Raw genomic sequence first — 72,089 nt, 5'->3', positions numbered from 1 at the left:
ATTTGGGGAGCTTTAGAATCTTTTTCACCACTCCCCCGCCCATCCTACACACATACAAGTTATATACTATAATATACTGGTATACCTACTGCTATATAGCTATAGCACGTGTTTCGTGTATAGTAAGTTGATTCGGAGGTTGAGATTCTACCGATGGCTTTTAAGAAGTCGAATATCGAATTCGATATAGGAAATTTTCTTTAATTTGTGTACCGTGTAAGTATGTGCATAATGCAGTAATAAGTAATCACTTACTATACCTAGTGTGTCTGTAAGTGCAATAATGTAAGATAAATATCGGAATGCCCCACGTGTAAATTTCACGCTTTACAAAGGATTAATTATTTTGTTTTGTTTTTGAAAACATATATTTTGATAATAATTTTTCATAAGTACTAGAGTAAAAGCATTTTACCCAAGTCTACGATACCACCATATTATATTATACAATCTTTTTAGACAATGCAGCCCCGCGATCGTCGCCGTTTATAGATTTTTCGTTTTCGCGCTATAATTTCATATCATAACTCCGGTGCATCGTTAACGATATCCAATCGTAATTTATGTATAACTCATTATTACAGTGTTATTAATTATTATACTACAATATTTTTCTTATTGCATACAGTATATATAGGACGAAACGAGGATGTGATATAGTAAAATATGCAATGCGACGATCGAAAATCGACGACGTCAGGATTATTGCATTGATGTGACTGGCCCAGTAAATAATTTGGTCTTCAGTATTATACTTTATTATATTCCGATAATATCCGGAAACGACGCAGCAGGCCTAAATAATATTATATATTATTGATGACGGCATACCGATATTATTACATAAAAGTAGTCGTGACGAGGGCAGTGTATGCCTCTATTATCGAAATGCGTGCGTGTATATACCGAATAACACGTTCTGGTTTTTTCTTTGCGTCTCGTAAACGCGTTCATTGCGTATATAGTATACCATTACCAAAAAAAAAATAATAATAATAAAATAGCTATATTATGACATATTTTATGGACTGACGCATTTGTTTTGCTACACGACGTCACATCGAACATGACCGATCATTTTATTACTTAAAGGCCATTTTATTAGACCTATTATGAAATGTGTAGAACGCTCTAACACGTCGGAAATACTGCAGAACACTTATCCTGCTGGAGTTCGGCTTGCGAATGACTTGCAAGTGCTTACAGAAAGTTGGGTTTATTATTGGTATAATTATTATAACGTCCCCTCTTCGTCCGTCGCTACCGTTCGGCGTGTTCCCTCTGACAAATTTATGTTAAGTCATATTAAGTTATTAACGAGATCTCGAGAATTCGATTTCGGTATTGACGGTAGGTATATTTAATATTAACGCTATAGATATCATATATAGTTTCGTGATGATGGTTCCGAGTGCAGGTTACCACTTATTTAAAAGTAGGTATATATAGTATATTTTTATTTTGATAGATATAATATCACGCGTGTATTGATAAGCCATTTACAAAGACAGATAGATAATGTATAATAATAATATACGAATAATTATGTATGAGAATTATTGATCTGGGTATACGGCGAGTGTGAGTGTTTCCGCGATGGCCGTTATCGTCGTGCGGATTCTTCTCCGCTGTCGTATTTCCGTCCGTGTCGCCAAGCACGAAATCGCTCATTACCCCTTGTTGTATGCCACGACGTGTGCTGGAAAACCTTAAGTCTGCAGCAGTCGGCCCCGCTAGGCATCATTGCATCGAACTCGGCATTTATAGCCGTATCCTACCTAAGCATGATGGGAAATGCACGACATCGATATAGACGACAATCGTAACGGGTACGACGAGATTTCCATAAAAACTTATAGGTATTTCGGGAACGATCGTATTTTTTATTCGTGACAGAATAAGTCGTCGTAATAATATTATTATATTTTATTATCGTTATATGTGTGGGCTAATTATTATGATACTCTCGTCCGAAAGACAAATAAAAAATAAAAAAAAATGGTGATCGCGCCGCGGCGAATGGAGAAAAATATAAATGCATATCCGTCATCCGTATATATCATTATTATGTTAATATAATCGTGTTATCGTCCAGCACGCCTTCCGTTGAACCCAAAACGGAATTCGGGAGGGAAAAAAAGCGATTATTTTTAAACCGAGAGATTTACCAGTCGCCAGCCGCAGTCATTTTTCTAGTATTTCCGACCGACATATATTACATTATATAATCTATTATTATTATGTAGGTACACATTTTTTTTTTTTACAAGATATAATATATTATTATAAAAATAGCCGAACGTGTGTCGCTTTTTTTTCATGTTATTTTTTTTCCAGATAATACGCCGACGCCGTTTGTCTCGGATATTTTTCCGGGAATAACAGCAGCCAAAAAAAAAAAAAAGAACGAACCGACTTGACGATAATAATAATATATTATAAAATACGGCGTCGAAAATAGGCCGATGCCCGCGATTGTGTTGTTAATTCCACGCGCCGCATCGACTACGTGTGGTAACTTTTCGGGTTTCAAAACTATAATATAATATGGTCGTAACGATGCGAGATTTATTTTAAAAAAAGACAAATTTATTCATCGGTTCACGTGTATCACAAATGTATAATTATTATAGGATAAAATAGTAACAAAAATATAATATTTTTAACCGAAATAAGCGTTTAACTACCCACGACATTAAAGTGTCAAAGAAAAATATTTTATCGATATAATAATGAATTGAAACAGAACGTTCGATTATAATAACATTTCATTTAAACAGTTAAGTTGATTCTTCGATAGTAAAAAAAAATGTATTTAATTGTATCCATTAATACCTACACATGAACAGTATATAAACGGTCCATTTATGATTGCGCATTTTTCACATTCTTTGCTTATAATTAAGCCGACACACGAATGTGCTCCATAGTAGGTGTTAAAAATTATTTAATTGGACGAAAAATAAATTTCTCGTTGTACCTATGTAACTATTATTTGTTTTAAGGCCATTTGGATTATAGGTAGCCAGTGGGTAATGGCGATTAGACACGAGTGAAATTATTTTTAAAAGTATTTACAATAAAAACTTGAATAATTTAAAAAAAAAAAAATCAAAAATGATTGTTTGAATAATTTTTAGAAACAATATGTTCGGAAATATTTCAAAATCTATCATGGTATTTCGAATATTTTTAGAAAGATTTAAACACTTACGATATTTTTTTGTTTTTATATATTTTCGTACAAAATAAAATTATTTTAATGTTTATTTTACAATTATTGTGATTATAATAGGTATATAGTATTTTCAGTGGCGTATTTAAGGTTTTTCCGCCTATAGGCACTTTCCAATTTGCCGCCTCCCCCCTCCATCATTCCTAAAATTATTTATAAAACATATTTAAATATACAATTTATTATATTAAAAAATATACATTATTAATGAACATTTTAAATTACAAATATTAAAACTTTAAATTTTTTCTTCTACTTTTTTCCTCGGCAAATTTGTATAAATATAGTAGGTACACATGTACATAGATAGATGTTTAATTTTGTGCGAACAAAAAATTAGTTATAAGTTTGATTTCATCAAATGAAAAATACTTATTGTAATTTTGTAAAAAAATATCGTTAAAATTTGCCGCCCTCCAAATGTTGCCGCTCTAGGCCCGGGCCTATAGGGCCTGTGCCTAAATACGCCCCTGGATATTTTAAGATATTTTCACGTATAAGTAAGAAATTAGAATACTTAATTTTAATGTAATATAAAGAAAAAAAATATAACAAACATATCTAATATTAATTTGATGATTTAAAATGTATATAATATTATAACAGCTATGAGGAAAACATCAGGGGAAAATGTATTATAATATAATAAAGACATATATTTTCGTATTATGAAAACGTTTTTAATGACGATAACATTATGATAAACTTGTATAATACATAAATAATAATAGTCAATATAATCAATATAAATACGAACAAATGCGATCTGTGTTTTTGTTGCTAATAATAAGATCGCATTAAATGTTAAACCTATTTTTTCTTGTTTTTTTTTTTTTGTCACGACTCGCGACTATCGACCACTATTTTTAAAGTGTGGAAAGTGAACATAATATACGCATACACATCGCTTTTCATTAAATATTTCTTTTAGTGGATGTCACTGTGTTTTTGGTGGTATTAACACGTTAACAACCGCAATCAAATCGACATCATAAATTCCTTATTATGTTTGAATGTTCGACCATAATAATATAGTATTATTATACTAAATAGTAAATATTAACATCGCGTACAATATCTCACATAACCAAAATCCGAATACATATCATGGTGATTAGTGACGTTTTAATGGTATTAAATGTTTTAATAATATTATCTTGTATGGAACCTATATACGTATATTATAATATATTATATCTATTTACTTAAATAGACTAGCTAATATTTATTTTTAACGTTTTCATCATCCTGTTTATATAGTGATACGTGTACGTCTTGCAGTAATATAGTTTTAAATGGTATGTTATATTTCCTAGTATTTCATATTTTCATATAAATTATATTTTTCAAAAACATAAAAAGCCCATTACTGCAGTTCTTTAAGATGACACCATACGTCCACACCCGAATGTGAGTTATCTTCGTCTTACAAATAAGTATATAATAATTTGATGTCAGCAATATTATTCCAAGTCTGTATTGTTTGTTTTAATATTTTAGTGTATTCGCCTACTGTAAAATTTAAAAGTTTGAGAACATTATATATATTATATATCTGTTATTCATGATAGTTGCTTTTCGATATTTTAATGTTAAACCTATGGAAATGTTTAAGTTTTCATGTTTCACGTATATGTTTCTCGCTAAAAACTTTCGTAAAAAAACAGATACTATTCCTAACCTTAAGTCTTATATTTTTTCAATTCACTCTGTAATGTTGAAGCTAATAGCACAACATAAAAACTTCTTTTAACATCTCTAAATAAAATAATAATGTAGTCTGGACGCATTCAATATTGTAATATATATATATCATTATTGGTAAATGAAAAAATATTCAAACTTTAAATTAAACTTACTAATACAATGTATAGGTACAACTATTATTATAAATTATTAATTGGATTTTACAATTAATTGTGAATATAACAATGAACAATACATACATTCAATTTATAATAATTATTGTAAGTATATAAATAACCTATAGATATTTTGGTGTTATTAATTATTATTACCTGTATTTGAAATAAATTAAAAAATTAAACTACAAATATTATAGAACGTATAAACCATAGTACACTGTCGCACTGATAATACGTATATTAATTATAAATAAAAAATATTAATTACAATTAAACATTGTTCCTTAAACAAAACAATCAAGACTATCAAAATATATACAATTATTTTCTATTTTACCTTGTTAGGTATATTTAATAAATTAATAAAATAGTAGCTTGTGAATTTCTTTTCGTATTGATGTAAAAATTAATCATTATTTATATTGTTTTTATCTGGTACCTATTTATAGATTTGCTTTAAAATAAATATAGCTTTATTTGCACTGTTAGCTATTTTTTTGTTGATTGGCCTTAAATTAAATTGTATATTTTCATAGTATAGTAGTATAATATTGTATATTTGTGTCTCGACTAATGGACTTTCGAGTGTTGCTACAGCAGTATGGGTAAACATGAAAAACTGTCAGGATGCGATTTTTTTTAAGAATTTAATTATTATATTATTTTACTCGGAACGAAAATATTTACGGCTGTTCTGAAATAATATTTAATAATACTATAATATAACTAACTGTGCATTAAATAAAATATCCCGAATCTATTGTTTTTCATTAAAATAATGTTGTACGGAATGTTCTTGCCGTGCTTATACATAACGATAAGCCATGTTCAAGTTACTTGGTTACTCGATTAGTTTACGTATAATATAACTGAAGGCTTTAATAGTTAGAATAAAGTTATGTATCTACAGTTATAAGATATGCAAAATACTTTGTATATTTTTAATTGCTTACAATAATTTCATATATGAACTACTTAATAATAATTATTGATGTTTATTTTTTTTTTAAATATTCATTAATACCGTTTATGAGAAAAAATGTATTATATATACTTATAAGAAAATATATATTATAAATTATAATTAACATTTTAAAGTAATAATATTGAAAATTATTAAAACATATTTATTAAGTTATAACCAAAATTGAATATCCAATATATACGGTTAGATCATATTAAATAAATAAAATACATAAACATCAAATAGCGAACGTATTCAAACACATAAATAAAAAATGTAAGCAAATGTTAGGACACTCATAAGTCATAACCGTTGTTATTATTTGGGTGTTTATGTTTTTCAGAAAAAAAAACTGTGTAGGTTATTTAGTATTTAAGACTAACATCAATATAACTGGTATAAAATTATTATTTCTTGATTTCATATAATATTACTATATATTTCATTTTCAACAAAACTACATTAATTATATTATAATATCGTCAGTCATAAGTCATAACTCATAAGTTTGAAAAAATATTAAGTATAGTAAATATTAATTTTTATATTCTTAGACGTATTTTATTAACACATGGATAAAAAATGTTTAAGTCTCAAATTATTTAAAAAAAAAAATTAAAAATGTTTCACAGTGACCCAGGTTCATGTACGTACCAGTAATTATAGTAGGTAAATATTATATTTTCTACAATTAAAACGCAATAGTTATTATTAAGGCTCGGGACTTATAGTACTTAAAATCATTAAAAAAACGCTTATAAACATCATTATAAGCACTCAAATAAACATTTAAAAACCTTAAATTTGAGCAAAAATGTTTAATCAAAAAAAAAAAAAACTTTCTTTTTACATGATCAATCAGGTACTAAATTTAATTTGTAACTGTGCTAAAAATAATATAATTAAAGATTACAAAAAACCTTGAAACAAGATGAATAGGAAAAGTTTTTAACTAAAAAATCAAAAAAAAAATAAATTAATCTTTATATTATAAAAAAATCAAACTTAACTTCCGAAGCATTTTGCCTTATTGTTTATAGATTTTCCGAGGGATTTTCTGAAAAAACCATAAAAAGTAGAAAAACTATTCGAAAAAGCAAATATATTCAGAAAAACTGGAAATAAGTATCTTTTTATAAAATCGTTGAAAAAATCAAAAAAAAGCACTTCAATTTCATAATTGAATGTTACATAACATACACTTCCATATAGTACTCTGCTACATTTTAAGTCAATCATCCATAAAAATAAGCAAATTATTTAAGTCTCGAGCCCTGGTTATTATAGTCTCAAATAGAATGCCGCCTCGAGAAAGGAAATCACTAGTCGCACCTATGGTTTTTTTTCCAAGACGAATTTTGGTACATTTCATTTATTTTTTCATCGGAATGTGTTGTCGTAACGACAGGATATACGGGTGTCTAATTAGCTCGCGGCCGTCTCGTAGCGCAACCATTGTAATGACATTCAAAAAAAATCAATAGGTAAATAAATCGTTCGTGCATTGTACTTACCTGACTGCCTATGTAAATTGTAATATCTTATGTATAGATCTTTCGAGAAAATTACAGAAAAACAAAGTTGATTACGCATTAGGCTTGACGAAAACGTGAGAAGGATTTCACAAAAAATAATAATAAATATAAAATTCAGATGCGTATATGGTGTACAAATGACTAACCCTTAATGCGTTTATTATTTCAAAAAATCCTTGTATGAATGGTTTTGATAATATTTCCTTTTATGTAATTTGTTTGAAATCATTATAAAACAAAATTTTGAAGAAAAATACATCGTTATGCTATAGTTACGATTGTCATAGGTATCGTGTTCTAAGTTTTATACGTTTTCGAAAGACGTCATAAATGATGTCATCATTGATAATAACATATTCCTAAGCAGAATATTATTATTGTTCTGCGAATTTCAATATAATATCTAAATCAAACTTTGAATCGCCATAGTTGATAATTAGCCGTAAGCATTTAGTTTAGGTGATATTATTGGAATATATATATATATATATTATGCATCTAAGATATACCCAATGTTGGTCCAGTAATACAAGTATAGCTACATATATAATTTTTTAAACACATTTTTTCGATTTTTCGATGCAACTGTCATGAGATTTCAATTATGTTTTCGCGACTGTTATACTATATTATAATACTTAATGACCGTGTGAACAAATGAGTTACAACAATATGATGTTTAGTTATTCTATATGTTTATATCAATCATTTTCAAAACTGTAAATAAAGTAATAATATTTATGTTCGGTCAGTCGTTTTTAAATAATAATAATTAAAAATGTGATAGATTTGTTTTAACACAGCCGTATCTAATACTAAATAGGATAAAAAAAAATTCAATATTTATATATTACATCGACAGACGACAATGCATATTACATAATAATATTATTATCGCTTGATTTAAAAATATATATATCGTCAACGAATTAATTTCCCCGGACTAATTTTGAAATTATTCATAAAATAATAAGTTGCTGTTGATATTTTCGAGATTATTTAATTAATATAATATGATTAAACAATTTTTAATTACAATTTAAAATCATTGTGTACAAATGCCTGTCGTCGTCCAATCCCCAGTCTTTGTACAACTTATCTAACTATATAGTTAATATATTATATATAATATACATAGAGTTCTACATAAATCGGTTATCTCAAGGTTTTACGAGAACAGAAGTTTTAATTGTATTTTCTCTATTTAAAAAAAAAAAAAATCAACACATTATTCGATATTCGATTGTTTGAATTATTGTAACAACTGTGTTCAACTTGATATATATATATTCTTCATTCATAACTATCGCATTTATATTAAACATAACTGATTTCATTATATTTTTGTACATACACACTATACACATATTATAATATTATTATGTTCATGAATTCTCATAGTATTTTATGTCCATATACGTATTCATATGAGTATTATAATAATAACCAATGTTGTTAAGAATTATTTTTATCAAATGCATTCACATTTTCACAATATACGTATTTAAATACTTAAACTTATTTAAAAATATTTAAATTAAATAGTAAATATAAACATGCGTAGGTATGTATACAGTAGATTCTCGTTATGTCAAATCTCAAGAGGAAAAGGTTTTTTTTTAAGTCTGTCATTAAAGTTTATTTAATATTACTTTTGTTTTTGTATAAGAACATAAAAATTAATTGTGAGGACATTTAATTTACGTTTATTTTCTATTTCACTGTATTTGTATACGAATTACTACAAACGTGTGAAATTACAATCACTGTACTAAATAATGTAGGTACTGCTTAATTGTCTAATCTTACCGTAATAAAAATATTATTTCGAATTATAGAGAACAAGCCGCTATTAAATAATGTAATGGTAGGTTTCAGGGAGATTTCAGTGTAGTTCGAGATAACAAAAAAATTGAGATATTAGCGACGTTCGACGTAATAAGAAACAAGAATCTACTGTACTTTCTATAATGGGTTTAAGAATTTGGCGACGACCCGATTAGCTTTTCTGTTGTCACTTATTATTGTATAGAAATTGTATAATAAACTCTTATTAAAATTAATTGTTAAGTATTTAAAAAAAATAGAATAAAGGTTATATTCCCGACATATTAATAACATTTGACTTGAATAATAAAATATTATGTTTACGGATATCTAGGCCATTGGTAATTCAAAACGTGGTATTTCCTGTTTTAACCCTCGACACATATATACAACTCCCTATTGGGTCCATTGTTTCGTATATAAGTGTCCAATTATAATATATATTATTCTCATACATTATATATTAATATAATATTATCTCTGAAAAATATTCGTTATATTATTTCCTATTGTTTTTAAGGACGTATATTACCTATAGAGTTTAGTGTTGATTGAAAAACTACGTTTCCGGCGTTGCGTACATAATATTATAATTATATGTTAATAATACCTTTAGGGGCCTATACGTTTAATATACTGCGCGTACACATACATATTCCCACAACATATTCAGTCGACAGCTACTCATCGTATATTATGTTTTATTGTTATATTTCAGACGAAAGAGATAAAATGAATTTATTCGGACGGAAAATTTTTTATTTTTCAAAATTTCCGCGTAAAACAAACATTAATCTGCAGCTATAGTTCTTAAGTTTTTAGAGGTAGTAATACGTTGTTCAATCTGCTATATCGGCGAGTGAATAGTTACTATAGTTTATAGTTGTAAAACTTTACTTTACTATTTGGCTTCACTTTAACCGTCTGACATCTGTACAATATCATTGCATTGAAACGAATACGTTTGTCCAAAATTAATTTTTACGATAGGTAGGTATAGTAAATTTTCTAATTCATGCTTCTTTTATAATATATAATTATATTATATACCTACAGATTATAGAATCTAGTTTTAAAAACTTAACTTCTCTGTTTGAAAAATAATGCATTAAGTAAAAACCATCATGTCGATATATTATATTTTTATAAGCACCGATGTTAATACTATACAGTTAATTAGTTATTGTTTTATTTAAACATGCTGTATAAAATTAATAAATATACAAATAAACAAATAATAAATATTTATTAATTTAATAATATATAGTTTGATAAAGACGTGTAGACATGCCAGAATACACAAAATACAATAGATAGCGTTTCAATGCATTTTATAAATTAAAATAGTATAATAATATCTATAAAATATAGCAACTGTATTATATTATGTTCTATGTTAAAATGACACGAATAAAAATAAATTATGCTGAAATATTTTAAATCTATACCCATTACCCACTGACATAGGTAACAATAAATTTATTTTTAGAGATTAAAAAAATCTTTTGCTTCACTCTGAAAATTGTACTATTAAATGACAATAAATATGCAAGTTTACCAAATTTTTAATTATATAAAAATCTTATTTGTTGAACAATACACAACCCATATAATTATATTTACAAAGAATTATATATATCAAATATTCTGCAGTTGATACGCTTACATAATGTTTTAAATAATTATTGTCTCACCATTTTACCAGTTTATTGTATATACCTATACTGTTATGGTATACTGGACCCGTTTTACCTTTTTTATTCATAAAAAAATACCAAATGGATAATTAATAAAGTATGATAATATCCCACATCAATAAAAACTTCAAATTAAAGCAATCATAAACGTAATGCTATTTTATTTCTCTGCAAACTACGTTAATATACTATATCTATCTCTCTCTGCAGGTAAGTGCAGCAGATACACGTTACATTAAATGTTAATCCGTCAATGTGTATATTATGTATATATAATATTTAACGATAAATAAATATTATATTCGATTTGCAAACTATCTTAACCTGCTACAGGTACCAGTAAATATATTATGAAATGTAAGAAGAAAATCATAAGGAAGTTTCTTGGTTGTATCCGGCGACGATCGATATGTATATAATATAATTTTTTAATTGTTTATTCATTGTTTAGGCCTATTAGATAAGTCCCGTTTTGTTGCCCGCATCATTATAGAAGAATCTTCACCATCGCCGTGAATCACGTTCAACAGAAAAGTTATTATAACAGTATAACTAGGTACTCTGATTAAATCACAAACACGCAACATTTTAAACAGAAAAGATTGATTTATAATAATCTATATAGTTGTATAGATTGATACTTACAACGAGATGCCGAGATTAATTTTTAAAACGTACCTATGCAAATATTTTTTTTAATGAAACAAATAAGATAAACCGTTAGTACATCATATAAGTACAATGTCACAATGTATAAATTGCTTACTAAATTTATATAAAGCAATTTAAACATATCTTAATAAATAACACATAAAGACATAACTCACAAATCAAAAGCTCGTAATCATATTATCTCATAACAAATTTAAAATCTAAAATAAAAACTTTGATGTTTTATACATATTATTATTTAAGACTTAGTATTTTTTGATAATTATTTAAAATTATAACAAAATAGATTATATTCATTTATTACTATTATAGTGGTTGTATTACTATAATTTGGATGGATATACTTATATGTAGTATAGCTCCGTTATTAACAAAGAGAAACATTCAAATAATCAATACTGCAATACATCTATACAAAAATTACAAACATTGACACCATATTATATTTAGTTCCACTAAACATAACGAATAATATATAAAAATCCAAATGATAATCGTATATTATATAATTTAGCTGTAGCTGATAAAGTATCATAAGTTTATAATCATTAACAAGGTAATTCTTAAACTGCAACTATAGCTAATTGTATAAAACCGTTCATTATTATTTATGTTGTCTGTGTATAATCATTATTCAATATACTAAACACCTGTATCAGGATATGCGTAAAAAATAATTTATTTTTAATTTCATTATTTTGTTGACATTTTTTATGAAGACTGAAATTTTCAACTTTGAAATATCTCAAATTCAGAATAATTACACTAACCATATTCGTTGAAACCATGGTACGTAGTTTCGTACTCTATGCAATATTTTTATTGCGAAAAAAAAAATTAAATAACGAATTGTATTATCTGTTCTATCACAAAAGTATAGATATATATTGGATTTTAAATAAATATAAGTTTAAACACCTTGTATTTCTATTGTGTCCATCCATCAATTAATAAATTATCTGCAATACATATAGTGACGGTTGTTGATCTTAAGATATTTATTACTTTATTAGATACCAAATTCTTTTTAAATTGCAGTAAATGAAATTATATCCTATTGTGATGTTGTAGTAAGATTATGCGTTTAGAAATCGGAAAATTACAATGCTTTCGGAGTAAGCTTTTCTAACTTATTATACTTAGATTACTTATAACATATACGCTATAGATAATAATAATAATAATATATAATATGTGAATGCTAAAAAAAAATGTTGTTCATCATTATTAATAAAATCTATTTGTCTTAATATATCTATATTGACTATATTATGTAACGCACTGTTACGTCCAGTGGCCACAGCAGCTAACATGATTGTAGTTTCACACGTTTGTGAACGACTATTATTCTACAAAATAGTGTAAAACAAAGTCTCAAAAATCATTATATATATATATATATATATAAGATTTGATCGTCAGAGTAAATAAAAACTATAATTGGTATCTAAAACATATAAAATGTGTAAACAATGACGGTATTCTAGGCAAGTATAGGTACTGACAATAGGCATTATACACGAATCGAAATTATTATGGAAACAGTATAATAATAATAATAATAAAGTATACGGGACATATTGCAGTAGGTATACATAAACGGCGGAAATTCTTTTCTTTTTTCAAAATATGTAATATTATCGATACATAATAAATTGTTTGGTCTTCACGGTGGATATTTATTATCTATAATATATGTAGGTACACACAGTAATACTGATGAAATGATATGAAAATGACACGTTTTAACGATTAGCTTTTGGTTGTACATGTTTCATTTGACTCGTTCAATTATTGTAATATTTTTCGAGTCGCGTTCTAAACTCACCATCGCGATGGTCGCTATATATGTATTACGCGGCTTAACGAACACATCGAACTCGCTCATCGGCGTGCCCACTTAATGGAACGAACATTTAAACAGAAAAAAAAACATGGGCATTTTTTATACTAGTAAAGTAAATACTAATGTTGTATGTAGTACCTATATTTCGTTTTTTTTATTTTAAATTTATTCATCCGATAAACATATCAAACTGCGCCTGGTTAACGATATACGCGATGTACATTTTTTGAAAATAAACTTTCCATAGTATACATAATATTGTTGTATTATACACATATATAGGTATAGATGCTATATTACAAGGCTTTGTATAATTTATTCTATTAAAACACAATTTTTGTTTTTCACGTTTTCGATACTTGTAGGCTTGTTAGTTCTCTACACATATATATCTCGTTGCACACCGCGGGATGATCACAATAATAATAATAATAATTTATTAAAATACCCGAAAACTAGCCAACGCGCGTCTGTCTGAATGCATTGTATAATATACTTAGTTCGTTAGTAAATAAAAAAAACCCATTTACACAACACAATATTAACATAATACTTACATATATATGCCTATACAATATTTCTACATGCCTATATATTTTAATATAACTTGTTATACCGCTTCGTATGTGTGTCTCGTGGTGAAAGTATTTTTTGTATTTTATTTTTTTCAAATAAATCCAAAACATCGATCAGATATACGAATATATAATATTACAACTGGTACGACAAGTACAAGTCATTCGGTAGGCAGACGCCCGATGCGCGGGCACGGCGACATTATTATAACGACACCACCATTCGTAAATTATCCATAAAAATGATTTTGCGCGCGCAGCAAACAATTTTACGAAGACAAATTCACAGTAGTCTCTTACCAAATGTGTATATAAATATATGAAAAATGTATGTTCATCCTTACGTATTTATCTTTTTATAATTATTTTTATTTTATTTTAGTTTGTAGTGTGAAAATTTGGTAAATCTACTTTTTAACTTTATTCTGCGCAAACCCGTTTTTCTAAATAATTTCATTATTATACAACGAGACCGCTTTAAAAATATTTTGAATTAGTATTCAAATATAATATTATATCAATACATTATTATATCAAACATTCTTCTGAAATGTCATTAAAATTGCCTACACTAAACTCCTTAAACAGTATAGTTGTGTGGCGTCCTTTTGGGGACGCGTCGACCGTTCGTGAGTAGTTCAATATTGGCAATTTTCAAAGTGCTTGGTTACGTTTCGATTTCGCAATACATGAATATAGTTGATTACATACAATAATAAATCAACGACGCTTTAAGTACTGGTATTGCACATGCCTAATTTCTGCATATAAATTAGCTACTTTCTTAATAACAACGTGAACGATTCAAATTAAATATTAAACAAAATTATTAACGTATACAATGTATTTATAATATATTGTTAATAAAGCTAACATTCAAATTTGATAGTACTTACAGTAAAACGCACATCATTTATATATATATATATATTAATATTATGTTATTTAATATTTCGAATTGAACGGTTTGAAGCCTTGAACATTTCTTTGACGCCGGGAAAATATATTTTCGTTACGTCTTTCTCCGAGGTAGATTGCACGAACACTCCTTCCGGGAATATCGAGCACCGGCCCACCGGCGACAATATTTTTCCAGCGCTTTTTTCTCTCAAGTCCGACACCGACTGCGCGGACTTGATCCACCAATACACGGGCTGTATGGGAAACGCCCTGGGAAACAAATAGTTCATACAAATTTGGAATAGACTGACGTAGTCGTACGCCTCGTTGTCATCGTCGTCGTTTTCGGAGTTGTCTTCGGAGTCACTGCTACTTGGGCCGCTGTTATAGTAGTTGAAATAGTTTTACTAATGTATATGCGGTGTACATATTGTTCAATTTGATTTTTAATAGACTTCACTTTGGCACTTTCAAAATTTAAACTTTTGATAAAGCCGAGTGTTTATACAGAAATACGAACCAAGTCCCATTGTTTTTGCACAAATACTTGTTAATTTAAAAAAAAATTTCATTTTTAACAACCCTAAATCTTCTAATTGGAAAACCATATTTTTTTCATGAATACTAAACTTTTGAGTAATAAAACTTGGAAAACATAACAATGTTTAGATAGTATATAAATTATAAATATTTACAAAAATATTTATCAACTTGTTAAACTCCTCGTAGAACGTGGAATTCTACTTTAACATGACAATAATAAAATCAAAAATACTGAAAATACATTAGTGTGAAATTATGGGTCTCCCTCCTCTTACTTTAATATATGTAAAATTAAAAATTTCAAATGAGTTTTTTTTCAATAGCTCTTGCTTTGTTTTAGTCAAAACTCAATCAATTTGTATACACTAACTATGAGACTTGATGAATATTTTTGCACAAACTATGCAAATAAGATTTTGGTTTTATCGAAAGTTATGTATTTTGAAAGTGTGATAAGGGGAGCATTGAAGTGGACGTGTTTTGTCACATATAGGACGCGAAATTTCACTGGAAATATTACTGTACCTACATATTCATTTGATTCGGATAATAAATGGTCTGAAGTAGAACCGCGGATAAAGGGATATGTGTGTATTGGACTACAAGCGAAAATGGAGTACACTTACTTTTTTGAAGACTTATTACACATCATTGCTCCAACGACTTTCTTCTTGTGACGTCTATGCTGAACTTTTTTCGGACAGTGTAGGGGAAATCCATTTATTACGGTGCTTTTATGAAGTGCGCTATCACTGAATCCTGACCGCAGTAACGGTTTTAATTCCTTACGATTTACCTTAAAACCAGGATAAGAATTCATTTTGCAATGCTTTAATGCCTCAATAATATATAAATATAGGATATATCATTATAATTGACAAAAACAATAACAAACCAATCAGATGTTTTCGAAACGCTTAAATATTATTTATTATTTTAACCAGAAAATATAAACAAATAATATAGATTCATATAGGTATATTATGTATTTATATATAATTATGTGTATAATAAATATATAGTGCATGTGTTCTCTTATATTAGCTATGCACTAGTATATTTATGATAATAAACGTAAAAAATAAATCGGAGTTTGAATAAGATGTATGCAAATATCATATTGATTTAAGTATTAATAATGTTTATGGTGAACACGACCAATTTATATAAAATAATATTGTTTATTAACTTTTCTTTTAGTATAATTTAGGTACGTTAGATTAAATTCAATTTCAGCATAAACCACGCATACCTATAATATAATAATAAAATATAATTATATATATGACTAATTATAATTAAATAATTATACTAGTATATTATTATATATCATACATTTTTCACATTTTTGTAACTATCTTTTTAGCTAATGTCAACATAAATGGTTTATAATGGTCTAAATATTTTTTAAATTGAATTACCTATGCATAAAACATTATAATATACATTTAATAATGGCGAAATATTTCAAGCCTCTACGATTAATATATTTTTAATTAGAATATAGAAACGGCAACCTATACCTACTGTAAATTGGTAATAAAATATATCGGTTGAATATTTTGAAATATAATTATTTTATTATTATTGGTTATTAACGAAATCTAATGTTTTCATAAGCGATATTTTGTCGTCAGATTTTGTACGCTGTAGGTACATAAAAAAAAAACATTAAAATCGTATTTAGATTGACATCAATTAATTTACGATTAAAATTCTCTGGGAAATAATATTACTAAGAATACTTAAAATAAAGAGCAGACAGTTTCCAAGGTAATATCGTCAGCTCATGATATTTATAAAAAATATTAACTAACTTACTAAAAGTTCATAACGTTTTAAGTTATGTTATATTATGTATATATATAATATACCTACATGTATATTGCAGTATTTTTTGTCTTATTGTGTTACTTATTATTTTAACCTCTACGTTTCACAGTGTTTTACAAAAATAATAACAATTTAACAATTCTTTCATATAATAATTATAATAAAAATTACCAAAAAAGATTTCATAACCACTTTTAATGGTAATTTGTATTTGGTATACAGAGTACAGACATACCTATAATTTATTAATTTATGATTAATTTACTAAAGAATACAGTTTAAAATAAAAATTAATACATTATATACGTATTGTTCTATAAAGATTAAGCTTAAAAGGATTATTTAAGATTAAAAATAAAATCAAACATTGAAATATATTTCTAAATTAAATTTAAAAAATATTTCAAACTTCTATGACATCAATGAACGATGTATAATAAAGTTGTATTTAAAATAAAAATTTAAATTACGTAAGTTTCAACTATTTCGTCTTAGAAATTTTTCGGAAATTAAATTCCCAACATCAAACGTATCTATACTCAATAATGATATAAAAATTAATACACGAGTATTATTCTATTAGTTCCACTATTTACGGGCATAGACAAAGATCACAGAATACAAATTTTGGAACTGTGATCGCTATCTAGCGCACGAAAATGTTGCGTCCTTAATGACACTGACAAAGTCACGGCGCAGAGTAGGTGACTAACGAGGCCGGCCCGTACGTTTGTTTTCGACTCGTCGTTGTCCGTGGCGTGAAATTGCGATCATTAGACAGGTGGTAAGAAATACACTGTAGGCATTCGAATCCCATCGATTTTCTAAACGAATAATTATTATTAGTCAATAAATATATTAGAAATGATTTTGATATATATTTCAATAATTAATGAATACACAACATTCAATATCGCCAAATAACACGCTCAATAATATATTATTATAAATTGATTATACAACAATATTGACCATATATTGGATTGTTTATAGCCATCATATTATCGTAAAAATGTAATATTATTAAATATTTAAACCACGGTACTGGTTAGTGGCCTAATTATTATCAGTGAAGATCTCCCCTCATCCAAAAACATATTTGATAAATTACGATTTCAAAATATGAAACTATAAGAATGTAAATTAAAATAATGTGATCGGGTTTAGTTCTACGAGCACTAATAACGTGTGCGATTATAGCATAGGTCACATGATATCTAAACATAATTTTGCATTAATAAATGTATTGTGTCTGTCATCATGTTTTGGAGTAGTAATAATGCATTAATGCTTTGATTTTTTTACTTCAGCCCATCTTTGAAAAGAAAAATGAATCTAGTTGATACTTTGGGGTGACTTAGTTATATATTTATAGACAATTGAAATTTTCGATTTTTATATACATTTTTTCATCAGAAATGCCGATAAAAAAAATTTGGCAATCCAGAAATTTTTTTTAATTTAATACAAGGTTTATTATAAGTTGTACTTATCATAATAAGAAAAATCCAAAATCGTTAGTCACAATTTTTGTTTATAAGCATTTAAAGTTCAAATGTTTACGTATTATTTCAACATCGCGAAAATTTGCAAGGAATTTTGAAGTTGAAAATTCATAACATTTTTGTGATTTATAATATTTATATACCTAAGGTTAAAAACCCAACACAAGGTTCTCCAAAACTTTTTCTTCAAATAACTGTAAAAATATTCTAGCGTCAATAAAAAAAAATTTTATGAGCGTATGAAATTTAATTTTTTACTAAATCGCGTAAAATAACGATTATTACAATTTAAATATAGGTAATAATATAATATATCTTACTAATTATCCTAGACTGACAAATCATCTCCGTTCAGAATTGTTTTTCGTATACAATGATACCAGTCATTGCATTCAAATTTAACACACCCGTTATAGTGACCTATACTCTCCATATCTATACTATACAGCAGAGCGATACCCTTTTTTAAGTTGAAAAGAGTAAATACTTGTCGTAGAAATACCACAATACGGAGTAAGCAAAGAAATCATAGCTATAATAATTTATTGCCAATATTATATAATTTATTAATATTTTTTTAATTTTTAGATAAAGCATTATGATATGTATATTGACTTAATAGCAACGATTGAATATGATAGCAAAAATGCGATATGACGTTAATTCTAAAAGGTAGGTATTATAGACATCTTGTTAAAAGATCAAGTAATTTGGACAACGTATTATATTATTATGATTTTTTTAGGTATTATAAATATAAAAAGTAGGAAAATCGGTAATCACTCTGCTATAGTGCTATGCAATAGGTATCGAGTGTGGCCTACAGGCAAAATAATCAGGTGATTGGAACAGTAAATTTGCTGCACTTGAAAAATAAAATGTATTTATAATATTATTATATTATATAATTTGAGACAGCGGCAATGTCCTGCTTGTAGGCAGCAAATTGCTTAATCCGCCACTGGTCTGTAAGCTTACGAGTATATTACTAAATATATTTCACGATAAATATATGTAAATTGATTACAAAAAAATTTATTTCACTATTACTAATACACTACTGTAGCAGGTTAAATTAATTTTTGCCGAACGCATTATATTTTAAATTGTCTTTGTGTCCCCACAAATAATATTTTTTAAATTATTATCACAATATGATATAAGTCGTTATTCTTTATATATATATATAACAATTTCATACAATAATGAACTATAAAATGTCTAAAAATATATCTTCAATATATTCAAATAGAAATAATAAAACTTATGAAAAACCTTGTATTAAATATTCAAGGTTTTGATTGAGTGAAAAACTTTTATTGAAATGTACAGAAAAGAAATGAAATAATTCCAAATGTTAATTAGTATAGCTCATTTGGTGAAAATTTAAAGTATCTACAATAATTCATACTTAAATTACTACATAATACAATAAAAGAATATATTGTTTATTATGAAATCGGTTTACGCTTGAATATCCAATTGTGTCAACATTTTAACTTCAATAATAATAAAATAATAATACACTGTGAAGTATAGGACGTAGGTATAACATATATACATAATATTAATTGAATTATGCTGAATATTTTTTATTCATTTCAACAAAAAAAACTGTTTATAAGGAATCTTATTTACACAAAATAACTAAATTTGTTATTCTTCATTTAAGTACCTAATTTCGTTAAAATTAAAATTAAAATAACTAAAAAAACAGTATTTATATATTTTAAACAAAAAATTGGTTGTAATATAGACCAAGAAATGACTAGGAAAAAAGAAATCTTATTGTTTAAAATTTACAATTCTTGTCTATAAAAATTGAATTTTGATACATTTTTAACTATAATACAATTTGTATATTTTCCTGATTTCAACAAAAATATTGTTACAAATTGAATTTCAATTATTATTATAAAAAAAATTGCTATGTTATGCCTATAACGCCTACATATTATTATGTACCTACTACCTACCTATATATCTTTAATATTTTCAATATATTAAAACTTATACGGAACCTTGTATTATACAATTTTTAAACTTAATTAATCATATTATACATAATATATTTTATAATAATTGTTTAAATTTCTACCTTCGCCACAAGCTCGGCTTAAAAAAGGTGCCTAACGATTATTATTAATTATCATACACAAATTCATCTGAAAAACGTGTTTTTTCTGTTTTAATATTATTACAAGCTAATATTAACATTTCAATATTGATACAATATTTAAATTAATAACAATTTGTCTGGGTAAAAACATCCCACTAGGATGAACACTAAACTATTATAAGGAATTAAGAGCTTTAACATTCAAACTAATTTTAAAAAAAAATGCTATCTATATTATGGGCTGTCAGAAGTATAAACATTTGGGATCTATACTTCTATAGTACTATGTATACTATCTAGTATCTAATATAATAATTGACGAACTATGTATATTTGCTATTTCATTTATTTACCCAATAATAAATAATAATAAATGTCGCATCCGGTAATTCCGCATCGTTTGGTCAAACACGGCTGTTGCGGAATTTTCGCATCATATATTTTCCGGGCGGAAAAAATGCATCGTGCGGCCCGAGCCTAATAATATATAATACACGGCATGTCGGCATAATTGAACATAATAATAATAATAATTAACCATTGTGACAATGCGCAGTGGGCCTGCAGTGGTAGTCATGTGGGCGGGTGGAGACACACTAATAATCGCAAATACATGCCATGCACGCGCGCACTATGGAAATTGCCTTCAAATAATTGTCTATACTCAACTCCTTAAAAACGATCGGTATCGAATATTATAATATTAATAGTATATTAAATATTATTAATACTTTAAAATGACGTGATAGAACCGACAAGGCGCATATAACGCGCCTGAAATAGATATTTATTAATACTACTTTTAGTCAAAGATTCCTGCGGACTGTCTAGGTTCGGTTCTATTTGCTATAACTTCACGAATAGTGAATCAAAAAAATGTATATGTAGGTATAACACTAAAGTATGTGCATACAGTTTTTAAAAGTTTATTGTTTATACTTTATAGATATGGATTTATTGTGATATAATTATTTAAGTATTTACTATTACAATTTACAACGGCCACAATAATACTATACTATACTATAATATAAGCAGTTTCTGTTATTCTATTTGTCTATTTTTATTCTATAATATATTATCTTTATTTTTTTTAATAACTTTCTTCCACGCTGTATTTTGTTTTACTCTCCATATCTATCACAAGCAACGCTTACAGGAGATAGATAATAAATCATTAATAATTTTTCATGAATATTATTTTATCCAAATTTTATGATTTTAGTAATAATAATATAATAAAATTATGTTAATTTAAATTAATAAAAATTACATATACGTATAAAACGATATAATTTCCTGGATTTGGTGATTTAAATAAATAATGATTTGTGAAAACGCATGTTAAAAAAATACTGTAACTGTAAGCGATTTTAATATTGTTTTATGGGTATACCTATTAATAACTTATAGGAAATTTTATAGTACGTTTTCTAATTTTTGAACAAAAAAAACCGTATCATATTATATGAATAAACATGCGATGTATTGATTTAAGAAAATTTCGAAAATTTATAATACCGAAATATCGGACCAAAGAAACATTGATATTATTAAATATTAATTACAAATTAAATATGAAAAATTATTTTTATACTCAATAACGAAATTAGTCAGTACTAATAACTTCATTAATAAATTAATATTATGTGACCCACACATAATAAGCGTTTGCACTTTACACTGCTATATAAATTTATACGTATATGTATACGTGTTTATGCTACGTCATTTTTATTATTATTATTATTATTATTATTATGTATAATTAATAGAGTTAAAAATCGATAGTTATAAAATTTATAACCCAGTTCTATACAATCTTACATAATATTGGTTTACTTTTTGTTTTGTTTGAATTATGTAATTTATATTAAAACAATATTGAATACTGAAAGAATAAAAAATAAAAAATAAAATGATGTATATCGTTATTATTATGTATTTTTTATGATTTAAGTCTATAGTTGGTCCTCAGTGAGTGCTTCTGCTATTATCATATTATTAAACTAACTATACGTATATGTTATCCATGTAATATGTGGTTCCAGTATTTTCCATACCTATAAATCATACCAATTACAATAGGCTGTCGTCGTGAGTTTGATATATATTAGGTATAGGTAAGGTATATAAATTTAAATACATTACAGCCTAATAATATGAGGTACCTATATACACATAGACGATAAAATTGCGTAATTCTCTATAACTCAAGCATTAATTTAAAATTTAAAATTTAAATACTAATCTGTAATCGTCCGTATACATAATATAACATATTTTATACTTAAATATATCACGATTCGCGAGTTGAAGTTTTACTCTTACCTATATATATTACACACTTTGAAAATAAATATAGCAAATACCTTTATTATCATAAATTATCATAATAAATATAAATTATAATTGATCTGACAACAAAGTACTTACACTATAAATGTCATTTAGTTTGTCTATCGTAATTGGATTTAAAGGTAATAATATTATCTAGGAATTCTACGGCCTATGTGACAGAGTTTTGGCAAAATATTATTTAGAATCTAAATAATTATTCGGATAAAAATGTATTTGAATAATTTTCAAATATAATGCTTATATAAATTACAAATATATTATAGAATGATTAAAAAAACCATATCTAATTTTAATTCTTTACTTTCTAGTTTCTTCATTAGATAATTCTATATTTGTTTCATTTATAATATTTTTATATTTATTCCTAATAAAATAATATTTACAATCTTGAATTTAAAATACAATGACAAACTATTGTTTTTTAATACGTAGGTAAATGTTTTAAAATTTTAATTACCATAAAATACCAATCATGTGTTAACTATATAAGATAAAATTACTGAAAATTATTTAAATAGCTACCTACCTATGTTTTTGAATTATTCGAATAATTGTTAAATAATCATTTGAATAATTTTTTATTCGAATGACATCCTATGGTTCTTGACATGGTTCTTGGGACCCCTTGATAATATAATATATTCATATATTTAAATTTGGTAGTAGTTAAATATTCCACAAATGAAAAGCCAATAAAAGGTAATACGCGATATTAATATTGTATAATTATATAGTTTTTCATGTAAATAAAATATATTCTATGAAAGGTGGGTTAAATTGCCTTTATTTTATTAGATATAGTTAAAAAAAAATACAATTACAAAAATTATTGTACGTCTCAGTTAGTTATTTTTATATTTTGTAAGTATTTATTTATACTTTTTTGGTTCATAAGTAATTTTTGAATTTACCAAGTCCTAAAAATGGATTTGCATGAAATTATGCAAACTCGCCATAGTTGAAAAAAGATCGATAAGTTAATTGTCTTGGACACCAGGACACAAAATATATATATATATATATAAAAAAAATTTACTACTATTTTTAAATGCATATAGTAAATTTTTATGTTTTCACTGCATATAATATACGTCTTGTACTAATAATTTATACCTAGGCCTAAACCAATTAGGAAATAGGAATCATCAGTCATCAATGATAAAACATGTCCTATTTTCAATAAAAAAAAACGTGAATGAATTTATCAATTGCACAATTAATTTTGATGTTATTTGATAAATTAACTATGGGCAAAATGATAAATTCGTTAGATAACATTGAATTAAGTCCTGTTAAGTCCAATTAATGGTCCTACTTTTATGTGTTTGAACCGATCCAATTTATTATCTTAATATGTCTTTGAATTGAGTTCGAGTATGGCCCGATTATTGCGCCTAAAACCAAAGTTTTTGTTTATCGTCACTCGTCAGTGTGCCAATTGCGCTCGATCCTTATATTTTAGAGTCAGTATACCTGCAATTGCGTTTGTATTCAAATTTACCTACTATCAGATATGGAAATATTGTTGTTCGATCTAATTCCAATCAACATAAACATAAACAATCTACACACTTATTAAAAATGTATATTATACAAAAAAAAAATAGTTGTAAGCGCAATTAGTAAATTTCATAGAGTACGTGTAAATATTTTAACTATTTATATAGCCGGCGACAAAAATAGGTTAGGCAGAATTTAATGTATTTTTTCATTCAGGATATCTCAAATATTTTTATTTTTTGTCGACACTTTTCTGATAATACAGTTAGATACCTACATATATTATATAAAAACTACGGAACAAAGCAACAAAACCATGTAAAAAAAATTTTAGAAAATGAATAATTTTTTACGAGAGCAGATAAATAAATAGTATAAATAAAACAAAATTAGCAGATTTGGCTTTTTGAAAACAGTATCATTCAGATTTTTACCATCAAACACCAATTATTTAAATTTCTATATTATTATATTACTGTACCTAATAATTATTTTTAATAAACTTTTTTTTTATACTTATTATTATTACTAATTACTATCTAAAATAAAAAAAAAAAACTGTGTAATTATGTGCACACATTTTTTGAAAAACTATACTCCACAGTCAACTTCCAAACGTTGTCTCCTGGATAACGTTTATAGGTTGAACTGGTTGAAGGGACTTAACTTGAAGAACCTAACAAATATTGGTAATAAATCCGGTAACTCAAAAGTATTTATGGGACTAAATTCAATATCACTGAATTCATCATATTTTAGTAAAAATATGTATTTCTATATAAACCACAACCCTATATAATTATCATTAATTATATTTTTATAGTCATGTGAAGTTATCGTTTATTTAATTTAAATTATTGTTGATAAAAAAATTTTCTAAGGTCTCTCATACGTTTTTATTAATAGAATAAAACAAAATTAAGTCTAAATGTCAAAAATATTTTTTATGAGAATCTAAAGTATAAATGTTGACAAATGTTATCAAATTTATGAACATTTTTAAAATTATTTTGTAATTAAAATTCCAAAAGTTTTTGAATATTTGTAGTAAAGATTTTGACAATTTAATGCAGGGTCTCTACAAATTTCACTTACAAAAATTTAAAAAACAATTTCCCTTAAAAAAAGTTTGATAAGCGTCTGAAATTTAAATTTTGACAACAATGGATATTTATGCTTAAAATAACAGTTTGATTTTTTTGTTTTAATTCAAAAACGAATAACCATAGATTGCTAGTACTTGCATAAATATTTCCTATTCGTGTTATTATTTTAAAAGTTTATTTTACTGACTCTTTTTAAAATATTTAAGACATTTTTTTTAAATTTGTTTTCTCAAACATTTCATTTGAAATCATACAAAATTACAAACTATTTTTTTAATTAACAATTTGTTAAATGTTCAATTTTTATAGAATAGACTTGAATATTTAAGACAAAGTTCGTCAGGAATAAAAAAAAAATATATATATAAGCACCATTTTTTTATAGACGTTATTAAGTGAAAATTTTGGCGAAATCACTTAAAAATGTTAACAAATTGTAACGATTTTAGTTATTTTGGTGTTCTACGAAAATATGTATTCGTGGTATACTTGAAACTTTTCGTTACCTAGTGTATTTGTTATTCCTTACTACACTTTTAATGGCATTTTCTATAATATTTAATTACGTGCCTATTATAGTAATATACCTATATGACCTATCATAGCCTATAGGTAACCAATTACATCATCTTATAAATTATAATTGACAATAGTTAACAATTGCAATTTTTTTTTGTTTTATGAAACAACATTTTTAACAAAACATATTTTTCATCGATATTAGATATAGGTACAATGTAAAAATATATAATATAAAATAGCCTGAGCTGGAAACCGTCTCCGCTGAGAATCATTTTGTGTATACCTATACAATGATATTATTCAATTCAATTTTAAAATTATTACAGTGACCCTTTAGAGTTTAGCAAAACGATACCTACTTACTTATTTTTGATACATTAGAACCATAGTACTATTTCCAATTTTTTTCCATTTCATCAATGATTTATATATATATATATATATATTTATATATATACCCACGCATTTTAAAACGATGTGAAAAGGTCGAATCATGTGAGCTTTGGCTTAAATATATTCACACGGGGTACTATAATATTATGTTTATGGGTTAAAAATTAAAAGTAATAATAATAATATGGTAATATTTCGTAGCAAAAATACTCTGAAATGTTGCATTAAAACCGTTGAACCTTAGACGCAACAATAAAACTACAATAATTTGATTTTATATAATTATATTCATTATAGATAAATTAATAGAAATATTTTTAATCCAATATAATTTGTATAAATAGAAAAAGCACTTGACCGGCTAAAATATGTTATAATATTACCGTTCATTGTATATATTCTGATCAAGGTGGATATCCACTTTGATTCTGATATATTTCTTATATTACCTCGCAATGCATAGACAGTAAACACAGATAATATAATTTACACATAGACAATAATATATATTATGAGTTTATGACTGTAATATTATTAACAATAAATAATAAATAATAAATAATAAATTGTATTCGTTGTACAATATTTTGCACATCAGGGACTCAGAAGGAGCCATAGCTCTTATATACTCGTCTTTTAATATTATAATATGATATACTGTAGAAGTGTACACTTCCATTGCAATATATATATATACCGCATAAGATTACACGTCATATAATATTTTATTATTATTATTATTATTATTATGATTATTGTTGTTATTGCGGCAGAAACGAGTGGCTTAACAATTCACTTCACTGCTTTCCTCCTGAGTTCCTAGTACCAAATATTACCGTTTTGACGAACAGTTTTGCGTGGGCGATCGATCGACACTTTTTACTTTTTTATTCGAGTGCATTGGCTGTCTGTTATTCTTCTATATGAAATCGCAAACGTCAGTTTTACAGCTCATCGACTTAATATTACAAACTATAACACATACACATTACACAATAACCCTAATATTATATAATATCCTGAATTGAGCTTAGATAATATTACGATGAGTATTGTACTTACACACTATTATTTTATATTCTTTATGAACACATTATCACGTCCAAAAGTCGAATATGTACATAATATTATTATTATTATTATTATTATTATATAATATATTATATCGATTCATAGGTATAGCACAAGCTATCCTTTTTGTATAGACATCATGATAATCTCTAAGACCCGGATGTTTACGTTCTAAAAAGAACACGGGGAAATGCATTATAATGATTGTTGGAAAACACGAAAGAAATGTTTTTAAAATGTAACAAGAATATAAAAAAAGTGGCTTTCGCTGTAATTACTGCGCACTGCTGTACATTAGGTGTTGAGTTGGTCACTATTATTAGGTGCGTTAAATTACTTAAATTTGAATTCAATTCAATGATATAATATCATTATATACAAAAAACAAGCCTTTATCACTAAGTATATTTCAACTCAACAAAGTTGATTTTATCGTAAATAGAAAATTATTATATAAATATTTTGTAAAAGTGTAATGTATCTATAGAGTTATTCGTTTTCGAGTTACACTAAAGAAAAAACAAAATCTAAATTTTCCTTATTTTTTTTTTTTTTTGGTTTTCCTGATCTTCGATTTTTTCTTTTGATATCCCAAAGTACCAACTAGATAAAATTGTCCACCATAAACCACCTTTAATTTTGAAAATCAAAGAATTTCATTGAATACTTATATCGTGTTTACATTGTTTACAGACACATAAAAAAAAATCGTTTTAAAATCAAAGCATTCATCGCTCATTTAATAATCTAAAAGGTGAAAAAATGACTACCACTCTGCTTTATACAATGTATAGGTGGATCACTAGCTGTAATAGATGTATTAAATTTGAATTCAATAATATATCATTGTATACTAAAAAAATTTTCTGAGCAGAGTCGATCTGTCAGCCTATATCACTAAAACCATTTTATGAAATTTTTTTTTTAATTGCTATTAAAGTAATTTGTTTTACCGAGTATATTAGTATTACTGAAGGTTGATTTAATTTTTTCTGAAAACATAGCATTTAGTATAATATATTATGTTTATTATAATATACTATATTGTTTATAATATTATAACTTATAGTACTCAATTATTTACTTAATACTTATAACTCGACGTTCATAACTTAAGTAACTCAAGTTAATTTGTTTTAAAATAATTAGTCCAATTATGCTAATACGTTCATGTAAAACGTTTATTAATCATGTGAAATCTGACAAAATCACTTATATACTGTGTTTAATTAATTGGGTCACGATAATGGTGTTAACCGCTGTTGTAAACTTGAAACAGTTTTGCCGACGTATCAGCTGACATTTTTAAATAAAATATACACTAAAAGACACATAATATCGAATGTTCTTAATATGACATATACCTGCCTAATACTACTATTGTACTTTCAACAAACACCGTATATTACACGTGGCCTATAATACTAGTATAAGTACCGTTTTCGATTTTGTTACGTAATCTCGGAATTGTTGATTTATAAATTATAATATACCTCTATAATGTTATATGTTTAAAAACATGTTTTCGTATTTTGTATATATAGGTCGCGACGTATATTGTGGGGTCGTAGATCAATTCAGTTAAAATATTAAACGTTAGAGTTAGAATGAACTTTATCTCTGTTATGACGGAGGTTTTTTTTTTCAGATGCGTTTCAAACATCCCGTTTAACTTTTGTCTGTGTATAAAAAATTATCACATTTCCAATAACGTATAGTAAATGACGAAACGTACACGTAAAAAAATATTATATATATATATATATATATATATGAACACACACACAATGATAAGATAAAACGTAATCATATGAGCTCTGACAACGCTGCATCATGCTTTAGATATAATAATAATATAATAATGTATATATAATGTACCTATATTATAATATGTATAATATTATAGTGTGTTGTGAATTTATTGTGATTATATATGTGGTTTGCTTTTATATGATTAGGACGATATAATAGCGATCGAAAAAAAGCAACCAAAAACATTATTCTTCTGATGTAAGATATTACGATTTTTAATAAAAGTTTGACGTGTTGAATAAACTAAAATAATAAAACAGCGCTTGACTGTAAGTATGTATTATATTGGTTGCAAGATTTTCGACGGTATTTTGACAAATATTTAACAATAATAGGTACACAGTTCTTGCATATTGCAGGCTTTCGCTAGACGAGCACAATAGTCGAGCGCAGAACCGTTTGTAAAGCTGATATATTTTAATATTAAGTAGTTATTTCAGTTACACTGTTATTTGCTTTGATGATTTATGAATGTTTATATTATTCTGAAAAATCATTTTGAAACATAACAGTAATATGAAATAAAAAAGTTTAGGTAAATATATACTCTGTTGTAAAGTCGTAGACTCGAAGGTGTTGACTGTTGACCTCGTCATTGACTAAATGTCTAAGTCTCGTAATATCTATAATAAATGTGTCGAATTTATATTTATACATCAAAGCTTAAACCAATTAAAAAAATTTTACCAACGTTTAAAGAGAAAAAAAAAAATTTTAAAGATGAATATTTTTCATGTCTGAAAATACCTTAAAATTAGTTAACAAATTTAAAAAAAATAATTTTGTATCGAAAATGATAATCTATGTTATAGTAAACGTTTATTAATATGTTATATAAACAATAACATAATAACAATAAAGTATGATGATAATAAATCCGAAATCGTTATTTCACGAATAATGAATAATATATAAAATGTTGTATTAAAAATGTTCATAAAAAAAAATATGGCATTATTTCAGATTTTTTTTAAATTTTTGTTAAAATAATTTTTAATGAAAAAATGGTTTTAAATTTTATTTTTTTAAATAAGACTTAAACTTTAAGTAATACAATTACATTAATTACAAATGTAATGAAAATGTTCACATTATATCAGGAACAAAATAATCTACAAATTCTATAGAACCGATGATTGAATGAAAATAATAACATATAAAAACAATAGGAACCTACCTATTATGGGTAATAATTTTCATATATTATACTGATACACTCACGACACACAATGCGCGACGCACGAATACGAATGTTAGGACAAAGGATACGCGCGATATTTTAGTTTTTCTTATGCATTTAACCACAATAATATTAACAACAATAACAACTTTATTTTATAATTATTCCAACTGATTAATATAGTGATAATTCAGACACCAGTTTTAATTACTTCAGTCTTCAACTATAGTATTATTAGTAAATATTACTAAATAATATCAATTATCAACTATATAGTCTATATAAGCAGTCTTAGCTTGTTTAACCATTTAATTTTGTTGTACCTTGTACCTATATACATATATAATTTTATTATGCCGACTATATTAAGATATTTACAACTACTAAATTTTTAACCATAACTTCATAGTAAACTTCAGTATATAGTTGTATCAAACCTCATTAAAATATAATTATACCAACTACATTTTCGTCACACAAATTTGTTTGGTAAATATTTTTTTCCTTAATAGGTTTTTACGAATTTTTCAGAAATTGCACTTCAAAAGCATGTGTGTATTGTTAAAATATTATAGTAAGAATAAATTAGGTACCCGCCGTTTTTCCCGAATGAATTTTTTCCCGAATAGTACCTATTTTGCCCGAAAGTCCGAAAACCCGAACACTTTTTCCCGGCGGTTATTGTTCCCGAAATAAAAAATTTAAAAATGTTTTTATTTACTGGCGTATTTTCTATGTATTATATTTTATACTTATATAAAATAATAAGGTATAGTGTTTACGAAAAAGTATGGGTATTTTGCCTTTATCGCAATTTACCGTCGTTACAACGACATATGTATAATATATAATATATACTATTTCTATCTTTGCCACACGAACATTTAATTGATTTGTATTTTACACCTATATCATCACGCGCTATAGTGATACTATTATTATGATTATTATCGCTTGTACATAGGCGTGCGCAGACTTAAATTTCCGGTCGAGCCTGGAAGAATTAGTGCCCCAATACTTACTAACCTAACCTAATTTTTTTTTAACACATTATCATACTATAGGTACATACATTCTAATTGTAATAATTGTAAATTTAAAACTGTATAATATGTATAATGTATATACCTATACAAATATAGAATCAAGTTTTATGTGCGATATGCATACGACATTAATGTGCTATAGGCGTATGTACTTGTATATTTTTTAAGTTGAAAATAAAATTACATATTATATTAATACATACCTAATGCATATTTTTATATCTATCTATACATATTATATAAACTTAGTAGGTAATATATAAATGTGTAATTACTATAATTATGTAATAATTGATAAATGAGTTTTCTTATTTTCCATAGGCGATAGACCATTGTCTATACTATAGAGTGTACTACAGGTACATATTTTGACATGTTTTATAGTCAGATAAATATAAATCAATAAAAACTATGTAGTTACTGCAGTGGTACACAAATATTTTTATTTTATTTCACTAGATATTACGACAAAAATAATTTTCATGATCTCCACGAATATAATAATGATAGTTAAATATAATATACACAAATTTGAAATTTTACTATGCCCCTAAAAAGATTCCGGTCGAGCCGGGGCTCGTCCGGCTCGTCCCATGCGCACGCCTATATACGCTTGTATACACGTAAATCGTTGTAATTGTTGTAATAAATTATGAGGCACATTGTACTTACAAACAAACAGAAAATAGTAAGTATAACCACTGGGTTGTACCACGAGAGGCTTTTAACTTTTAAGGGGGGCATTGGGGCCATGGCCCCCCCATACATCTTACTCTTTATTTTGTCAAATATTTGCATTGATTTAATTATGTATAATTTGTATAATATTAATGTAAAAAATTATTCCTCCCCCCCCAGTCAAAGAATTAAAGCCACCCCTGGGCTGTACATTTAGTTTCGGTTTATTGTAATTATATAAGGAGTGCGTCACCATAATAGTTTAATGTGCGTATAATATTAAATTTGAATTCAATAATCAATGATGATTAAAAGATGGAAAATTTATGTAAAAAAAATATCGGTAAATTTACCAATAAAGTGATAAAAATAGTAAAATTGCTAAATCTTAGAGCCAGCGTTATTTCTATTATTAATAAACACGATTTTTATTTTTATTTTTGTTTACTTGTCAAATTTAGTTCTTTATTATAATAACTATAAAGAACTAAAAATTAGTCTTTATTTATTCATTTTTTTTTTTTTTTTTTGTTAAAATAACAAATAACAATAAAAAAATATATGAATCATAGTAAGTATATCAAATGATATTATCACAGCACTAAAGCAGTAAATTCTTTTTGCAGCTTATACCTACAAGACTACAATTATAATATAAAATATGATTAGTGAATAATTGTATTATTATCAGTTGATAGAAAGACGGAATATATCTATTTACAAATCTGGAAAAGCGTTTTTTATTGCGTTTGACTAGAGGGGTCACATAATATTGAATATTATTTATTATTGCATACGAAAAACGATTTTGAACAAAGACGGTATGTCGGTATGACAGCCCATATTATTATTAAATAATAAGCATATTAGATATTAGTAATAAAGTAGGTTGAATTAATCTTTTCCGAAAACATATTGCAATGTCATTTAGTATATGAAATAATATACCTATAGTCTACGTTAAAAGTATCAAGTATACCCACGAATAATATTTTTGGGCGTCGTTCATAACCGCACACTTGGGATATCTTATAATCCCGCATATTTTCCCCAAATCAAACACCACAATAGTTGGTTCAATACACCACACAGGTTGAATATTGAAATACATCAATAACGTATAAAATAACATTAGTTGTATCGTTTAGTATCGCACACCAGTTAATCATAAATAAGCAAGATCACGAAATCATAAAAATTAAACTTTCGAGATTATACAGAAAAATCAGTTCTATTCCAATATAAAAAAAAATACAATAATAAAAATTCACAATCTGGATTATGGTTAAAACTTTTTTTTGGTTTGCCACATTTGATTCTTAAAGTATGATTATGGGCTATGGCTACTTGTTCAGATGAAAAACAATTATATGATTTTGCTGTTTAATTTTTAACGGTGAATCAAATGTGTGCGGTATTAAACGGTGTAAAATGTGCGGTTATGACGACTGACCGGCGATATTTTTTTAAATTTCAATAAAATAATTAAAACCACTGTTCTTTATTTAAGTATCTAATTTCGTCCACATTTTAACATCTACAAAAAAATTGTGTTTATATATTTTTTGATTTTTTGATTAAAATATGAACTTAAGAGAAACTGTGTTTTAAATTATCAATTCTTAAATATAAAAATTAAACATTTTGACTACAAATTTATTTGAAAATGTTGATAATTTTAGTGCAATTTTTACAAATTATATCAAAACATGAATATCAAATTTACTCGTAAAAAAAAATAATGCATAGGTATAGTATCATTAATTTTTTTTAATAGCTATATAATAACAAATTATAAGAGACTTTGTATTAAATTGCTAAGCTGTTTTACTCGGCAAAAATCTTGTACGCAATTATTGAAAAACCAACTATAACAAAATTGAAAGTTAAACATTTTTAAATGTCTAAATAGCACAAAAAAATTCAAGATATTTATAAAACGATATCATGTTTAGGAAAAAATAATATAGACATTTGGTGAATATTTAAAATACCTATACCGGCTATACCTACGATTATCTAGCTGTTTTGAGTTTTTTTCATATTTAATTTGTTAACCATCCCTATGGTTTGGGGACAAACCATAGCGTTAATAAATCATGTTTGTAATTTTTGTCGATGCAATGTAATTTTGAGTATATATCCACAGTTTTGTACGTATAATTTCTCTGTTATTATATAGAGTGTATGTTACTATATGTTAGTGTTCCGACGTTGTCACGTTGTTTAATTTTTTAACAGCTCTAATTTCGTTCTATATGTTTAATACTTTAATACCTATTTGTTAAGTTAATAATTTTAGAGATATTGTAAAAAAAACTGTAAAAAAGTGAAAATGTTTACCTAAAATCCAATATGGCGGACGCTTGCGGACCTCGGAGGGATGGCGCATTTTTTTTGGTCAATCAGGGCCCCAAGACGTAACTTTTTACCAAGTTTCAAAACTTTAGTATTTTTTGTAAGGCAACGCCTTTTTTGGAGCCCTATTGACTGGACTAATTAGTAACGCCACCTATAGTGCACGAAAACTACATAATATAGTCCAACGTAATGACAATGACCAAATTTACGACGCTGAGTAAGTGATCGTCGCGATCGAGTCATGCGTTTGTTCCATAGAGTAATTATAATTACTGTTGTGGTTTGTTGAGTTTGTTCCCATCGGCCATTTGCAGGTTATCGTAGACGAGACGAGACGGACGAGACGGTGCAATATTATACGAATTATTAACACAGAATAATTATTCTGTGGTGTTATTAACGAACGGTAGATAAGGCGCATTGATTATACGTATAGTAAAATAGTACCATATTACCATAAGTCAATGGCTGCAGGAGGTCCACTTGCAAGGTCAAGGGCACATCCAAGGGAGTGGCTAACGGGCTTTAGCCCCAAACATTTTGATAATTTTATTAGGTATATTGACTTTAAATTATTATATAAAAAAATTATCATCTAACGAAATTGAAACATTATTAGGTATAACATAATATTATATATTTATACCTGTCATTCCGGGCCCCGGGAGAGACCTCTCTTTATATTATTATAAATATTATTAATATTTAAAAATGATTTGAATTTAGCCCCCCCCCCCCAAAAAAAAAAAAATATCCTGACCGCACCCCTGTACCAGATTTTCGAGTTTCATAAATTACAATACAATTTACAAGAAAATTCTTAAAAAAAATTGCAATCAACATGCCAGTTGCTTGTGACATTAAACCAATTACAATCGATATTAAAAAAAAACCTTTAAAAATCTAAATAATTCAAATGGTTACTGTATTATTGTTTAAAAAATGATAATAACTGTGTCTATAACTAACATAAAGACATCGTTTTATACTTTTATTTTTATGTAGCTCTTTTAATATGAACTGTTAATTATTTATTGTTTTGTGTTAAAATTATAATTTTTTTTTAATTTTAAAAATAATAATATATAAGTAGGGTAAGTTAAAGCTGTCTGATCTTAATTTAGAAAAAATATTTAAATTCAGCAGAAAATGTCTCTAGATCGTACGAAACTTTCCGGTTTTAATTTTAATTTAATATTATGATTTAAAAAAATTTATATTTTCAAGTTTTTATTACCACTCCATTAGAATATAAGATTTAATTTTTACCAAGTATTCCGTACGATTTATAGACATTTTCTGTCGAGCTTAGATTTTTGTTCAGAATCAAAATCGGAGATCTTAGACTAACTTTAATTGGTATTCTTGTCGTATGCGGTCTACCTCACGTTTCTGTTTGTCATATGCGGTCTACCGCACACTTGTCGTTTACCATACATGTTTCTATACGTCATATCAGTGGCGTAACTAAAAAATTTGGGCTTCCCCGTAAAAATAAAAAATGGGCCCCAAAAATATTGTTATACCAAATATAACCCTATAACCAAAGGCCCCAAATTACTATGGGCTCCCATGCGTCATATGCGGTCTATAACATAATTTTTATACGTAATTAAATTATGGTATAATTATATTATATTTAATTTAATGACACACAATATGTATTAAAAATAATTTAATAAAACAATACACGTCACGATCTAATCCTAAATTAGGTTAAGTTAGGTACAAATAAAATAGGTATAGAAACATAATTATAAAAACAAATAAAATAGTATAATATGTCAATGTATCAAAAAATAATCAAAAAATACTATAATCTATATATAATCTTCATTTCTATTATTTAAATTAGGTACAATATAACTTTACGTCTCTTAAAAAACATTCAAATATATCATCATTGCTGTTTCTTAGACGCCACCATTGTTCCGCTAAATACAAGGGCAGCAATGATGGTGATGTACCATGCATAGAAATTACATCATTAAGATAAAGCTTAATCGTCATGGCCGTTGAACCGTTGAAAATGATCTTTAGTAAATAACAATTGTGCGGTAGACCGCATACGACAAGAATACCCTTTAATTTTATCAAATCAATAAGTAAGTTGTCGTAAATTTCGTATTGTGACTTTTTATGTTATCGAAATATTGACATGTGCATGCGCGTACGAAAGTGGCAACAGTCGGTGACTCAAGCCGGTACCGCATTGAAATTAAATTTCACTTACATTAACATTTACAACTTACACATAGATCTCGGGCGGCTAAAACGAGATTATGAATTGCCTAAATGTTGTCCCTTAAATAATGATCGTAACGAGGCCCCTTAATATTTAAGACCGACATTCAAATGTACATTTGAGAAACGTACACAGTGTATTTTATATAATTTATATAAAACAAAGGAATGACCTGTACTTAATTAATGATAAAATAAATATTTTAAAAAATGTGCTCACACTACACTATATGGCTACACGTTTTTTTGTATATCAAATGATGCAAATGTTTTCTGTTAATTCTGCTGACAACGTTGGGATAATTTTTTTACAACATTTATAACATCACGAATAGATGTATATTTGGTAATTTCAAGTATTGTATATTTCACTCATAGTTTTTTAATATAGACAATAAGTGCAGATAAATACATTAAATAATATGTAACATTTTTCTGTGGTAAGATTTATAATATGTAAATTAATTAGGTTTCTGAAGTGTAATAGTTATCCAACACTCAACTAATACAAATCAATATATAAACGTTATAATGTATTATTATTTATTGTTGATAATACGTAGTATTAAACAAATGTAATCATTAGGTACCACGTATTTGTTAAATTTTTCTCAAGAGTAAATAAATTATTTGATCATAAAAATGATAAAGAAATTAATAATCATAAATAAGTTTTAATTTATGCCTCAATTGTTTCTACGGGTATATAATATTAAATATTTGAGTATAATTCTACAGGTTTTAAACCTTGACTATTAGATTAGAAAATAATTTTGATTTTTCATTATTAACTTTTATACATTTCATTTAAGCTAATACTTCATAAACACTATAAAACGTGGTTTTATATGATTATTTCGACAAATATTACAAGTTCATCTTTCTTTCATATTGAAAAGGAGCAATTTTAAGTTATTGTGCAAGTGTTTTCTTTAATTACACTTATTTTACATTCAAATTTATCAAAACATTCTAGTAGATTTGTACTATCATTAATAGCTTATCATGGAGATTATTTCTTATCATTTATTTTATGATTATATTTCATATCTTTGTGCAGTTGACATTTGTATTTGTATTTAAGTTTGAACTGTAAATTGTTTTCAATTATTTAGTAAAAAGAATGAAATTTGTCAGTTTGTTTTTTTTTGATTGTTTCAATTTCTAAATTATTCATTGTTGTCTACGTACTAGATGTCATAAAAAGATTTTTGTTCTACTTATTGTGTTTAGTAGTGATATTTTATACTCCAACCGTTATAAATATTTAACTGACTCCATTTTTTCAGATGGCAGTATAGCAGATCACTCAATGTATGCACAGACATGACTTCACATTTCTTCTACTTGGGAAAGTATCAACATCCTGTGTTGAAAATGGACTAGAAAATACTGATAATAATAATGGATTTATGCAATATGCGTGTAATGGTAACTGAATGTAATTGATAGTAACTTAATAGTAGTGTAACAAAAAGTTAGTGTCTTGAAACATTGACTACTATACTAAGAAAATGAATTTTAATTTTCCTTTTTTAACTTTCATATATTTTATTTAAGTTAATACTTCAACAATTCTATAAAACATGGGTTTATTTGATTATTTCGACAAATATTACAAATTCATTTTTTAACTATTTATAATTCATTTATTCTAAATTCATTCTAAAACCATAATATATATTTAATTTACTACATTATTCTTAGTTGGCAGTACAACAGATCCATCATGGCAGGCTGAGACAGGAATCCGTATTAAAACCACTTTAGGAAAGTATCAACATCCTGTGTTGAAAATGAACTAGAAAATACTGATAATAATATCGGATTTATGCAATGTGCGTGTAATAGTTATTGAATATAGTAAATTAATAGTAGTATAAAAATTGAGATTTTTTAAATATCTGAATAAAATTTTAGTATACACCTTTAGCATGTAATTTTGATTATTAAAGATTACCTATAAAAATCTTTTATTTTTACTACATTTAAATGATAATTTTGACAAATATTACAAATTTATATTTTTAACTGCTTATAAAACACTCAATTCTCAAGTTAGTGTCTTTAAACCTTGACTACTAGATTAAGAAAATGATTATTATTTTTCATTATTACCTTTTATATATTTCATTTAAGCTAATACTTCATAAGCACTATAAATGATGGTTTTATATGATAATTTTGACAAATATTACAAATTTATATTTTTAACTGCTTATAAAACACTCAATTCTCAAGTTTAGTGTCTTTAAACCTTGATTACTACATTAAGAAAATGATTTTGATTTTTCATTATTAACTTTTATATATTACATTTAAGTTAATACTTCATCAACACTACAAAACGTGGTTTTATATGATAATTTTTAGATGGCAGTTCAGCAGATCACTCATGGCTGAGACATGAATTAACATCTATACCACTTGGGAATTGTGCATCATCCTGCATTTAAAATGTACTAGAAGATTCCAATAAAAATAGTGATTTTATACAATGTACATGTAATGGGTATTGAATGTAATTATAACATTTATATTCAATAAAATATAATCATTATATACGCAATACAATTTTGAACAAAGATATTGGATTAGCCTATATTATTACTAAGTATTATCTACAAAATAGTTTGTGTGATTTTGATAAATATCAAAATATAGACTTATAATACCTACTTATAAAAAAAATCATGACTTATGAGTAAAGTTTTATGGACATTTGTGATGTATGTTTTGTTTATATTTCAATGATATTTGTGAAAATAATTTATTCATATGGTTAATTAATATATCCAGGTTGTCAGATTCTTTCTTTCATCAATAGAAGGGATTTATATAGGCAGGTTCTATACAATTTAATTATTTTTAAAATATAAAATATTGGTTGATTCTTCTATTGTTATATTTCTATGATACAATTTATTTTATTTTACAGTACACCTCGAATAGTGAAAGTGAGTGCATTATGTATTTTATTGTATTGGCATACAGATTTGAAGGTGTTTTGTATAGGCAACCCTACCGCATGCTTAATAGTTTCGCAATTTTCTACTTTTCTTCACAAACCATTGCATAATTTATAAAAATTGTCTACTCATTTATAATTGTGTAACAGTGTAACTGTCCAAATTCTGATTTTTTCATGAATTTTTGTCTAAAAACTCAATTTATTATTAGTTATTACTAGGGTCCCGATTTATATTCTGTTAAAACGTTTGAAATATGATGTTTATATGCAGCTAAAATTGACGAAATATTCTAAATATTCTCAAAATATTTATAATACTAACTAATAAGTAAAAAAAAAAAAAATTGCAATATGATTATGATTAATAATTTATCATTATTTTTATAATTATATCTTATGTTACATTATTGTCTTATATATAATGAATATCCTTTAATATAATTAATCCAATATTACGGAAATATGCTAAAATATTCTATGATATCGATATGTACCATATACTAAAATAATCTGAAATATTATCTGAAGTCAAAATATGCACTAATATGCAAAAAAAACTTTTTTTGACAGATTTTACAGCTTATGAAATGCAAACATTTCTTACTCCCATCAAACAGCATACGCTTGTTAAAAATATGTTTTTGCATACAAATCCGGACTCTAGTTATTACGTTATCAAAAATCTAGCTCCAAAACTAAATCCTTTAATACTGGCCCAATTTAGATAAAATGTTCAAGGATCGACTAAGATGCGTCCCTAGATTATCTTCCAATTAGTAAAAGTTGTTCAACTCAATTCTTTAGACGGTAAATAGTGTTTTAAATGTGAAGTTTTAAAAAAATAAAATTTGGCGGGAAATTTGGTTTTAGCAATTTCTTAATTTTAAAATTGAAATTCAACATTCTATAGAAATTTGATCTCGAGGTGTCACTGCGTTGAACCTCGAAGATTTCGAGACGATACGACCGATATTAAAAAGGTTAGTATTTCAAGCTGAATCTCAAAATCTATAGATGAATATCATAATAACAACATTTTATATTATGTGTTAAAATAACCATTTGTAGAATGCGAAGTTTTAGAAAAGTTATGTTATACTATAATGTTACTATATAAAACTTTTTTAAATATTTATTTTATTTACTTAGGTACTGCATGTCTGCATATTCAACATTACTTAAGACAGTTTCTTTAATGATTATGGTTTCGAAGTAAATAATTATATTTTTCAGTTATAAAAGTTTAACATTACCCTAAACGGTATAATAATACTGAACTTTCTAAATTGTAACTAACAAAAGCAATAAAATACTGTGAACAATTACAACTTATTAATACAATTTGTAAGAAATGTGTTCCCAAACGTCAAAATCATATAATATTCGATGTAAATAAAACAACTACGTGAACGTGAACATACGTAAATATTACAATAGGTAGACTTTAAATACCTTTTCAAAAGCTTAAATATTCTTAATTTCGTAGTGTGTTTCATCATTATCTATGTGTACCATTATTAGTACTGTAGGTATATTTGCATTAAATTGTTAAATTTTAGGAAGGCATTCATATTTAGTTAAACACTATAGTTAAGTATAGCATTATCTTATAATATGAACGTCATGTACAACTAATAAATGTTTTATTTAAAATCTATTACATACGTTTGTTCACGTTTCAACGTTTGGTAATTACGCCACCAGCATTAAAAATAATTTATTTAGAAGGAGTTTTTCATCAAATCACATCGAGAATCATGCGGCAATGATATGATATATTATAATTTTGAAAAATTCGTACGTAAAAACTATTGTTGCTACAGATATAAAAGTTAGGTCCTTAGATAGTGGTTAGGCCTCTCCAAATATTCTCCCGTTCTGACGTTTTACCCCACTTTGGGGCCTTGGAATTCCAAAATTTGAGTATTTTAATCGAGTGTAACTCGGCTGGGTTTCGATGTAGGTGCATAGTTTCTTCACGGAAAGTTTTGTTTAAAGTCGTTTTACATAAAGTCTTTCGGTGGTCGGAGGGTCCTATATGGCTCCTTATTGTGCCCACCATGGATATTTTAAAAAATGTTTAGTATTTGTTCAGCGTTTCTGAAATTCACAGGTTCGGTTTTTTATAGGTCGGTGATCAAAATCGGCGTCGTGTGGTGACACTGTAGGAGCTTTTTTACCCCTATTTTTGGTGTCAGAAGTTAGGACTTTGAAGTTTTTGGACTTTATCGCCACGGAACACTTATATTTTGGACGGTTAGAGCAGTTTTTTCTACGCATCGTTTAGACAGTTTTGTAAAAGATCGAACGGTAATTAAGGAATTGGACGTTTTGTTGGGAAGTTATGATTTTCTTTTTTGGCACTTTGATTTTATGTATTTTCCGAATTTTTTGAAATTGAGTTTTTGTTCAATCTTTTCCAATTTGAATGCTGACTCATAAATGGTATGACGAGTTATAATGGTACTATGGTCAAAATGCGTAGGATCATTATTTACCCCGTCATAGGGGTACAAAAATAGTTTAAAATCGCATACGTTTCATTATGGTACCTATAGTCTATAGTCTATACCCCCGTATAACGATTTAACGGATTATCGTTTTGAACTTTTTTTTCGTTTTTACTTGTTTTAGGCTTGTTCACGTTTCAACGTTTGGCAATAGCGCCATCAGCATAACAAATAGTGTATTTAGAAATAGTTTTTCATCAAAGCACATCGCGAATACATCTTTATAATGTTTAAACTGTTTATACCTTTCATTTAGCATTAATAAATTAATATGTAAGCAATTTCGTTGATTTTTAAAATGGTCTACGCAGTCAGTCGAACACTCGATCGTCAGCCATACACTTTTTAATAAGTTGTTTTACTCTAAAACTATATTTTATGATTCTTAATTAAGTAAAGCTTTATGAACTATTCAGTACTCGACTCAATCAATCAATTACATTTATCAACCAAAGCTGCGTTGATATTTGATTTTCATTCCTTAAGAAGAACCAACTACCAAAAAATTAAACAACCTAACAAAATCAGAAAATCTGAATGGAACGGGACATTAACAGTGTTAAATATCAATAATTGTTCATATAACTGATGAACTTTGATTTTCAATTATCAAAATTAACGGTTTATGTGCTTCGAAAACGCTTATAATTAAATGAATATTATTATGAATGTATAATACCATGGCATGACAATGTTAAACTTCAAAATGGCTCTTCCGATTTTTTTGAAAATAATTAAATAAAAATATATTGTTTTAACTTTTTTACCAAAACATTAAAATATGATATACTTGAATCCTTATCTCTGTGAGTCTTTAAAAAAAAAAACATTATTATGATATATCTCCATTATTTTTTAGGAGATATCACAATGAGTAAATCCTCACGGGATGACACTGTATATCATTGTTTTTCGTTTAAATATTCATTTCTTGGATCACTGTTAACATTTACTGTAGACTGTAGTACATTCAACTGTAATACAACTTCATGGGCAATCTTGTATTAGATTTTTAAACCTTCAAATGATTTTATAAATTCTTAAACCAAAAAATAATTTTAAAACTTCATGATTATGACGGATTTTGTCAACATTTTATATTCTTTAAGCCTTAAAACACTTTCAACGCTTATATTATAAGAACAACATTTACTTGTGCGGTCTTTCCTTACAAATTTTCAATCTTTTTAAATGAACTTAAAAACTTTAAACAAAATTTCTATAAATTCTTAAATTTAAAAATATTCTAAATATATTTGAAATGTGATTGTAAATGAAAAATAATTATTGAAGTATTAGTAAATGTTAAAAATATCTAGAGCAAAAAATGTCGAAAATTGTATTTCAATTGCTCATAAATTGACTTTTTTTTAAATTCCCATTTAATACTCATTAAAGTGTATCTTGTATTCAATTTCCAAACATTAGTTTTAAGTCTTATGTAACAATAACAGTTGACTACATATAAAACTATAAAATAATTTAAATACAATTATGAATTTTATAAATATTGTAAACAATTCAAATACATATTAACAGGTTCTAAAAAAAATGTAATAAAATATTTTCTATATTTTTGAATTGATATGAGAAATTGAGAAGAACTCATTTTGAGATCTTGTATTAAATTGCCAAACGAAATTTGGAAAAAAAACTGAAAAAGTAACAGTTCTAAATGTTTAGAAATAGAATAAAAAAGCCAAACTATTAAAAAAAATGTATCATGTCTAACAAAAGGTAATGTAAAATAAAGACAAAAATTCAAATCTAAAATGGGTATTTTTTAATCATATTTAAAAAAAAAAATTGATATTGCCAAAAATTGTATTTACATAAAAATACTATTTTTTTCTTATTATTTTAAAAACAGTTTTCAAAATTGTGAGCGCCAATATATTATTACTTATATTATAATTATTATTATACATTTTTATAATACTAAACTATGCTTGAATCTAACTTAAAACTAAAAAACTGTGTTAAATAGTGGTTTCAATAGTGGTGCTAAATGCTCTGATGTCCTATACCAATAATATAGTACACAATAAAGGATACTACGACGTAGAAATAAACATACTACCAAATAATTAAAGTAGGGTAGCTATCATACGATATTGCACTGGGCCTAAAAACAATAATAATAACAACATTACCGTATTAACTTTAACCCTCTGCGCGGGAGACGCACCTTACGATGTATTAACCTAACACAACCACAAGAATATAATATAAAAGCAATATAATTATTTTGATGATCATATTTTTAATCATAATTTGAGTTCCCGGAAACTCAGACAACAGTTTTGGCGGTTAACCACCTGTGCGTGGGCAGAACGTCACCGGACGTCATATTGGAAATAATTATCGCACGTGCCTCCTGAAATGCATAATAGCATGAGAACGAATGACGCACTTAGGAATAGGCCAGAAGGGACATGGATAGTAGGTCAGGGGACACTGACTATATAAGGGGGCCCTGGAGAGGACTCCTGCAGACGTGATTTACCAGAGTTAGCGCAAGCACCTTCACGTCAGTCTACACCAGAAATCTGTCATTTGGACTTAGAATATTTTCAATTAATTTAATAAACGGCACTTAGAAATATTTCGACTCTTTTTATTTCGACACGACCTGTACTTTCGACGACCAGTTACTGGCCCACTACAGTGGGTTGTCATTATAAAGGTAGGAAAACACTGATTTCCAACATTTTTTCCTAGTTAGGTTTGCGTTTTATTGAATTCAATAGTTTTTATAACGTTCATTATAAAAAAACTTAGTATACAATATTAAATTATCAAATCCTAAGAACATAAATAATTAGAAAACAAATGGTGGTGTTGAAGAGTGACTATTGATAAAAGTAATCGTAGTCATAGCTCATAGGAACCTTTGTACTACTCTCAGTATAATATCTACAGATTTACAAAACACAGATAATTATGCATTTGTATGTTTATACTAGACTAGAGTAATATGACTATAACTATATTACTCTAGTAGTCTAGTTTATATGAATTACTCAAATAGTTTTATCATCAGAACGGTTACAAATATAATAATGTGCTAAGACAACTGTTGTTAAGAATGGATTTAACTGCCTCATACAATCATAATATTATAAACATACAATAAAAGTTAAATTTGAAATTTATTCAAAATGAGTATTAATAGCTTTTATATAAATTTTGTATGCATGAATATATCTAACAACTATTTATGTCAAACACAAGTTCTGAATAGTACTAATGTAGAAAACTTAAAATATTTTTACTTACAATTTTGAATTTTTGAAACATAGTAAATCTATATAAATTATATTTTAATAAATTATTTTCTTCAATATGCAAGTTAATATAGAATTTTATATGAAAAATAAACAATTAATACTAAGTGAAAACTTAAAATACAATTTCACTTACGTATCAATTTAAAGTAAGAGTATTATTACCAAAAAAGAGTTAGTTTATTTATTTTCCAATTGCTTGAAAAGTTTTATTTTGTATTTAAGCAAGGCACATAGTCGGTTATTGAAATTGAATTATTTATTTTATAAAAAAAGTTCATTAACTTTAATAATAAAATCATATCTAAATTAAAGACAATTGATTTCAGTTTTAAGAATGATATACTGTGTGAATTGTTTTTTTTTATAAAAAGTAAACAGAATAATTAAGTTTCTTAAAATATTCTTTGAATTTGACTTATTTAGAATTGAATCAAAATTAATTTACTATATAATGAATAGCAAATTTCCATTTTCAAATTATAGTTTTATGTTATTTACAAAATGAAAAAAAAAATATGAGTTATAAATGAAATAAAATTATTACAATTATAAATCTATTAAATGTATGATAACATTTATGCTTAATGATCAGTTTTATTATACATACAGAAAACATAATACATGTACGTTATAAGTTATAACTAATAATTTAAATTGTAATTAATATCTTCAACCTTGAATTACAATAAAAAAATTGTCATGTTCATAAAAATAGAATCATAATACGAAAGGTTTTTAATGTAAAGAAAAAAATGAATACTAAACATTTAATTCAAAGATAATTAAACTGTTCACTTAAATAAACTCTAACTGTTTTTGAAAAGGGAACCTTAATTACCCTAGTTTTAGCATCCGGCATCATTGTATCTAACAATTTCTCTAGAACAGGAACTGAAAGTAAATGAACGTCATCTGATATGTTTTTATTCTTGTCCTTTTCAGGAGCAGGCTCTTCTCCTGGTCGCTGTCTGGGTTTTCTTGTCCTTAGTATAGGTATGTAGTTGGTCTTTTCTTTGGTATGGAATAATTCTAAATTATTACCAATACTATGCTGGTTTTGCTGATATTGAGTTATAAAAATGTCAGTAACACGGAGTAATTCAAGAGTCAATCCCCAAACCAAGTGTGTTAATGTCTTGGAGAGTTTCTCGAGGCAGTCAATTAAGTGGCAGTTGATAGTTGCAGACTAAAAAATAAAGACAATCATATCGAATATAAATAAATAGATGTTATAAAATAATATAATGCATATGAAGTATACATACTTTGCTCATGTAAGCAGGAATAATCAGTAAAGCTTTAATACCAACACATTTTTCCAATTCATCTTCAACACAATTACTGAATTCAATGTTTACCAACTCCAGAATAGTGAGCTTTTCAAGACCCCTAATAGCAGCAAAAACGTCTTGTACATAACTTTCCCATTTACCGTAACAATTTTCCAATCTCAATGATTTCAAATTGACAAATCTTTTTAGTGACACAGCAAAATCTTTTGATAAGAAATCACAATCACCAATTTCCAAAAACTCTATGTTATCAGTAATAGTATCCAAACTCTGACAGATATCTTTTGGAAATGAATTTATGGAGGTCAATGACTAAATAATAAAAAATATAATACATATTATAACTGTTTTTCCATAAATATTAAGTTATTTAATAAACTTACAAATTTATTTAAATTTATTAAATTTTCAAATGAAGGTAATGAAGTTAATTTGATTCCAGTCAAACCTTTTAGTCTTAACTCAGTGAGATTTGTCATTTGGCCTAAATCATTTAAGTTTAGGACCATAAAAACATGGGGATTTTTTGCCTCTTTGGTTACATTTGGATTTCTAAAAATAAAATCAATTATTAAAATTATTATAAAAAAACTGGATATTATTTTCTTTATTACTTTATTGAAGTTGCATTGAGTACTTCAAGCTGAGGTAATGAGTGAATAATATCTTCAACTACATGGGTAGGACATCTATACAATTCAATAAATTGTAACTTCTGTGCTCTTTTCATTGCTTTGGAAAAAAGCAACCAAAATTTTTTTAATTCATCAACTTTTACAGGAATCAACATTTGTCTAGTATCTAACGTGTCAGTTTTTTGTTTATCAATTAAGTCTACAAACCTTTCCCAGTCATAGACCATAGAATTTTTTAAGCGACAATGTTGCCACTAAAAATAATTGAATAAATTAGCAAAAATATATCGTGAAAAATTTAAAGTTTATACTTACTAATGACTTGTTCATTGCAATTTTATTCCAGGCGGTACATACTCTAGAAGCGGATAAAAGCTCACGTGTATTTAAATATTTAAAAACGTGTCCCAATGTTTTAACCATGCAGTTTAATGTTTGCAGGGATGCTAAAGGAGTTGACATTTCTTTAAGTGAACCATTTATTTCAGAATTCCTGTAAAATTTGAAAAAAAAAATTTATTATATAAATAATGATTTTATTGATCTAATTAAATAAAAGCATTCTTAATTATTTAATTATTTATTTATTGATATGAAAAATTATGTTTCTGACTAGGCACATATAAAGACCACTAGCTTTTACATGCCCCTCAGCGGACCACTAACTAGTGGTACGGGTATGACGAACCCGGGGCCCCGAGCTCAAAACTGAACTGACTTTAACTAGTTGGTCCAGTTTAGTATAGGCGTAGGGAAAGTGGCGCTCCCATCACCTTTTACATCGCAAAGTGCATAGCAATAGCCCCACACGGGCCTTAAGTGGCTGGTGTGGAATGGCCCTCCAGACTGAGGGTTTATCGCAGGGTTAACAAACCTGCTTAGCAAAACAAGCTTGTTCAAGATTCAAACCCAAGCCTCGGACTAGATTAAATGGAAAAACGGACGGAAATAGGAAATTGGATATGTTTTGGGGCACATGGAATATACGGAGGACACTATATAAGATGGGATCAGCATTAAGTCTAACTAAATAAATAAAAAAATAAGGAATAAAACTTTTAGCTCTACAGGAAGTTAGATAGGAGGAGGCAGGAAATGTGAAAATCTCACAAACAGCTATCTTCAATGAGAAATGTGAATAGGGTCATAAGTTAGGAACGGGTTTTGCTGTGCATAAGTCGATAATACATAGTCAAAAATTTCAAAGACATCAATCCAAGAATATCGACTATAACTATGAAAACGAATGGTTTGGATATGGTAATAATTAACGAGCATGCGCCTACGGAAGATAAAGAAGAATTCTACACTACTCTGGAAGATGTCTATGACGGATTAGCGGGAAGCATTAAAATAATTGTAGGAGATTTGAATGCAAAGGTAGGAAGAGAATTGGAATATAGAACAACTAGGGGCCACAGTTTATATGAAAGAACAAACAGTAATGGGAATATGCCAATAGATTTTGCAATGGGAAAAGGGATGATTATAAAAAGTACGATGTTCCCTCGTAAAAACATCCATAAGTATTCGTGGGTATCCCCAGATGGAAAACAGAAACCAAATTAACCATGTTCTAATTAATCATAAATTTAAAAATTGTATCACCAATATAAGAACGTTACGGGGAGCAGATATGAACACTGGTTACTTATTAATGGGTATATGGATAAAAGTGAAACAACGGAAGATGGAGAAACGAAAATAAAAATAAAATGGTGAGGTATATTGATAAACTGAAGAATGAGAATATAGACAAGACATACAAAGAAAATATCGAAAAGTTTTTAAAACTAAAAGCAGCTACAGATAACAGAGACCCGGATAAAAGTATAAGAAGTTAAGGGAAACTATTAAAGAAGTGACGGATACAACATTAGATAAGAAAAAGAACACTAACAAACAATGGTTCAAGAGGGTATGCGAGGAAGCAATTATAAGACGAAAGACAGCGAGACAAAAAAGGATGGAAGATATAAATAATGAAAACAATTTTAAAATATTTAAAACAAGACAAAAAGAAGCGCATAATATAATTAGGCGTGAAAAAAGAAAGTATATGAAAGATATAATAGTAAGTACTGAAAATAACTACCGAGGCCATAGAACCAGAGAGCTGTATCAACAAGTAAATAAACTCGGAGGTAAATATAAAAAGAAAGAACGTTTCCTCAAAGACAACATGGGTTCTTTAATAACCATGGACGAAGCATTAATAGCGAGATGGAAAAGTTATTTTGAAGATCTACTGAACTGTAATGATCCAGAAGAGATGTTAACTTTTAGCATAAATAACGAGAATAACAATGAATGTCCGGAACCAACACTAGAGGAAATTGAAATACAAATAAAAACGTTAAAAAATAATAAATCCTCAGGTGAGGATGGAATACAAGCAGAATTATTAAACAAAGGAGGAGGAAAAGAGATTGTTAAAAGGATATGGGATCTAATCGGAAACATATGGAGGAGAGAAAATTTACTCGAAGACTGGAAGATTACGATAATTTGACCAATATATAAGAAAGGAGATACTCAGGAGTGTAACAACTATAGAGGTATCTTCTTATTGAATGTGACATATAAGATATTATCTAATTGTATCTTATCGAGAATAAAAAGGAGGGCAGAAGAAATAATCGGAAATTATATAAGGTGGCTTCAGGATGGGAAGGTCAACTATTGATCAGATATTTATATTAAGACAGCTCTTTCAGAAAGCTTGGGTATATGATAAATAATTAAATGTACTTTTCATTGACTTCCAAAAAGCTTACGACTGTATACGCAGAGAAAGCATAATGAAAATACTGAAGGATTTACAATTCCTTAATAAGTTAATAAATCTAATTATGATAAATGTAATGGAAACAAAAGTCAAAGTTAAGGTTAGTGGCTTGATTTGGGACCCTGTACAGGTAAAATCTGGGTTAAAACAAGGTGATTCCCTATCGCCTATCTTATTTAACCTGGTGTTAGAAAGAGTAATAAGGGAAATTAATGTCAACAATCAAGGCTTTAAATTACAGGACTCTTCAATAGGATTGATACGCTACCGTATGCGGATGATGTAGTCTTATAAGGAGAATCACAAGAGAGTTTAAAAAATGTATTCCTCAAATTAGAGAAAACCACAGCAAAAATAGGATTACAGTGTAATGAAGGAAAAACGCATATATGTGTGTTGGCAGAAGGCAACTGCAACCACCTACTAACATAATGAACATTAGAAGGCATAACTTCAACAAAGTGCAACAATTTAAATATCTCGGAACTATGGTAACAGAACATAATGATATAGCGAAGGAAGTAGCAGCTAGAATACAAACAGGTAAAAAATGTTACTATGGGCTAGCAAAGACATTAGGATCCCGAGTATTATCTATAGAACTAAAAATGCAACTATACATTACACTGATCCGCCCAGTAATCCTATATGGAGCGGAAACGTGGCCGCTAAGAAAATCTGACGAAAATAAATTTTAATAATGGAAAGAAAGATATTGAGGAAAATCTTAGGACCAGTTAAGGATAACATCAGCGGTAAATGGAGAAGAAGAAGTAATATAGAGCTAGAAATATTATTCAAAAGCACAACCATAACAGAGGTGATAAAAAGGCGAAGACTCTAATGGGCAGGCCATGATTGGAGGAGCCAAAATGAATTAATTAAAGCAGTGTTAGAACAAAACCCGCAAGGAAAGATGAAGAAAGACTGGGAAGACCCAAAGTCAGATGGGAAGACTTAGTCAAAAAGGATGTGCAATCGCTAGGAGGAACGAATTGGAAAGAAAGAGCAATGGGTAGAGAAGAATGGAGGAATGGGTGTGAGATGGGATAGTCTTGAAAGGCCTTTTAATCAGAAGAAGAAGAAGAAGAAGCTTTCACATGCAAACAAAATTAGGCCTTAGAACATATTGTATGAAACAATAAGTAAATAACAAATAGGGGTTGAAAGGAATATAGGAACGGTTGACTTTCCGCTCAAATCTAAAAAAAAACATAACCAAATGATTAAAGCAGTACAAAAACGAAAATTAACTTACACTCATTCATACAAGCAATACCAATGACCAACGTTACTGTATGCCTGGTCCATTATTACATTCTCCCAAAAAATAAGGAAAATTAAATATTAACTTACTCTTCCAAATTGTTGGGCTCTTGAATAACACAAGTTATTAAACTAGGTCCTCGTTTTTGTTTCATTTCATAAACATACTGTTTGTGAAAACTACCATCAACCATTTTAGTTTTGGATACATTTCCATCTCTATATTCATCAATTTTATAATAGGGTTCTTCAATTTTAGTAATTGGCATACTTGATGCTTGATGAACTTGTCTTATACAAATCGGTTCAATGCATAGTTTCTCCGGTTCAGTAGCACTAACAACCACAGTATGAGATGACTGTACACGAGTATCTCTTTGTTTCATTAAAATTCGACAGTGCTAAGTAAAAAAATATTAATAAAAAAAATGGAATAAACAGTTTTATAGATAAAAAAATAATAATAATGAAAATTAAAATTAAAATGATCACTTACTAAACATACATAATCAACAATTTTTAAATGAACAAGCATGTTGACACATGCTGGATGATAGTGTAGTAGACAACGAGTACACATTAAAGAGCAAGGTTCATCAATATTAGAGCACCGCATACCACAACGAGTCTGCATGATGATTTTCCTATCTGATGCTGGCAACCTATTTTCATCATTCACGTATAATATGGTTTGATTGAGGAAGGATTATGTAGAAGCAAGCATAAGGATTATGCTTACCCCTTAATTGTGTATTATATTTGTGAAGCCAAATAACAAACTAATAAGCAAAACAAATAAAAAATAAAGCCAATATGTTACCGTCTTTTCATGATTGTAGTATTTATATCAATGTTCTCAAGTTTAGGAGAAACTTTTGTCGATATACTAGATTGAATAGCTTGGAGGTCTTCAGATATGTATTGAGGTGTGGATGAAGATGTATTCATTGATTCTGAATTCCCTATATAATAATGTAAAACATTAAATCTGTATTCAAATAACATAATAAAATATATAGCTGTAATTTTTCAGATTATTAAGCAAATACACATACAGAGTTACACTAAATAAAAAATTATCATATTTACATGCAATTTTAAATATATGGAATAGTATTTAATTTAAATAAATATATTTCATAGATAGATTGCATTGTGTACATATTTTTGAATTTCACAATGAGATGCATTATTTAAGAAAAGTGCATACTTTAATTTATCAACAATTCTGTGTATCAAAATTTATTTTTCAAAATAGGTTTTTTTATTTAAAATAAATATAAATTTAATTTAAAAACAAATTTTAATATTATAATTGGTATACTAAACTAGATTTGAGTTACTCAAGACCGTAGCCACAAAAAAATGTGTGTGTGTGTGTGGGGGGGGGGGGGGGGTAGAATATAAATATAGTATATTATACAAGTCTTAAATAAAATAGGAATTTAAACCTATTCAATGTTATTTCAAGAAAAAAAATTTTTTTTGGGGGGGGGGGGGGTCTGAACCCTGAAACCCTCCCCCTATCTACGCCCTTGCCCCTTGCACTTACTAGATGGCAAGAGATGGGAAATAAATATCTACTTGTTGCCAATACTACTTGAGAGTCAAATTAAAATTAAATTATTAATTAAGTGGTAAATTATTATATAAATTGTTAGGTCTTTATTATTTTATATTAGAACATAACAACATAATTACCTGTATTAAATGTTTGTGGTATTTTACATTTAAAGAAGTTTAAATGTTTATCTAAATAATAAAATATATTTATATTTACCTTTTTTGGATCTTGTTCTTGAGGAAGTCTTCGCAGTTTTAAAAACAATTTTCATTTTACCAGCAGATTTTTTGTTTTTATCATCTGACAGTTCACCAACAGAAGTGTTTTCCTAGAAATATATGAAGATAATTGCAAATGCTCGGTTTTTTATATATGTATAAAATATGAAGAGTATAGCATAAAAAGTTATGTGGTTATGTGCATATTGAATGATCCATTGTAAAAAAAATTACAATTGCTCCCATACTCAAACATTCCAAACTTAATGAAATTTAACTATTTAACTGATCAAATATCAATTTTTACCAAACTTATAACTGTTTGAAATTCTCAGTTTGAGATTTTCAGGATTTAATAAAAAATCAAGGAATTAGAATTAAAAAATTGTATACAAATTGAAAGCCGTACTGTGATAAAATAAAGGTACAAAGAACAAAAATTAAATATAAAATTAGTTTTCACTGTATACTAACTAATTGAGTCCCTATAATTGAAGGGGAAAAACTAATATACTAATTGAGTCCCGCATACAAACGGGACATATACTAATTGAGTCCATGGTTAAGAAAATAATTGTATACGAATTGAGTCCAACGATAATTTTGAGTAAAATATAATTTTATATAGTTTTATTCAGCCCATCCAAACATTTACCAATTTATAAACATTTTGTTAAATATACTATGCAAAATATATATATAAAAATTATAAGTGTTCCTATAATAATTACAAGAAATTATATAAAAGAAAAAGAAATTGGATATCAAATGCAGCTGTTGAAATCAAACACAATAACAAGATTTGAATATTTACAATGCTTATCCAAAAAATTTTTACCAATATAAACAATGTTATTTTATCATTATCTATATTTATTTAATTATACAAATTATTCATATTATATATTTATATTAAAAAATATTTTAAACCATACCGGTAGATTTTTTTGTTACAGACAGTCCTATGCCTATAAAAATAGGAAGGAAAATGTTTTTTTTTTTAATTTGATGGGACTTAATTAATATTAAAACAAGGACTCAATTAGTATTATACCTAAAATTTCACTGGACTTATTGGTATATACCCTAAAACAAGCTGTGATTCAATTTGTCATAAAAGGTTATATTGGGACTCAGTTCATATGCAGCTTTGTTTTTATTACCTTAAATAATTTTAAATGTGCATTTCTGATCAGTTCTTTTGATCTATCATTCATACCAATTGGTTGTTTTAAAAAAGTAAAACAGTCTATAGTAAGAGAGGTTTTATCAGATGAGATATTCAATTGTTCCTGAATTTCTTGTAATGTTCGTAGTTTTTGGTTATTTGGAGAATAATAGTATACATCACCACTTCTATTTTCCCGATTAAGAAAAGTTTTTTTGTAAACAATGTATTCTCGTTTCCATCCTGAAAAATATTTATCACAGATAATCCACCAAAATAAATCTATAATTAATTTACTTACCATGCTCAAATGGGAGTTTAAAAATAGCATCATTGATATCAGACTTAATTTTTTTGCCTGTACTACGGCACGTTCTACTGTTAGAAGAAGTTAAGTTGAATGTAGGAGTAGTAATTTCTAAAACATTAAAAATCAATTTACATAATATATCAAAACTGTTTTGTAATAATATTTATGATTAAATTCTATCTTTATTCATATTTAGAAAACCTTGAACATAGTATGAAACATATACCAAACATGAAATATAATAGGTACTATTTATTTGTATAACATAAGTTACATTGATGATTTATTGTTGTCCTTTAAATCTGAAATGTCATAGGAATATTATTATAAATATAGAGTAGTAAAATAAACATATTTATCTTATAATTTAACGTTGTTTACATTAATTGATAATTATGCACTAAAATATTGTGGTTCTGAGTGCCATGTTGTAATACCAACACATTTTATAATTTAACTTGTGTATTGTTCGTTTAACCTATGTATTCTTTAAAACTTTAACATGTTACAAAATATTATTATTATTTTACTAGGTTAGTAAGTTAAGCAATTGTAATTTAAAATAAAAGAAGGATAATGGTAATTCAAAAAAAAAAATGTGTAAAAATTTAAAAACAATTACTTCTATAGAATGAGACATTAAGAAAAAATAATTTACTATTTGACATTTAGATATTAAAATTAAATATAAATAATTCATATATATTTTTTTTTTTAAACATAGAAATTAAAAATTATATTCTGTAAAAGTAACTTAAATGTGACAATATCACTAATAAAATTAGCCAATTTCATTATCTTAAATTCAACATACATAATTGCAAAAACAATAGTCATCAAAATTTAAAAAATTTAAAGGATTTAAACATACAATTAAATAAATGCTGTAATTGGTCAACAAATACATGTAAATATTTATTAGAATTTCATTCCATTAATAAAAAAAATATCAGTATCAATTTAGTCTTTATTTAAGATATTGATATATCATACATACAGAACATAATTTAACTAGTTTTTTCATTAGCATATGCAGACAGTGTCTCTCATTGGGAAAAATGGTTTTAATTTTTATAACTTAAATAAATTATTAGGTATAAACATAATGTTTTCCTATACTTATTTTAGATTCTAAGCAGAGCAATTTATGTATTGATTTTAAATTTGTGGTTTTTTTTTTTACGACAAGTAGAAGATAAAATGGATGGTTTTGGATAGAAAAGTTGATTTAGTTTATATTTACATGATGTAATTTAAAAAATATTTAGACACATATTGAGCTATTTACAAGCATTAAAATATTTAAATTATTTTTCTATAAATGTTGATTATTCACTGGGTAAATTCTTAACAATTTAATACAGGACCTAAGATAAGTTATTCTTATAAACATTATAAAATTATATATGCACAATTTTTCTTATATGCATTTAAAGCTCAAATAATTCAAAAATTTGTCAAAATTATAAAAATTTACCAACTTTTATAGTAAAATCTTTTAAAATTTCCAATTTGTATAGCTGAAGTATGAAAATTAAATACAATGATCATCATAAGTAGTTTCAACTTAAATCAAAAAATTCTAAAATATTTAATAACAATTATTTTTTATAAATATATTTGTAAATTAAATTTGGACAAAATTATATATTTTAACCATGTTAATTATTTTATTATCTTTTATAATCATTAATCGTAATGACTTAAAATTTTTATGTATATTATTGATTTTACATTACCAATGAATTTTTTTAAAGATATAATCTACTTATATTTTGAACCTATTCACACAGTTTTATAGTACACCTAGTGTATACAACAGATTGATACCCATTTATCTATCTTATTTTATTACTTATTTATTAACTATAAATAATATATTATATTGTGTTGGTATTCCTAAGATTGTTTGTAGGATATATGAAGGATGTACATAAACCTACGTCAAAAAGAATAGCAATACAGTCGGGTCTCGATAATCCGAACGGGCTTGAAAATTATCTTATCTCTATATGTAATATGTACGTATGTATGTATTTATAAATAATATTTTCCGGTAATAAAATTTTTCGATTATGTTTGTAATCGCACGTGTATGAATGATTAAAGCTGCAAAGAACTAATGTTGCTTCGACGTTTGAGGGACAAGGCATACCAATCCATAATAGAAACCAGTGTTCAAAAAAAAAAATAAATCAATATTTTAAATAGTAAGGTTCATAATTATATTAATATTTTTATTGTCTTTTGAAATTACGAATTTTTACACGATTAATACAGATAAAATAAAATTTCATAATTTAAATTACAATAAAATTAATGTTTTTTTTTTAAGCCATAGGTAATCCGAACAAATCGCTTATCCGAACAACCCCTTTTCCCAATCTCCTTCGGATTATCGTGACCCGACTGTAAATACATCAAAAATTAAGTTAATAACACCTATAAAAATTAACATTTAATGTGAATGAATTGGAAAATGTTGTGTACCAAGTGAGAATGAATTGGGAGATTTTATGTTTTCTGATACATGTATTATACATTTCTGCCACTCACCTAAAGAATCCGCATGTAATTTCAAAGATTCTAAAGTATCACTGCGTGTGTTGTCATTCTTATGCCTCTTATTACTCCAATTATTCTTTATATCATTAGGTTCTAGTGTTGATACTATAAATTAATTAAAAAATAATACATGTATGTTTTACTCATGTTATAAAACAAAAGAATATAAACAGGTTTACAAATATAATTTTTCTAACTTACTACTTGATTTAGATTGTTTCTTTTTATTAACATGATTATTATAAACAATGGATGGACTGTCAGTTGGCTTGTCTATTTCCATAGGCTCACATGTTTCTTTACTAAGTTCCATTTTTAATACTAAATACAACCATATAAAATTTGTAATAACATTGAATTTTAAGTTAAATATGAAAGCTGTATAAACATAAAATGATTGAAAAACTTACATTTTTTCTTGTTTTTAATTTTTATCAATACTTCATCATCAATATCAAATCCAATAAAATTTCCTTCTAGGTTTAAAAGATTATTGGTTTCCTAAAAATAAACAAATTAAACTTTTTTTTTTTAACCGATCATAAAATATACAAATAACACAACAAGAAATTATTTTTTCATTTATTATATAACCTAATCTAGACTAAAATGTATTAATGAAATAAAGTTGTTTTTACAAAAATGGAGAAAATTATACTAATTTTAATAGTAAAAAATGTTCATTGTAATTTATTGTATTATATATTTGTTTTATTATATTAACATTATTTAATAGGATTAGTTTATTAGTTAATGTTAAATTGAATGTTATTTAATAAGGGCCAGTTGTACCATCTCCGATTAAAGTTAATCACAGTTTAATCGGCCAAATTAGCCCGATTAAAATATCTGTTATCAGTGATTAAGCCTAATCAGAGTTTAATCGGAGACGATACAACTGGCCCTAAGAATTAATCTGCACTAAAACAATACATACTAAATTTGTAATATTGCATTTTTGTACTTCAATTCATAATTTTTACTTTAACAGAAAGTGTTTTACATAAAATATGTATTTATTAACTTACCATTAAGTTACTCATTTTTTAAACCATTATTAATTATATCTATTAATAATAAAAAAAAGGCAGATATAATAACTTAAAAATGTTGAACAACTAAAATGAATACGAAAAATCCTAAACGTACGGTTGTTAGTTGTCAGTAATGAGATAGGTAATATAGAGTACATAGAAATTATCCTCTACATACTATTAAACATTATATTAAAATGAATATTGAAATTTAAGAGATTTAAAATGTTTAACCGTATAGAATATAACTAGTGTTTTATTAAATTCATAAAAAAAACAAAATGCTTTATAAAATTGTATATATCTTACACTTTAAATAAAGTCAAAACGAAAATAAATAATTAAGCCTAAAGGTGACAAATTACTACTTAGGTCAGAACATTTTGAAAACTCAACCGTAGTGAGAGATACGACGAAATATACTATATAATTTAAAAGTGCATAATATTAATATATTATATTTTTATTAAAAACGTGAAAATATTTTATCATTTTAAAATATTAAGTATTATTAATAAAAAAAATATGTGAAAGATTAATTTTATAAATTAAAAGTTTCCTAGTTATTAATGCTTAGGTAAGTAATTAAAAAATAACTCACGTTGTCGAATTCAAACATAATGTCTTTCTTTTTTTTTCTTCTTATTTCAACATATTTTGACAAATTAACAACAAAAATTACCTAAAAATGTGCACATTTTGACGCAACGAACTTTTAAACGAATAGACCTACTTTAAAAATTACGTAGTTTTGGTGATCGCACTTTATGTGACGGGATAAACTTTAACTTTAGCGAACGGTTATTTCAAGTCGGTGAATTCGTTCGGTACTGGGGAAGTCCAGAAGTAGGGACTGTCCGACTGTATCAGTATCACAGAATATAAGCCGTCGCCGCTCTCATGGTCCAATCGTTCAGATTGTAGGTACCACGGTAACGTATTCATTGCTGTTGACACTGCGGCAGTTTGTGCTGGTCAACTGTATAAAGGTATATTTTACAATATTTTCGTCCGACGAAAGTAGTAAGACATTAAATTCATCATTAAAGATTTTTAAACCATCAGACGATTTTGAAAACTCAAAATTTGAAATAACAAGTTTTTGGAAAAACGAAAAACTGATTCTGGTGTAGAATTACTTGTGGAACATTTTAACCTATTTGGTACATTTTCGGTGGATCACCAGGTGACCTAATAAAACGTGAATGCAAATTGAAAATTTCGAATAAACCATTATTCGAATAATACATTTTACTATTTTAGGTATAAAGATTTGAACATGAATGTTGTAGATAACAAATATTTAACTTGTTTTTTGCAATGGTTTCAATTATTTGTCGATACATTGTACCTAGAAATAATTATACATTTATATTGTTATATAAAATCCAATCTACATAATATGCAAACTGGTTGTATCCAATAACTATAAATGACTGATGAAGACCACATCTAAAGAAAACTGTTTAGATATGTAATTTGTTTACTGTACAGAATAAAGAACATATTATTAATTAATTATACAAAAACTAGGTAGGTACTTAGAAGATTTGAAACTTTGAACTCGTAAATACTAAAAAGTAAAATTATTAAAACATAAATACAAAATATCCATAATATTATTATTTACCTAAAAATTGAACATAACCGCAATTGTTTATCGGACATTCGAAGCAGTGGTGACCTTTTAAAACCACGGCTTTAGATCTAAAGCCGTAGGTATTTAAAAATAAATTGAATAATAATCCATTATCTTAATTTATAATACATAATAATATTGATAAAGCGAATTTTGTTTTGTTTTTGGCTTTTTTATGCTTTTTGGAAATTTAACTACTAGAAAATCCAAAACACTTAAATCTACATAAAATTCTGTTAATTCTCTATCGATAAACTTTAGATTTCACCATTTCACATTCGTCTATGTGGGATTAATCTCATTTACAAACGGACAAGGACAAAAGTAGTAATAGAAAATAAAAAAAGTGTATGTTATTTTGTAATTTACCATACCTATTGTTTAACGTTAGTACATTTTGAGACTTGTCATATTAGTATTATCCATTCACAATAATATATATTTAATTATAAGCGTTTTCGAAGCGTATAAATCGTTCATTTTGATGATTGAAAATCAAAGTTCATCAGTTATATGAACAATTATTGATATTTTACACTGTTAATGTCCCGTTCCAGTCAGATCTTCTGATCTTGTTTGGTTGTTTAATTTGTTTGGTAGTGGGTCCTTCTTAAGGAATGAAAATCAAATATCAAAGCAGTTTTGGTTGATAAATTTAATTGATTTATTGAGTCGAGTACTGAATAGTTCATAAAGCTTTACTTAATTAAGAATCATAAAATAGTGTTAGAATTAAACGACTTATTAAAAATTGTATAGTTTACGATCGAGTGATCGACTGACTTCGTCGTACATTTTAAAAATGATAGTCGTATCTCCTATAAACAACGAAATTGCTAACATATATTAAATTCTTAATGCTAAACAAGGGGTATAAACACTATAAACATTAAATAGATGTATTAACGATGTGACTTGATGAAAAATTATTTCTTATGATGATAGCGTAATTCCCAACGTTGAAATGTCAACAAAACTAAAAAAAGTAAAAACGAAAAAAAATTCTTAAAGATAATTCGTTAAATAGTTATACAGAGGTATAAAAAAAAAAGAAAATCATAACTTCCCAACAAAACGCCCGATTCCTTCGGTTTTGGTACCGTTCGATTTTTTACAAAAATGTCTAAACGATGCGTAGAAAAAACTACTCTAACCGTCCAAAATAAAAGTGTTCCGTGGCGATAAAGTCCAAAAACTGCAAAGTCCTAACTTCTGACACCAAAAATAGGGGTAAAAAAGGCTCCTACAGTGTCACCACACGACGCCGATTTTGATCACCGACCTATAAAAAACCGAGCCTGTGAATTTCAGAAACGCGGAACAAATACTAAACATTTTTTAAAATATCCATGGGGGGCACAATAAAGAGGTAATTAATGTCTCAGCATGTCTTGAGTGATCTGCTGTACAGCCATCCTAAAAAAAAATAGTAAGTTAAATATGTATAATGGATGGAGGATAAAATGTCGCTACTAGACACCGTAAGGAGGACAACAATTTTTATATAACAAATAGTACGTGGACAACACTGAATAATTCAGATATTGAAGCTATCAAAACATAAACTAACAGACAAACTTCATTTTTATACAAAATACATGAAAACAATTTACAGTTGAAACTCAAATACAAATACGAATGTAAAACTGCAAAAGATATGAAACATAAACATATAACAGAAGATAAAAAATAATAATTATGATAAGCCATAAATGATAGTACATATATACCAGAATGTTTTGTAGAATTTAAATGTATTATAAGTGTAACTAAAGAATACATTTGTACAACAACGAGAAAATTGCTCCTTTTCAATATGAAAAAAATGTGAATTTGTATTATTCGTCAAAATTAAATTATAAAATCATATTTTATAATTTTTATTAAGTAAAAATATCAGGTTAAATGAAACATATGAAAGCAAAAATTATAAATTAGAATCATTTAATATCGATAAATTTTAATTAAATGAACAACAAGTACACACAAAAGCTAAGTAAAAATAACGACCGTTCCATTACGTAACAGTACAGTGAACGGTGTGCCATTAAATATAGTAAAAATAAAATATATTTATAGCATAGGTAAATTTTAAGAATAAACAATACAAGCTAAAGGTGTTTACTATTATTTTATTCAGATATTTAACAAATCTCAATTGTTTCACAGCTATTAATTTAGAATCAATTATATTCAATAACCATTGCACGCACATTGCATAAATCCAATATTATTATCAGTATCTTCTAGTCCATTTTCAACATAGGATGTTGATTCTTTCCTTGGTGGTAGAAATGTGAATTCGTGTCTCAGCGTGCCTTGATTGATCTGATATACTGCCATCTGAAAAAATGTAGTAAGTTAATAATGTATAACGGTTGGAGAATAACTTGAGAATACAGTGTTTTACAGGCAGTTCAAAGTATGAATTTGTAATATTAGTCAATATTATCATATTAAAAACATGTTTTATAGTGTTTATGAAGTATCAGCTTAAATGACAAATATGGATGTTGGTAATGGTAAATAAGAATCATTTACTTAATATAACTGTCTAGGTTTCATGACACTAACTTGATAATTGAGATTTTTATGAGCAGCTAAAAATATGAAATTGTAATATGAGTCAAAATTATGATATATAAGCACGTTTTATAGTGTTTATTATTAAGTATGAGCCTAAATGAAATATATGGAAGTTAATAATGGTAAATAAGAACCATTTACTTAATATAATGGTTAGGGTTTTGTGACACTAACTTTTTGTAACAATACTATTAATTGAATATCAATTACATCCAATACCCATTACACGCACGTTGCACAAAACCATTAATATTAGCAGTACCTTCTATTCCATTTTCAACGGAAAATGTTGTAACTTTCCCTAGTGATAGAAATGCTAATTCATGTCTCAGCATGCCTCCAGTGATCTGCAGTACTGCCATCTAAAACACAAATAGTCAGTTAAATATGTATAATGGTTAAAGAAATAATTATAATGCTTAGCAATAAAAGAGATAGTACAAATCTACCAGAATGTTTTGTTGAGTTTTAATGTAAAACAAAATATAAGTAAAGAATACAATTGTACATTAACATAAAATTGCTGCTTTTCAATATTTAAATAATAAGAGTTTGTAATACTTGTATACGTTATACAATAAGAATCATTGTCATCATTTAGTAGTCAAGGTTTCTAGACACTAACATGAGAATTGAGTGTTTTATAAGCAGTTAAAAATATGACTTTGTAATATTTGTTAAAATTACCATGTAAAATCATGTTTTATTGTGTTTATGAAGTATCAGCTTAAATGTAATATTTGAATGTCAGTAATTGAAAATTAGAATCATTTGCTTATAATCTAATGGTCAGAGTTTCATGACACTGACTTTTTATTACACTACAATTAATTTAATATCAATTAAATTCAATACCCATTACACGCACGTTGCACAAAACCCTTATTATTAGCAGTATCGTCTAGTACATTTTCAACGTAGGATGTTGATATTTTGCATAGTGGTAGAAATGTGAATTCATGTCTCAGCATGTATTGAGTGATCTGCTGTACTGCCATCTAAAAATAAAAAATATTCAGTTAAATATGTATAGTGGTTGGAGAATAACTTGAGAATACAGTGTTTTACAAGCAGTTCAAAGTATGACTTTGTAATATTTGTTTAAATTTTCATATCAAAATTATGATATTAAATCATTTTTTATTGTCTGTATGAAGTATCATCTTAAATGTAATAATTGAATGTCAATAATGGAAAATTAGAATCATTTGCTTATAATCTAATGGTCAGGGTTTCATGACACTGACTTTTTGTTACACTACTATTAATTTAATATCAATTAAATTCAATACCCATTACACGCACGTTGCACAAAACCATTATTATTAGCAGTATCGTCAAGTACATTTTCAACGTAGGATATTGATAATTAGCATAGAGGTAGAAATGTGAATTCATGTCTCAGCGTGTATTGAATGATCTGCTGTACTGCCATCTAAAAAAAAAATAGTAAGTTAAATATGTATAATGGTTGGAGGATAAAATGTCGCTACTAGACACCGTAAAGAGGACAACAATTTTTATATAACAACTAGTACATGGACAACACTGAATAATTTTGAAATTGAAACAATCAAAACATAAACTAACAGACAAACTTCATTTTTATTAAAAAATTCTTGAAAACAATTTACAGTTGAAACGCAAATACAAATACGAATGTAAAACTGCAAAATGATATGAAATATAGACATAATATAATATAACAGACGATAAGAAATAATAATTATGATAAGCCATAAAAGATTGTACCTACAAATATACCAGAATGTTTTGTAGAATATAAATGTACATATTATAAGTGTGACTAGAGAATACATTTGTACAACTGAAAATTTGCTCCTATTCAATATGAAAAAACGTGGGTATCGCTCCGCTGTATAGTAGAGATGGAAAGTAGGTCACTGGTCACTATAATGGATGTGTTAAATTTGAATGCAACGACGGGTAGTATTGTATACGAAAAACGATTCTGAACGGAGATGATTTGTCAGTCAATGATAATTAGTTGGATATATTATATTATTACCTATATTTAAATTGTAATATATCGTTATTTTACGCGATTTCGTAAAAAATTATATTTCATACGCACATAAAATGTTTTCTATATTGACAATGGATTTTTTTTTTTACGGTTACTTGAAGGAAAACTTATGGATAACCTAGTATTGGATTTTTTAACCTTAAGTATAAATCACAAAGATTTTATGAACTTTCAACTTCAAAATTCTTTGCAAATTTTCGTGATTTTGATATATTTTTTAAACATTTGAACTTTAAATGCTTATAAACAAAAATTGTGACTAACGATTTTTGATTTATTTTTTACTACGATAAGTTTCAATTATCTATAAGTAGCTTAAAAAATGTCAAAATATATTGAAAATTTAATCGCAAATAGATAACGCTAATATAAACGTTTGTTGAAAATTTCATGTATTTACAATGATTCGTTTTTGACTTACAGCAAAATCAAAAAATCGATTTTGTCTTTTCAAAGAGGGGCTGAAGTCAAAAACGAAGCATTATTACTACTCCAAAAAGTGATGACGGACACAAAAATAATACAAACATCATTGTAAAATCAATACATTCATCACTCCGTTCAGAATCTAAAAATAATTATTTGTATTATTCGTCAAAATAAACTTATAAAATCATATTTTATAGTTTTTATGAAGTAAAAATATCAGATTAAATGAAACATGTGCAAGTTAAAAATGATAAATTAGAATCATTTTCTTAATCAAGACACTTACTTGTGTTAACTTCAGGCATAAAATATGAACAATTCGTTTATAATATCAAAAATCTTTATTAAATGAACAACAACTACACGCAAAAGCTAAGTAAAAACAACGATCAGTTACTCTAAAACGACCGTCCGGTGAACGGCACACAACCAACTAGTTTTTCTCTGAGGCGATCGGGCATCGGCCGACGGATGTCGTCCCCACTACCGCCCTCTGTCGGTGCATACATTTAATAATTTTGAGTGTTTTATAGACAGTTTAAAATAGGAATTTGTCAAAATTATCATATAAAAACATGTATTATAGTGTATTCAAAATACCAGGTTAAATGAAACACCTGAAAGATAATAATGGTAAATTTCTTAAACCATTGTTAAAGCTTCTAAACTTTAACTTAATATTTGAGTGTTTTATAAATGTTTTATAATGATCATTTAAATATAGTAAAAATAAAATATATTTATAGCATAGGTAAATTTTAAGAATAAACAATACAAGCTAAAGGTGTTTACTATTATTTTATTCAGATATTTAACAAATCTCAATTGTTTCACAGCTATTAATTTAGAATCAATTATATTCAATAACCATTGCACGCACATTGCATAAATCCAATATTATTATCAGTATCTTCTAGTCCATTTTCAACATAGGATGTTGATTCTTTCCTTGGTGGTAGAAATGTGAATTCGTGTCTCAGCGTGCCTTGATTGATCTGATATACTGCCATCTGAAAAAATGTAGTAAGTTAATAATGTATAACGGTTGGAGAATAACTTGAGAATACAGTGTTTTACAGGCAGTTCAAAGTATGAATTTGTAATATTAGTCAATATTATCATATTAAAAACATGTTTTATAGTGTTTATGAAGTATCAGCTTAAATGACAAATATGGATGTTGGTAATGGTAAATAAGAATCATTTACTTAATATAACTGTCTAGGTTTCATGACACTAACTTGATAATTGAGATTTTTATGAGCAGCTAAAAATATGAAATTGTAATATGAGTCAAAATTATGATATATAAGCACGTTTTATAGTGTTTATTATTAAGTATGAGCCTAAATGAAATATATGGAAGTTAATAATGGTAAATAAGAACCATTTACTTAATATAATGGTTAGGGTTTTGTGACACTAACTTTTTGTAACAATACTATTAATTGAATATCAATTACATCCAATACCCATTACACGCACGTTGCACAAAACCATTAATATTAGCAGTACCTTCTATTCCATTTTCAACGGAAAATGTTGTAACTTTCCCTAGTGATAGAAATGCTAATTCATGTCTCAGCATGCCTCCAGTGATCTGCAGTACTGCCATCTAAAACACAAATAGTCAGTTAAATATGTATAATGGTTAAAGAAATAATTATAATGCTTAGCAATAAAAGAGATAGTACAAATCTACCAGAATGTTTTGTTGAGTTTTAATGTAAAACAAAATATAAGTAAAGAATACAATTGTACATTAACATAAAATTGCTGCTTTTCAATATTTAAATAATAAGAGTTTGTAATACTTGTATACGTTATACAATAAGAATCATTGTCATCATTTAGTAGTCAAGGTTTCTAGACACTAACATGAGAATTGAGTGTTTTATAAGCAGTTAAAAATATGACTTTGTAATATTTGTTAAAATTACCATGTAAAATCATGTTTTATTGTGTTTATGAAGTATCAGCTTAAATGTAATATTTGAATGTCAGTAATTGAAAATTAGAATCATTTGCTTATAATCTAATGGTCAGAGTTTCATGACACTGACTTTTTATTACACTACAATTAATTTAATATCAATTAAATTCAATACCCATTACACGCACGTTGCACAAAACCCTTATTATTAGCAGTATCGTCTAGTACATTTTCAACGTAGGATGTTGATATTTTGCATAGTGGTAGAAATGTGAATTCATGTCTCAGCATGTATTGAGTGATCTGCTGTACTGCCATCTAAAAATAAAAAATATTCAGTTAAATATGTATAGTGGTTGGAGAATAACTTGAGAATACAGTGTTTTACAAGCAGTTCAAAGTATGACTTTGTAATATTTGTTTAAATTTTCATATCAAAATTATGATATTAAATCATTTTTTATTGTCTGTATGAAGTATCATCTTAAATGTAATAATTGAATGTCAATAATGGAAAATTAGAATCATTTGCTTATAATCTAATGGTCAGGGTTTCATGACACTGACTTTTTGTTACACTACTATTAATTTAATATCAATTAAATTCAATACCCATTACACGCACGTTGCACAAAACCATTATTATTAGCAGTATCGTCAAGTACATTTTCAACGTAGGATATTGATAATTAGCATAGAGGTAGAAATGTGAATTCATGTCTCAGCGTGTATTGAATGATCTGCTGTACTGCCATCTAAAAAAAAAATAGTAAGTTAAATATGTATAATGGTTGGAGGATAAAATGTCGCTACTAGACACCGTAAAGAGGACAACAATTTTTATATAACAACTAGTACATGGACAACACTGAATAATTTTGAAATTGAAACAATCAAAACATAAACTAACAGACAAACTTCATTTTTATTAAAAAATTCTTGAAAACAATTTACAGTTGAAACGCAAATACAAATACGAATGTAAAACTGCAAAATGATATGAAATATAGACATAATATAATATAACAGACGATAAGAAATAATAATTATGATAAGCCATAAAAGATTGTACCTACAAATATACCAGAATGTTTTGTAGAATATAAATGTACATATTATAAGTGTGACTAGAGAATACATTTGTACAACTGAAAATTTGCTCCTATTCAATATGAAAAAACGTGGGTATCGCTCCGCTGTATAGTAGAGATGGAAAGTAGGTCACTGGTCACTATAATGGATGTGTTAAATTTGAATGCAACGACGGGTAGTATTGTATACGAAAAACGATTCTGAACGGAGATGATTTGTCAGTCAATGATAATTAGTTGGATATATTATATTATTACCTATATTTAAATTGTAATATATCGTTATTTTACGCGATTTCGTAAAAAATTATATTTCATACGCACATAAAATGTTTTCTATATTGACAATGGATTTTTTTTTTACGGTTACTTGAAGGAAAACTTATGGATAACCTAGTATTGGATTTTTTAACCTTAAGTATAAATCACAAAGATTTTATGAACTTTCAACTTCAAAATTCTTTGCAAATTTTCGTGATTTTGATATATTTTTTAAACATTTGAACTTTAAATGCTTATAAACAAAAATTGTGACTAACGATTTTTGATTTATTTTTTACTACGATAAGTTTCAATTATCTATAAGTAGCTTAAAAAATGTCAAAATATATTGAAAATTTAATCGCAAATAGATAACGCTAATATAAACGTTTGTTGAAAATTTCATGTATTTACAATGATTCGTTTTTGACTTACAGCAAAATCAAAAAATCGATTTTGTCTTTTCAAAGAGGGGCTGAAGTCAAAAACGAAGCATTATTACTACTCCAAAAAGTGATGACGGACACAAAAATAATACAAACATCATTGTAAAATCAATACATTCATCACTCCGTTCAGAATCTAAAAATAATTATTTGTATTATTCGTCAAAATAAACTTATAAAATCATATTTTATAGTTTTTATGAAGTAAAAATATCAGATTAAATGAAACATGTGCAAGTTAAAAATGATAAATTAGAATCATTTTCTTAATCAAGACACTTACTTGTGTTAACTTCAGGCATAAAATATGAACAATTCGTTTATAATATCAAAAATCTTTATTAAATGAACAACAACTACACGCAAAAGCTAAGTAAAAACAACGATCAGTTACTCTAAAACGACCGTCCGGTGAACGGCACACAACCAACTAGTTTTTCTCTGAGGCGATCGGGCATCGGCCGACGGATGTCGTCCCCACTACCGCCCTCTGTCGGTGCATACATTTAATAATTTTGAGTGTTTTATAGACAGTTTAAAATAGGAATTTGTCAAAATTATCATATAAAAACATGTATTATAGTGTATTCAAAATACCAGGTTAAATGAAACACCTGAAAGATAATAATGGTAAATTTCTTAAACCATTGTTAAAGCTTCTAAACTTTAACTTAATATTTGAGTGTTTTATAAATGTTTTATAATGATCATTTAAATATAGTAAAAATAAAATATATTTATAGCATAGGTAAATTTTAAGAATAAACAATACAAGCTAAAGGTGTTTACTATTATTTTATTCAGATATTTAATAAATCTCAATTGTTTCACAGCTATTAATTTAGAATCAATTATATTCAATAACCATTGCACGCACATTGCATAAATCCAATATTATTATCAGTATCTTCTAGTCCATTTTCAACATAGGATGTTGATTCTTTCCTTGGTGGTAGAAATGTGAATTCGTGTCTCAGCGTGCCTTGATTGATCTGATATACTGCCATCTGAAAAAATGTAGTAAGTTAATAATGTATAACGGTTGGAGAATAACTTGAGAATACAGTGTTTTACAGGCAGTTCAAAGTATGAATTTGTAATATTAGTCAATATTATCATATTAAAAACATGTTTTATAGTGTTTATGAAGTATCAGCTTAAATGACAAATATGGATGTTGGTAATGGTAAATAAGAATCATTTACTTAATATAACTGTCTAGGTTTCATGACACTAACTTGATAATTGAGATTTTTATGAGCAGCTAAAAATATGAAATTGTAATATGAGTCAAAATTATGATATATAAGCACGTTTTATAGTGTTTATTATTAAGTATGAGCCTAAATGAAATATATGGAAGTTAATAATGGTAAATAAGAACCATTTACTTAATATAATGGTTAGGGTTTTGTGACACTAACTTTTTGTAACAATACTATTAATTGAATATCAATTACATCCAATACCCATTACACGCACGTTGCACAAAACCATTAATATTAGCAGTACCTTCTATTCCATTTTCAACGGAAAATGTTGTAACTTTCCCTAGTGATAGAAATGCTAATTCATGTCTCAGCATGCCTCCAGTGATCTGCAGTACTGCCATCTAAAACACAAATAGTCAGTTAAATATGTATAATGGTTAAAGAAATAATTATAATGCTTAGCAATAAAAGAGATAGTACAAATCTACCAGAATGTTTTGTTGAGTTTTAATGTAAAACAAAATATAAGTAAAGAATACAATTGTACATTAACATAAAATTGCTGCTTTTCAATATTTAAATAATAAGAGTTTGTAATACTTGTATACGTTATACAATAAGAATCATTGTCATCATTTAGTAGTCAAGGTTTCTAGACACTAACATGAGAATTGAGTGTTTTATAAGCAGTTAAAAATATGACTTTGTAATATTTGTTAAAATTACCATGTAAAATCATGTTTTATTGTGTTTATGAAGTATCAGCTTAAATGTAATATTTGAATGTCAGTAATTGAAAATTAGAATCATTTGCTTATAATCTAATGGTCAGAGTTTCATGACACTGACTTTTTATTACACTACAATTAATTTAATATCAATTAAATTCAATACCCATTACACGCACGTTGCACAAAACCCTTATTATTAGCAGTATCGTCTAGTACATTTTCAACGTAGGATGTTGATATTTTGCATAGTGGTAGAAATGTGAATTCATGTCTCAGCATGTATTGAGTGATCTGCTGTACTGCCATCTAAAAATAAAAAATATTCAGTTAAATATGTATAGTGGTTGGAGAATAACTTGAGAATACAGTGTTTTACAAGCAGTTCAAAGTATGACTTTGTAATATTTGTTTAAATTTTCATATCAAAATTATGATATTAAATCATTTTTTATTGTCTGTATAAAGTATCATCTTAAATGTAATAATTGAATGTCAATAATGGAAAATTAGAATCATTTGCTTATAATCTAATGGTCAGGGTTTCATGACACTGACTTTTTGTTACACTACTATTAATTTAATATCAATTAAATTCAATACCCATTACACGCACGTTGCACAAAACCATTATTATTAGCAGTATCGTCAAGTACATTTTCAACGTAGGATATTGATATTTAGCATAGAGGTAGAAATGTGAATTCATGTCTCAGC

The 72,089-nt window shown here is 26.8% G+C and overlaps 2 protein-coding genes and 1 long non-coding RNA gene across 5 annotated transcripts; 1 reads left to right on the top strand and 2 right to left on the bottom strand.

Moving 5' to 3' along the window:
• Positions 1–15,157: 15,157 nt before the first annotated feature.
• LOC132924863 (uncharacterized) lies at positions 15,158–16,479 on the bottom strand. Its single transcript, XM_060989303.1, has 2 exons — positions 16,286–16,479; positions 15,158–15,497 (listed from the first exon to the last, which is right to left on the bottom strand). The coding sequence occupies exons 1-2, from the start codon at positions 16,477–16,479 to the stop codon at positions 15,158–15,160; spliced, it is 534 nt and encodes a 177-aa protein (XP_060845286.1).
• Positions 16,480–38,455: 21,976 nt separating this feature from the next.
• On the top strand, positions 38,456–39,964 carry LOC132926333 (uncharacterized). Of its 2 annotated transcripts, XR_009661412.1 has the most exons (3): positions 38,456–38,821; positions 39,098–39,228; positions 39,764–39,964. It is a non-coding gene; the product is annotated as an uncharacterized LOC132926333 (long non-coding RNA). The 2 variants fall into 2 exon arrangements; XR_009661411.1 differs by lacking the exon at positions 39,098–39,228.
• Positions 39,965–46,561: 6,597 nt separating this feature from the next.
• LOC132927220 (uncharacterized) lies at positions 46,562–59,913 on the bottom strand. 2 transcript variants are annotated; one of them, XM_060991711.1, is made up of 15 exons: positions 59,603–59,913; positions 58,378–58,468; positions 58,169–58,288; positions 57,959–58,072; positions 55,394–55,510; positions 55,088–55,335; positions 53,923–54,034; positions 52,963–53,104; positions 52,648–52,804; positions 52,233–52,543; positions 48,404–48,581; positions 48,068–48,342; positions 47,837–48,005; positions 47,427–47,765; positions 46,562–47,347 (listed from the first exon to the last, which is right to left on the bottom strand). In XM_060991711.1, exons 1-15 carry the CDS (start codon positions 59,618–59,620, stop codon positions 46,934–46,936), a joined length of 2,805 nt encoding a protein of 934 aa, XP_060847694.1. In that variant the 5' UTR covers positions 59,621–59,913; the 3' UTR covers positions 46,562–46,933. The 2 variants fall into 2 exon arrangements, with proteins under 2 accessions (XP_060847694.1, XP_060847693.1); XM_060991710.1 differs by having other exon boundaries at positions 52,639–52,804; positions 59,603–59,911.
• Positions 59,914–72,089: the final 12,176 nt, after the last annotated feature.

This window comes from Rhopalosiphum padi, chromosome 3 (genome assembly GCF_020882245.1).
Source record: "Rhopalosiphum padi isolate XX-2018 chromosome 3, ASM2088224v1, whole genome shotgun sequence".
In the NCBI taxonomy this organism is placed as follows: domain Eukaryota; kingdom Metazoa; phylum Arthropoda; class Insecta; order Hemiptera; family Aphididae; genus Rhopalosiphum; species Rhopalosiphum padi.
This window is presented reverse-complemented; position numbering and strand designations above follow the sequence as displayed.

Bases quoted from the DNA above. Each gene is read 5' to 3' on its own strand.
- LOC132927220 (XM_060991710.1), bottom strand. The intron at 53,105-53,922 runs GTAAATATAAAT...ATTATTATATAG, and splicing joins AAGAACAAGATCCAAAAAAG to GGAATTCAGAATCAATGAAT. The intron at 48,006-48,067 runs GTAATAAAGAAA...TTTTATTTTTAG, and splicing joins CTCAATGCAACTTCAATAAA to AAATCCAAATGTAACCAAAG.
- LOC132924863 (XM_060989303.1), bottom strand. From the start codon at position 16,479: ATGAATTCTTATCCTGGTTTTAAGGTAAATCGTAAGGAATTAAAACCG. The intron at 15,498-16,285 runs GTAAGTGTACTC...CTACTATAACAG, and splicing joins TGTAATAAGTCTTCAAAAAA to CGGCCCAAGTAGCAGTGACT.